The following is a 72,089-nucleotide window of genomic DNA, read 5'->3' as shown; positions in this document are numbered from 1 at the left end:
TTTTAAGGTTGATTTTCTTATGTCACTATTTTCTGCTATCAGGAGTAGAGCCAAACATACCTGGAGATGAAATGCTTACCTGGAGACCTTGTAATCAGCTCTGATTTACATGGGTGAAAACTGGGGAGCTCCCAGGTATATGTACAAGATTTGACCCTGCTGCTGATAGATACACTTTTGCCTTTCCTTTGTTTCTACACAATGTAGTGTAAATGCATAAGCATTAGGAATTAAGCGGTAAACTCATATGCTCTAATGTGAAGATGAAAAAGCTGGTGTTTCCAGTCTCATTATTCGAGTGTCAGAAAAAGGCTAGTTTAAAGTATATATAAAGCCTGCATAAGCACAGGTGGCTCTGTCAGTGGTTCATTTATTGTGGCAGACTAATGCCTGCTTATGACAGTTCCACGTGCGCCCATGTAAATGTCAGGAGTAGAAGTGGTATTGAGTTAGTGCTAGGTCCTACATTGTAATACAATTACTAGATCTAATTAAAAAAAGCTATGGAAACCTACATTCAACATACATTAATCTGGAAATAACAGAAGAACAACTAGTATAAGCCACTTAGCTTGAAGCTTGAAAAAGCTTCAATTACAAATAAAAAACACCAATTTGTCTTAACTGTTTTCAAAAATATTTGTATCTGGCATAGTCTGTTCAGATTCTTGAAATGAAGTCATGTACATTTTTTATTTTACGAATAAATAAAAATACTATTAAAATAAAACACAGGTTTTATAACACAGCACTTTATAACAACAAGGAATGTGTCAACGTAAAATTATTTCAACCAAAGTTGCCTGGCCAGGCACCCTAAACAGAGGTCCTTCACCATTTTGTTCTTATGTGCTTGGGCGTTTCCTTATCTATTCGGCACAGTGGTCTGTACATGTTGATGCCTGATGCCTAAGTGACAAGTTACTTAACTAATTAACCCTGTCGTGACCAAGCCCAGGAGTCCTTGTCCTGTACCTGATATTGATTCTTGTGTTCGCTTTTTGTGACCTGACTTTATACTCATCTATCCTGACCTCTGGCTTCCTAACTCGTCTTGTACCTTTGCTGATCTCATGTGTACTTATATTCTCCTGTCTGCTCCACTTGTGGTTATTGGAATTTCTCAAGGTTCCATGCGGATCATGAATAACTCCATTACTATAATGGTGCATCTCATACCTCTTCACAAACTAACCACTGCAAAGAAATTGGTACACTTACACAGATTTTCAGTTATAGTATCCAACAAAGGGTGTCATTTTATATTCTGGTTCTGGAAAGCTTTTTGTGATTAACTTAGCATAAAGCTAGCTTTTTCTTTTGCTTATCACCGTCAGTCCAATGGGGCAGCTGAGATTGCTAATCAAAGCATGGAACAGTACATAAGACAATTGAGCCAACCTGTTACCATTGGCCCAAATTGCCAAAAATAATGCCCCCAAGAATACTCCAAGTTATCTCCTTTCTAAGCCCTCTATGATCTTCACCCTGTGGCTATACCAGCTTTTTTTCTCAGGCCAACCAGAAACAGAAAAGAAAAGCAGAGTTACTGACACAATGTCTGTGATGCATACTAGGGGTGCCCAAGATGTGCAAAAAGGGATGGGGCAGACTCAGCGCCAGATCTAAAACCCGGAACTCCTGTACAGAAGCATCCTAGCGTGCTGACCTGCTCTGTGTGCCATACCTGGCTTTCCTGAGTACCGGCTCTGTGTATCCACCTTGGCTATGTCTGACTACCTGTGGCATCACCTGTATACAGGTATCTGGCTCCTCCGGCAAGTGGTTTGCTATCTACAATCAGTACCTTATGTATTTGCCTCTACCTGAGCTTTCATATTATCAGGATCATCAAAGTCCCTGGTCTCCTATCTTGGGGCTCAACCCTTCGGTAGGTATATCAGGGTGAATAACTCCTGTGGTATGTGCTTTAGGTTCTGTGGTTGTGACAGTTAGCATTAATTGATCCCTTCCCCTTTGGATTTCTATAGAATTTGGCAATACTGCTATATCTGGGATAATCACATCAGATAATCATTCATCTCACATTTACAAACATTTAATCCCTATATTCTTGCATTTCCCATACTATAGGTTATCTGATATATTATTTTGTAATACTGTTCCTGGTTAAATAAACATATACCATGTATACTACCTTCATTTTAGTTTATAGTTCCTTTAAATACTGATGGCCCAGATGGCCTTAAAATATTTCAGACCTCTTTTTGTTCTTTTTAAAATTACGTGGTTTGAAAGATTTTTTTACATTAAGCAAATCCCCTTTACTTGAATATTACTACGGTATTAATTATATTATGTAATTATAGCATTACTAGGAGCACACACAAAAGTGTAGCATGACATAAGCAAGCTGGTTACGTATGCTTATTACGTCTCCTACTCTATGGTGTACCTTCATGAAACATTAACGATATAATCATCTCTGGAAAATGAATAACTGCATTGTTTACACTGCTCTGAATGTTCATACAAAGGGTTTCTTGTGGCAGAGACCAATGTCTATAGCCAGTGTAAATGCTGGTATGAATTAACTTGTAGTTGTAGTTGCTCTAATATGAAACTGAAACAGAAAGATCCAGTAAAGTGACTAGAAAATTAATTTGTGTAAGATTGAGAAAATATCAGAGGCTCCATGGGCCTTTTTGGGATTATGTATACATAATGTTATGTTAGATGAACATAATGCTAATGATTTATCTTTTGATCTGCCACAGATTGATTTTGCAGATCATGCCACCTGTGGCACCTTAATATTACTGGCAGAAGAAAAACAATCTATTAATACATAATACACATATGCAAATGATTAAAAATTAAGGAAGGATAATGTGCCGTAAAAATTTTATTCAATCTGTTCGAATACTAGTTGTCATCGTTTTTGGTCACTTCCTAAACTCGTAATCTCAAGGTGCATCCTGCTGGATAATAACAAAATACTGCAAGACATAGTGCATATTGTCATCTACTTGTCAGGTCTTGCACAACTACTGCTTTCAGAAGTGTCCAGTATCATGTATTAATCAGATATACAAACCCTCTACATGTTTCTTTTAATGATTGTGAAACTTTAGCTGAACTTCTTTATTGCCACCTAGTGGTTGTTCAAGGGAACTATTTTTTTCTGTAGGATTGCAATGCGAATAGAACAAAAATAGAATGAGGATGAAGATAGAAGATAGCAAATTGAAGAGGGAAGAGAAGGGAGAAAGGGAGAAATTAAAAGTTAGAAGATAGAAGATGATGATGAAGAAGAAAAAGATAGAAGGCAGAAGATGAAGATGATGCATAAGCAGAAGTGATCGGCATAGGCGGAAGCAGCCAGCAGAGATGATCGTGAAACATTTATAGAATTTGAGAGTGAATGAGAGTGTGAGAGAATGAGTGAGAGTGAATGTGGGCACTGAGGTTTGAATTTTGTTCTCAAATGAAAAGTGCTCCCAAGTTTTCATCCAACCTGAATGGACAGGGAACAAAATGTGTTATCCGGAAATGAATGAGTTTCATTTTTACCGCATTCATCTTATAACAAATTCTGTTTGGCTCAGAAAATTTTTGGAGGCCTTTTTTTTCATTTGGAAACAAAATTTGGAGGCATTTCCATAGGAACGTGTCCCTTCCACCTTCTAGACTCACCTTTCACTTACAGCAGCAGCTTCTCTAGGTTATGACTGACGTACCCTCGAGGACTGGCCAGGCCCCCCAACCAATTTAACTACCCAATAACTGACACAACACCAAGAGTGGGGTTGAAAAGGCCACAGTCCATTTATTTATTTTACCAAGCCATTGCCACGCAACCTAAGCTAAAACTAGGTGCGTTAACAGGGCAATGACTACCAAAAACTGAAGACCAATAAGTAACATAAAAAATTAACATGAATAACAAAAAACAAAGACACCCCTAAGCTTACCAGGCTATCACCACCACCACACTAATGGATACACACGGAGCTGTATGCTATGGGACTGAATTTCCCCCTAAATTGGACTAGTTTGATGAATTGATCCAGAAGCTGATAAAAAAAGCAGCACAAACAGTAGTAGGGCACTGGGAAGACACTGGCAGGTAGACACACCAAGCCCCTTGGTACAGGACACTGAATATCCCCCAAATTAGAAAAATATTTAAAGAATTGTTTCCTCAGGGCCAGAATGGAGATCGAGCCACAGTAAAGGCAGGGCATGCACGAGCAGACAGAAACAGCCAACCATATGGTATAAGACCAAATTAAAAAATAAAATAATTGATCCCTCAGTGAAAGGAATACAATTGAGCTGCAGCAGCAACAGAGGCAAGGCAAGTCACAGGGAAGGCACAGGCACACAGACACATCCAGTAACTTGGTGCAACACCAGTAGTAAAGTATATGGAAAGGGGAGGCACTAGCAGATGGGCACATGCAGCACCTTGGCACAGAACTAAATTTTTGAATTGATCACCTTAGAGTAACTGCTACCATTTTTTACCTAAAGGAAAGCTGTGCTGTGGTGTGTACACAGATTTGTTGAGATGTCCTAATACCTTACTCAGGCTCATGACACCATTTAGCTATAATTTTCTCCTCTCCCATTTAGTGAACTCACACAAATTTTATATAATATCTTTTCCAGGACAACAAGGGCTTTCTTCAGATATTATTTTTTGATCATGTCATTTCCTATAAAAAAATAATATGATGAAACATTGAAAAAAACACTTTTTCTCACTTTCATTTGAAAAATCTTTTGCTCATCTAAAAAAACTAATGAAAAAAACTGCTAAATAGATTCTACTATTTATCCTGACTTTAGAAATACCCAATGTTTTTATGTTTTTTTTTGCTTTTTTCTGCAGTTTATTTGGCAATAAGTACAAGTACCGTTTTGCTATTTCAAAACTGGTAATTCTGCCCCATGTGCTATTTCAGGTATCTTTGAAGCCGGCCAATGCAATCCAACCCATCAAACCACATATTTTTGAAAACTAGACACCCCAAGTTATTTTAAATGCTGGTATTTTTACCCTTTCCATGCACAAGATTCTACCACCAACCTTTGCCAAAGTTTGTGGTAGTATTTTTTTTTTCACACAAATTGTACTTCAAGTATGAATTTATAGCTCCTGGTATAGGTCACTGTTAAACAACACCCTAATATATTTTCAGCAACATCTCCCAAGTACAGTGATACCAACCATGTATGGGTTTTTTGGGGTTGTTTGGGAGGTAAAACACCACATTTGGGATGTGTGTATTTTTTAACATGGAGATTGACATATGGTCCTTCTTCCACCATGTCCTATTTGGGACATCTTTGAAGCCTTTGAACCCTCTTTGAACCCTATCAAATCATATATTTTTTGAAAACTAGACACCCCAAGGTATTTCAAATGGTGGTATTTGAATCCTTTCCATGTACTAATTTTACCACCAGCCTTTGACAAAATTTGTGGTGGTATTTGTTGTACAAACATTGTACTTCAGGTATAAATGTACCACTCCTGGTATATGTCACTGTCAAACAACACCCCAATATATGTTCAGCAAAATCTCTTGAGTACAGTGATATCACCCATGCATGGGTTTGTCTGTTTTTTGGGGGGCTAAAAGGCAATATTTGGGAAGTGCACTTTTTTCAATTTTGCTCAGTCTGTGCCTATGCTCTATATTTGAACCCGGCCATTCTAATTTACCCCCTTTTTTTTTTTTTTTTTTACATTTTGCTGGAACTGGATGATTCTCCTTATTGTGATTAGAAAGCTGAGCTCCATTGACTTGCATAGTTGAATGCAGTACCTGTATTTAACCTGCAAGTTGAGCCAGAGATTTCAGGAGGGTCTGGAAAGACCCTCTTGGAAACTTGTTTATTTTTTTAAAGCCATCTTGCAATTGGCAAAATCTTTTGCAGCGCTCTCAAGTGTATGGTGGACGTTGTTGCCCCCGGGGAGGGGCTAGACATGGCCTCTGATGCTGATCTCAGTGTTGCTGAATGTCTCAACATTGAGGCATTAAAGCATCACTGTTAAAGTGAAGAAAGCGAGTGTAAATCACTTTCCAAGCTTGTTTAATGCCATGACGCGTCATTGGTCGTTAAGGGGTTAATGAGGGTAGTGATGGTGGTAGTGGTACTTGTGCCACTGCATGTAGGGGAACCAATGGCATAGCTACCTTGCTGCTGCTTCTGTAGAAGGAGTAAGACGTCTGACAGATAAATTGCTGGAAGATGTGTCCTCCTCTGGCTCATAATCTAAATCCATGCCATTGTCATCGATTGATGACCGTATCCTTTTTAATGTGTGCACAAGGTGGAGTAAGACCCATTTCTGCTGCAAGAATTGACCTTCTGCTATAATCTAATAATTATTAGATAGCCATATTTACTCTGGGGAATTAGAAACATTCCAGTGATGGCATTGCTTGTGGTAGCACCAGTGGCAGTTGCGGTGGCACTGCTTTTATTCTGTGTTTCGCTATAGAAGATCCTAAAAGCATAAATCATTAATAATGGTGACAAAATAGGCAGAGTAAGGTACTGTGCAATATGCACACTGTGTTTCAGTTCTTAAAAAACTGTCCCTGAATTGATCCCACCAATGCACCACCAATGCACACCAATGCACCATGGCATCCCTGTGAGTCCTTGGTAGCGACTAAAACTGTGCCTCACATTGGTTGGTGCAGTGGAGAATATTTTACCACTACTACAGCCAGGATGTTTGCTACTACTGCCCCTGAATGCGTCTAGTTGTATTTATGACTCCAGGCAAGAAGACTTCAGCCTACTGTCACACACTGGGTAAGCAGGTTAGCAAGGGGCCTCGGTGCAGGGATAGTGTTGTCTGTTTGTACACTGCGATTCATGGTGCAAGGTAGACAGGCACACAGCAGACAGAAGAGCAGGACTGGAACTGGCAAGGCTTATGCTGAAATAGAAGCCCACCGGCAGGACACACGACTGGAAGCTCACTGGCAGAGCACACGACTGGACACACTGCTGGAAGCCCTCAGGCAGGTCACACGACAGGAAGCCCACTGGCAGGGCACATGACAGGAAGCCCACTGGCAGGGCACACGACAGGAGCAATACAGGATCAGGTACAAAAGGAAGCCAGGAACAATTCAGGAACAGGGCCAGGGCAAACCGGTCCTATTACTACAATGCCAAGGCCCAGTTTGCAGGAAGTTACAGCCCTTTATACTGCAGGGCAGCAGGTAACGAGGCCAGGTGGCAACAATAGGAGGAGAGCAGAAACATAGGCAACGCGGCCACTAGAGGCTGAACTAGGAACAGTCCAAAAACCTGAATGCACAATACAGGAGCCAGGAAACCAGGGCAGAATGTCATACCTACTTGTATTTCTGACTCCAGACAAGAAGACTTAAGCCTACTTGGGACTTCTGCTTTGTCTAATTTGTCACCAATATATGCTGATGTATTATTTGCGCTGTCCAATAATAAAAGGTTTTCTTGGTTGTATAGGTATATTACTAAGGCATAACTTTGGGTAAAAAAAATGGGTAAATATTTGAAGAATTTGTTCCTACATTTATTTTTACATTGAAAAGCATGCCCAATCCCTGGTAAATTTCTACACTGCACTACTGACACTTGCAGTATGGCAGATGAGCCTCAATCTCAGTCTTTACTGTCTCATGCTCCTTACTATGTCTGTGGCTGCTACTGACAAGTTTAAAATGGTTTTAGCACACTTATACGTCTTTGCTTGTCCCTTCCTCTTGTAAATGCTGATTGGTCAGAGTGAACAAATTAAAGAAAATAATCCACAGATTGTTGGATTCATCAGTAACAGCCGTAACCATTATTGAGACCACTAATTTTTTGCTACTTCTACTTATAAGTCATAAGTTATATATACCGTCCTATACACAGTCCCTTCCCACTTTACCTCATCAAAGAGGTCCATAATGGATTGTAATGGCACCAAAACAAGTTATAAAGGCACCAAAACTTGGTGGAGGGATTTTGCCATACATTTTCATTGTTTTGTTTTTGGGGCCCTCCTCATTATCAAAGATTCGTACCAACACACAAAATTGAGAAATTTCATTAAAAATAAAGCTCGTATGGATCCAGAAGCAAAAGTCCAGTATATATATATATATATATATATATATATATATATACTAGATTTATTATTAGATATTAGTACAAACAGAAAAAAATAAACAATGTTTCCGTTATATAGTTTCTTCTCTCTTTTATGAAAACAATTATTATGATTATTTTACATTTGTCACTTACCTGTCCAGCAGCAAGAACATTTGTAAAGAGTATTAATGTTTGTTTTATTACTTGCTAGACAAAAAACTAAAATAACATTGTTTTTTTAAGAATTAAGATGATTTATTTTTCTAGAAAATATAACTGCAATGCCAACTTGAACAGAAGGGACCTATTTGTGTATTTGTATGAAATACAGACAACTCTGAGCAACTGCTTTGTATTCTTTCATAAAAATAGAACATACCATAAATTCTTCAGCTAAATATGAGTCCAAGAACATACCTGTCCATTGATGTTAGACCATTTAGGATTTTTATCTTTGAAAACTGAATACTAAATGAAAAAAACATGTTATTTTATTACTTAACAATGCATTTCTATTTGGAAATGGAGATCATAAATTATTTAACCCACTGTGTTTTGTTGGATATATACAGGAGAAACCTTATAAATACCCTGATTATAAGACGACCCCCCAAAATCTAAATATTAATTTAGGAAAAAAACAAAAAGCCTGAATATAAGACTACCCTATAGGAAAAAAAGTTTTACTAGTAAATATTAATTCATGTAAACATTTTTTTCATATTTAATAAAAGCTATGATTGAGAAAAATATATATTTTTTTATTTCCTTTTATTTGCCAACCTGCCCCCCCAGTTATGCACATCTGCCCCCAGGGTTGCCACTCTGCCCCCAGAAATGCCTTATACCCCCTATTTGCCAGTCTGCCTCATGATGTGCCTTTTAACCCTCTATATGCCACTCTGCCTCCAGAAATGTCTTATACCCTCCTATATGCCACTCTGCCCCATGATATGCCTTTTAACCCCCTATATGCTAGAGTGGCATATAGGGGGTTAAAAGGCATATCATGGGGCAGAGTGGCATATAGGGGGTTAAAAGGCATTTCTGGGGGTATATATATATATATATATATGCTAACAGCAATCACACTCCTATCAAGCCAAAGCAGCCAGTACATGCTGGAACCTGGGGATGATAGGAGTGTGAGTACAGCCTCTCTATGCCATGCTACCACCACCCCCCTTACACATCCATGCTATCACACACTCATTCACAAACATTTAAATACTCATTCATTCCATTTATCACACATACTTGCCCAAAAACCCTCCCCCACCCCCTTACCTGAACTGCAGATCTCTCACTCTAAGACTTCTGCAGGGGCCCGGCTGTGCGAGCAACTTCTCTGGGCCCGCCCCCAGAGGAAGGAGGGGGGAGGCAGAGTTATGTGACACTCTTCTAGCTTCCTGTTCTCCTGCCGCTGGTAGAAGAGAAGCTGCTCACCACCAAGGCACCGGTAAGCAGCCTGGCCCCAGCGGAGGTCTGATTAGAAGACAACCTTGATTATAAGATGAGGGGTATTTTTCAGAGCATTTGCTCTGAAAAAAACCAAGTCTCAGAATCAAGCAAATACGGTAATATACACTTTTTCTAGGAAAGCCTACATTTTTAAGTTTAGGCACTCAGGCTAGGGCAAACCAAGCATCATGTAGCCATGTAGGGATGTAAGTGAGTAAAAAGTGAGTAAAAAGTTATCCTTGATAAATCATAAAATAGGGTGGCAGCATGACTAACAGCATAGGTAGGTCTATTAACTATGTTGTGAGTACCAATGATTTGGCTAAAAAAATTCAAATTTGACAAATTCAAGTTTGCCAAAGTCAGACTTGGATATTCCCTACAGCCAACTCACAATAACATTAACAAAAAATTAAAAACAACGTGCATACACTTGCATGCCTGAGATGATGATATGCCAGCGGAAAAAACAAGCACCTTGCAAATTCAGTAACCTGTGAGTTGTCACACACTTACAAACAACTCACATGTTAGTGAATACACAAATTGTTTTAAGAACGTTAGCAATGACGTCTGGTTAGTCAAGGCAAATTAACACTTTATTTGACTGATCACTCAAATTCTTATTGTACAGGGCATTTAAGTCTAAGTGAAATAAAAAACAAACAAACAAACAAAAGTCAACCCCTGTTTAAGAAATTTGAAAAACAATTGTATTAAGTGAGCTCATAAAACAAAACCTGTCAGGCAATGAAAGATAGATCAGGGCACCATAGCAATTTACTGGATATGAAAAATGTAATCGTTAGCAAATATATTGTATTACACATAGTGATGCACATTACTTTAATTTCTCTGTCTATAACACTGAGTATAAATGTCACTGAAAGACAGGCTGGAGATAACAATATATATATAGAAAACTGGAAACCACAGAACCAGCTGAACACAAGCTTATCCTGAAGACATAACAAAGATGAAATAATAAGATGCTTCAGGATATGTGAAGATGGACTTTGACAGATGTGCCCTATGCAATTCCTTTACACAGAAGACCATTTGAAATGATCTCCCACTTAATTCATATTTTAGAAAGCGTCCTATTTTGCTGTTTTAACAAATCATATATGAAATTGTCATAACTTAGCGACTACAACTTTACTGTTCAATTACTCTGCTCTTTACTCTGACTGAAATAAATATTGTACCAAGTGAATGTCTGTGATAACTTGTGTTTTGGAAGCATTTTCTACGAATGATTTGCTATTTTAATAATGTGTTAAGAATACTAAATAAGCCAACAAAACTTAACAGGGCATCTTTCTGATTTGTTTTTGCAAATGTTTTCCTCCTCTTAATCGTCTATCTTTGTATTTAGATTTCTGCTTTCTCTTTACAATCCCTCTTTCCTTCTCCTTTTCCGCAAGGTAGGCCCTCTATCCCTACCTTGGTGGAGTTCTTAGGTCTAGGCACACCTCTGACCTCCTCGTGTGCTCTTGCTTGCCCTTCCACAACTTTAATTAACCCTCCCATTTTTAACCTTCAATAATCTGTTTTTCTTTTCCTATGAAAAACATAAAAAAATACTATGAATACAATTTAACTGGATTCCCTGCGCTGTATTGTCTGCCCTGAAATCAATCCACCACCCAGACCTAGTCATACTTGTGGCAAAATTCTGAAGTGTCTGTCTTATGTGGGTATAGTGCCTGTATAGACCTCAATACCCAATACCTCTCTGCCCCTCTTATTTGCCATAATATCTATCTTTTTTGGAGCTCTGAATGTTTCCTGGTTATGAGTGTAACACAGTGATCTACAGCCCTACAAGGACACAATCATATCTATATAAAAAGCAGAACATGTGTTAAAAATGATGTCAATAATTTAGAAACACAAATACACAAGGGGTATCTACTTTTACAAAAATTAATGGTTTGATGGGGTAAATTGGGGTGGCTGGGTTCAAAGATATCCCAAATATCCCAGTACATAGGGACAGACTGACCAAAATGAAAAAAAACACACTTCCCAAATGTGGCCTTTTAGCCCAAAACAACCAGACAAACCCATGCATGGGTGGTATTGCTGTACTCAAGAGTTTATTGCTGAACACATATTTGGGGGGGGGGGTTGTTTGACAGTGACAAATACCAAGAGTGGTAAATTCACACCTGAACTACAAAGTCTTTGAAAAAAAAAAACACCACAGACTGAGACTGGTGGTAAAATTAGTGCATGGAAATGGTTTAAATACCACCATTTGAAATACCCTGGGGTGTCTTGTTTTAAAAAATATATGATTTGATGGGGTAACTTGAATTGACAACATCAAAGAGATCCCGAATAGCTTATAGGGGCAGTATGACCATATGCCAAGATTCCAAGCTGAAAAAATTTAAATGCGCAGCTCCCTAATGTGGCCTTCCAAATGTGACCTTTTTAGAATTAGTACATAGAAAGAGTTAAATTACTACCTGGTGTGTCTACTTTCCAAAACTATATGGTTTGATGGGGGAAAGTTGAATTGGCAGGCTTCAAAGATGTCCCAAATAATACATGGGTGGAAGATGACCAGATGTCAAAATTCCATGTTGAAAGAATATGTCCTGAAAGCTTTTTAGCCTCCAAGCAACCTAACAAACCTATGCATGAATATATATTTGGTTGTTGTTTGGCAGTGACATATACCAGGAGCTGTAACTTCATATAATGTGTTAGATAAAACACCAACAAATTACTTTAAAAAAAAAACATTGACAAAGATTGGTGGTAGAATTAGTGCATGGAAAGTGTTTTTAGGATATGTTACTAAACATAAATTGGGGTATTTTCTTGTAGCATCACACAGCAGATTGACAAAATGAATGGGGCAGTGTGTTTTTCTTTTTATATGTAGTATTTTTAATACTAAAAATATAAATATATATATATATATATATATATAAATGGAAAAATGTATCAGGCCATTGACCCAAGACAATCCCTGGTTCTTAAGGGGTTAATGAAATTTCAAAGGTTTGCCGTTTGTTTTCTATGTTTTGTTGGGGACCCTACTCGTTATTGTTAATTTGTATAAACGCACAAAATCGGAAAAGGTCCCTAAAAATAAAGTTTGTATGAATTCAAATGCAGAAGTCTAATAGTTACTATGTATGGCAAGGGGGTCCAACCTGCGGTCCTCCAGCTGCAGCAGGACTACATCTCCCATACTCCTCTGCCAGGTCCAGGGCTGAAAGAGCATTATGGGAGATGTAGTCCTGCAGCAGCTGTAGGGTCGAAGGTTGGACACCCCTGATGTATGGTGTAACCCCTCAAGGACTTTTAGTGCCTGCTGCTGTGTCACTTACTCACCTGCAGTTCTTATGGAGTGACCAGCAGATGGCGAACTTGGTGAGGATGGATGAGGTGAAAAAGGGGCCATTGGAGTTTGGGGAAAGGAGTTCAGAGTTGGATGCCAGAGGTGAAGGACCTTTGCTGAGAGAGAGGGAGAATGAGAGAGTCCTAGGAACAGAGGCCTGCTTGAAATCTATGCTGAGATAAGTTTTGCAGCATCCTGGCAGAATCTTCCAGCAGACAGTCCAAGATACAGAGCTGTTTGCTTCAGAGTTTGCAGTGAAGAGGTTAAGAGCTGAACTGCCCTGATTGCAGACTGTGGAGTGGTAAGACTAAAACCTCTCCCCTCTCTCCACAACAGGGCATCCTGAACTTAGTCACACACCAATAAAACATTTTGATCTCAAGTCCCACTGACATACTGAAGTTTTCAATATAAATTCTGTATCAGTTTTATTAATCACTTGACTATGTTGCCAATGGGATCTCACATCCATACCCTGGATGCTCCGTTGGGTAGAGGCCAACAATTATGTACCCAAACTCCCAGGTAGCGAAAGCTCAGGATTGGCCTGCAGAGCACAAATAGGTAACTGGGGTAAAGGACCACAAAACTATTGGTGGGCCTACCCAAAAACCTGTTACAATGGGATCAGAAGTATAACATTAAACTTTATTTATTGAGCACCATTTGATTCGGTAGTGAATCAGGAAGTGAAAACACAAACATTAAAATCGACAATAACAACATTGACAATAACATTCCCTGTCAACTCGCAATCCAAGTAAAATATTGGGATTGGGCTGCTGTCCGTTTCTATCATTCTGTGTCCTCTTGCTATTCTTCTAGTGTTTAACATCCATAGAGCTGGGCTAATAAAGCTTCAAAAGGTCTTAATGAAATCTACTGTAAATATTATCACTGATAGGTCAGCATATACAGGCTTTTCAACGCAATCACAGATTTATTTATATTTCCACCTAGAAAGTTAGAGGGGAAAAGTGATGAAAAATATGCTTATTTACTGTATGTACCCTTTCTTTTCTATGATGTGTTTTCTACAGGAGCATAAAATCTGAATAATGGATATTGAAAAAATCAGAAAAGCTCTCAGTAACTCTTCTAAAGTAAAATGAAAGGAGTTATGTTTGACAGGCGTTTTGTTAAAATAGATTATCACAAAAGTGAGTTTGCCATCTTATAGCATATAATATAAATGGCCCAGTCGGTTCATTTCTGGCTGAAGGTTAAAGGGGGACCAAGCTGTCAGAAAACACTTTTTAATGCATGTTTATAGAACAATAACAATGAGCTACACAGACATCAAAACCAACATCATTATTAAGATCAACATGAGTAAAACTCTTAGTCAAAAACCATTGATGTGAAGACAAGGAAGAAGAGGATTATCAATAAGGAAGGAAGATGGAGATTTACAGAAACTTCTTTGTGAAACCCTGATTTTCAATGAAATCTGGATATAATAAACACCTCTTCACTCTGGGTTCCTATCTAGTAAATGTAATATTAAGTTAGTTTGACTTTTTATTACTAGTTTAAAACATATTGTACACCCATATAAAATAACTAGGCATATTTTAATGAACAGTTATTATTTTAACCAATAGTTACTTTTTAAGAAATTAATATGGTACACTAAAAACTGGGCTAATTTTTGAATGTTTTGTATTTCTTTAAGTTCATGTGATTAAAGTGGAGTTCTCAGTTGAGTTAATGGTTTGTGATTTGAGTAAGCAGGTGCTTGAAAGCTAGAACTCCCAAAGAAACTGTTATATTTCTTTTATTTATAAGTTGATAGCAAGATAATGTGATTTCCTCCATTTCCTAAAGTTAAATTTTACAAGTTGCATTCTAGTTCATGGGAGTTCCCATACTTCCATTATAGTCAGGACCACCATTAGACATCTTGGGGCCCAGTACAGGCTTAATGCTTAGCTCCTCATGCCTCTCTATCAGTTTGCCTTATGTCCATCCAATTCTTCCACCCATCAATCAGACTTGAGGTCCTCACATAAGCACACCTTATGAGAACAGGGGCGAGCCTAGGGTTAGTGGCACCAGGGTTCAGTATTTCTTAAGGGTCCCCTATAACTAGCACGCAAACTCGCTCTAACACTCACTCTAACACTATCTACTTACACACATTTTTTCTCCTGATCCTCTTCTTCCTCTCCCAGGAACAACTGTGTCCTAGGCCCATCCCTGACACTCCAACACCATATGCTGATACACAAACTCACTATAACATGAGACACTGACAACCATCTACACACCCATAGTATCATCAAATACAAACACACATACACTAATGCTATCACACTATACTAACATACACTTGTACACTCTAATACCATGCAGTAACAGTGACGCAGTAACTGTGTCACTGTTACTGTACGGTAGAAAAAATGCTAACCCCACTGAGCCTCGCCTTCATCAGTTAGTCAGAATTAGGTGTATTTGAGTTAGTCAATTGCTTCCTCCCACTCCAGGTCAGACCATCTCCGAATACCTTTTCTTGCAGACCACCATTAGCTCATGTTACAGCTGGGTAAGCAAAGAGAGAAGCAGTGCTAGGTTAAGATCCTTCAGGGTTCTCAGGTGCAGATGCATACACGTTACCACAATTGTCATGCTGAGCACCTCCTTCTGGCAAAGTACCCTTCAGAAAATGTTCCCACATACTGTCATTTGCCTGTTTTACAAATGTACAGAAAAAATGCAAAGAAGCAAATGTCTTTTAAATTTAAAGTATGCACTAGTTATGTTTTTTAAAAAAGGTATTTATTATGCAAGCTTGCAAGGACAATATGCAATAATATGCTTTATTTTTTTAGACATTTGAAGGTTTCAGAAAATACAATTATATTTTTCTATTTGTAGAATTGTTGAATTAAAGCCTTATAAAACATTGCCTTGTTTTATTTTATAGCACTGGCAGAAAGCTTGTTATAAATGAGGGTAGTTGTTTATTGTATATGTTTAGAAACTTCCCAGAAGATAATGTAATGTCATTCAGTAGTCACTTACATACCCAAGACATAGCAGGGAGTAAAACAAGATTACTTGAAACATGAAAATGGCTAATGGGAAAGATAATAGTATATCTAATAGTCATGATAGCTTCCTTTCTGAAAATAGCAGGTTAATATCAATTTCAGTTCTAGCTCTATTCAGTATGTCCTTAGCAGATGATAATGTTATGCTTATGAGGGCTGTTTGAAGTCCAAATGTTCTTTTAGATGTAAAACACATTAAAATACAAACTTCAAGGGAAGTTTTAAACAATAAAAGCTATTGTTTTAGCTTTGCTCACAAAATGGCTAAATTGAACTTGTATGAAGCTTATTGTTCCACTTAACCAGAAACAAATATATTTTTTTCTATTTGTTTTGCATGGGAAAATTAACAAAAGTGCCATAAATTGGATTGCATGCACTGCTGCCCCCCCATTCTGAATGCAAATGTTTGCTAACAAGAGCCTAGTGGACCCAGCACCAGCTGGGTGCTTTAGTCAGCATGCCTTTATGGTAGGGCCAGTCCTGGTGCCTGTGTAATCACCATAGTAAGTTGGCCAAATGCCAGTGAAGTAAACGAAAATATATTCTAAAAGTTATGTGGCACACTATCCCCTATTCCTCTCATTCTCCACTTTTTATAATGTCTTTTCTCTATTATTTGCCTATTTTAAATGGGAAGGTTTTTGGGCCTAAATTAATTATACTAATAATTGATATCCGATTAAATCTAATGAAAATTTTCAATACCAACATATGAATGAATTAGCTACTGTTGACCACTTAGGACCACTATAATACTGGAGGATCTGGGAGCGGAGGTCACTGCAAGCGTCACCATTTTGGTGGAAGTTGGGTTATGTTCGCAAGATGTTCTCAAGATGCGGATGAAGATACAAGAGAGAAGATAAAAGATAGAAGGTGAAGAAGAAAAAGGAGAAGCGGAAGTGGTCGGCAGAGAAGATAGGGAAACATTAAGAGAGTGAGATTGTGAATGAATGTGAGTGAATGTGGGCCCACGTACTCAAAACTAAGAATTAAGTAAACAAGCTCTAAGTTGTTTGCAGATACCTGTCTGCATGTTGTCAAACAGAAATTGCAGATATAAATGAGTCTATAGTAAGATGAAGAAAAGCTGGTATAGGTCGCACCCCCACTTTAAAAAATTAAAGTGGGGGGAAAAAGTGCGGCCTATAATCGAGCCAATACGGTATATAAAAAAGAGTGTACGGTGTTTTTACTGCACCAATGTACCTCTAACCCTAGGCTCACTCCTGCTGTCTGTAGCCATTTGAAATAGTGAGAGTTATGGTGCCATACACCATCATAGGTTATCTCAAAATGGCACTATTTGCCCCTACATCTGCAGGCTGTATGGGCGGGAGTGACCTTCAGTACTTTATCTTAAACAAAGGTTATAAAGCATGCTGTAGAACTCTTCCACTTAATTACAAGAACTGTAAGTCTGTAGCCAGGTTACCCATTCCTGTAGTGAGATATCAGGCAGAGGGAGGGATCAGGTAATGGTACAAAAGTTGCTTGGGAAAAAGAAAAAAACAACAATGTTTTTTTTAGGCTTGTCATTTTAATGACAGGCATATATGTTTGATATTACTAAAAGTTAGAAACATATTCTTCATGTTTTATGTTGTGTTTAGGTTGGATAGCACCATCTAGATTATTCTTCCAAATATGACCACTCACAAACCAAAAAATGCTTATTGTATGTTTATGTCTGTCTGTCTATCATTAATAAATCCTTATTCAGGCTTATCAATGTTTACTAAAACCTCCAGCAGCAAATAAATGGTTAACATCAGAAAACAAAAAACCAATAAGAAACAAGCCCCTCTGAACTCTCCACTTCCTTTTCTTTGCTGCTAGCCTCCATGTGAGCACACTCTTTACTTGTGTTTATAATTTTTAATTATTATTATGTGTTTTACCTATTTTATTATTACATTAAGTTTATTTATAAAGAACCAGCAGATTCCGCAGCGCTGTTACAGTCAGTAGAGCAAATTTCACATACAAAAACACATACAATAACAAACTGGCGCAAAGGAGAGGAGGGCCCTGGTCTTGAGAGCTTACAATCTAGTCGGTGGTTGAGGGGGAAGTGAGACAATAGGAGAGGACTGCTTGGATGGGGATGAGTTGATTTCCAATGAAGTCTTGAAGCTTTCTGCTGTGGTACTTGGTATGTCGTTTCCTCCCGTGTAACTCCAGTGTAACTCTTAACTATCCACTTATGAGGAGGCCACAGGGGAAGAGGCCACAGCAGCTACGTTTCCAAGTGAGGCCTAGGAATTTATAGGGCTGCCACACAAGTGGTCAGATAAGGTGATTGCATACAGGAGGCAGATGTTTTATACCTTGGCTAAAAAATGCAATTAAGCTAGACTAAATAGAGGGCACCAAATTTAACCCTTTGAGAGCAGCATGGAGACATGCAGGATAAAGACATACCAATTGGAAAGAAGGGTTACAGCAGGAGATGAGGGGTTCAGACAAAATATGGGACAGTCATACCAAGTGGAAACAGGGGTTACAGCAGGAGATGAGGGGTGTGTTGGGTGTCAGTGTGGCAGAGCCTGTCCTGGTGTTTGTGTGTGTGTTTGGGTGTCGGTGTGGGAGAGCCTGTCCTGGTGTGTGTGTTTGGGTGTGGCAGAGCCTGTCCTGATGTGTGTGTTTGGGTGTGGGGGTGTGGCAAACACCCAAACACACACCCGACACTCCCCGCTGCAAGAGTTAAAGCTCCGTACGAGCAACTTTATTGGCAGCCGGCAGGGAGCTCCTCTGGCAGTGTGTGTGGTATGTGTGTTTGGGTTTGGTGTACCAGAGCCTGTCCTGGTGTGTGTGTGTTTGGGTGTCTGTGTGGCAGAGCCTGTCCTGGTATATGTGTGTTTGGGTGCCAGTGTGGCAGACCCTGTCCTGGTGTGGGTGTCGGTGTGACAGAGTCTGTCCTCGTGTGTGTTTGGTCATCTGTTTCCTGGCACCTTACTTACTTACTGAATTTGTGGTCTCTGCAGAGGACAAAACTTTCTAGGCCCAGAATTCAGTGAGAGGAAAAGTTTTGTGTTATTTAGCAGACTTGTGAGGAACAAAATCTTCATATTCCATGAATATTCGCCCGTTCCTTTGTTCGGTTCCAGCGAATATTCGTGTACATTCTTAGTTTTTCTTTTTTAGAAGGGGTTAATACGGGGTTAATGCGGTACGCGGCAGCTTTGGCGCCAGGATTTTAAAGGTCTGTATGAGCAACTCTATTGGTCGCTAGCAGGGGCCTCCTCTGCCAATAAACCAATAAAGTACAGCTGCTCGTACAGACTTTTAAAATTGTGGTGCCGAAACATTGTGTAAAAAAACACCAAAATTTCTACCACAAAGTTTGACAAAGGCTGGCAGTAGAATTAGTGCATGAAAATAGTTAAAATACTAGCATTTGAAATATCCTGGGGTGTCTGGTTTTAAAAAATATGTGGCTCAATGGGGGTAAATTGAATTGACTGGCTTCAAAGGTGTCTCAAACATAGCACGTGGGGACAGAATGAACAGAGTTTTGTTTTTTTTTAGAAAAATGATTGCCCTATAACTCGCAAAATAGCATAACAGCACTGGGTATTTCTAAACTCAGGACAAATAGTAGAATCTATTAATCCCATGTTTCATTAGCTTTTGTAGATGAGTAAAATATTTTTCAAATAAAAGTAAGAAGTGCTTTTTTCATTTTCACTATATTTTATCATTTTGTAGGGTAAAGTAGATGATATGATCAATATAATGATATCTAAAAAAGCCCTTGCTCTGGAAAAATACCCAAAACAATATATAACTTGTGTGGGTACAGTAATGGAGTAAGAAGAAAATTACAGTTAAGCACAGCAGAAATGTTAAAACAGCTATTGTCGCAAAGGGTACAAAATAAAATCAGCTATTGTAACAAAGGGGTTAATAGTTGCAGTGTTTTTGATTCAAAACAATTGTTCTTCCTGTTAGTACTCATGGAGCAAGTGGTAGGCCTCCTAGTTTACCAAACTTCAAACAGAGGATAATATTACAGAAGAGACAGAGGATTGCATTAATTATTTTAAGTACAAGTGAAAATAAATATCAAAATGTCAGATGTTGCAAATAAAAAGGTGTTACAGTGTTCCTGACATTGCTGAGCACCCAAAATCAGTCTAAGGGTCTATCATTTAAATGGGAAATTATTTAATAGCTGCCAGTTGGGGGAGCTCTATAGTTGGAAATGTCATGTTTCCTTAAATACAAAGTACAAAACATCTATTGAGGTTTATTTTTGGAATGCAATTTTGCAATTTGTCAGGAAGCCATCTTATGTCACTAGTAAATAAGCATTTATTTATAGCACTCACTTTAACTTTAACTTCCAAGTGTTAGTGTTGAAGTATAGTTACTTTTATATATTTATTATCAACTACAAGATAGCTATAAATAATAGTTGTGGTAGGGGCAAAAAGGTAGGAATGGTAGAAAAGTCGATCTGAAGGGTGCCAAAACCGATGTACTAGGTAGGCCTCGAAGAAGGCACTAATGAGTAAAGAAAGAAAAGGAAAGATATAGATAAAAAGAGAAAAGGAAATGAAAGAAGGCGGGCAAGGGAGAGAAATAAGAAGATGTTGCAGCAATGCTGTGGGAGAGGGAGACTTTGGATATAAAGCCAAACTAAATTAGCATTAAGATTTGTAGTAGGCAAATGAGTAGGAATGTAGAGGAGCATCTGACTAACAAAAGTAGTAAATAAAACCTATGAGATGATGTCATGGACTCAAAACCACAGTAAGTTTCCTCATAAGTAACCTTCACTAAATACTAACTCCCCTAAATGACAATAATAGTTGAATGGTGGAATGAATAGAATGGCCAACTAATATGGAAAAGGAAACATGACCGTCTATGTGAGACAAGATCAAAACAGATAACTGTAATCACCCCAAGAGAGCAACTACAGGAGAATGTGCAGACCTAAAGGACATATAGCATATTACACACAACATGAAACCAGCCCTAAATATGTCAGTTAAAACTTGTCCAATACAATTCATAACTGATAAATAAGTGCACATCTACCAATAATATGAAACATACCCTAAATAGAAGCTAATATAAGAATGAATGCATACAGGAAAAATCCTCAATCCCAATAAAACAGAAATCAGGTGTGTAACTAGAAACCACTGGGCCCTGGTGCTTAAATTATCCTGGGGTCCCCAACTTCAATCATCATTGTGCCATCATTGCCCCAAACAATTTGTCTGTGCTTTCTTTTACCCCCCTTCCAATATACACTCTGGCGCGCATATGTAAACACACTTACACAAATTATACACACTTATTCATACTAACACATATTTCATCTCACCCCACTTACACATACATTCTTACACACAAACACCTACACATACATGCTCTCACACACATAATTACACATTCATGCTCACAAACACAATTGCACATACATGCTCAGACACATACACACAATTACACATCCATGCACACACGCATAATTACATATCTATGCTCACACACACAGTTACCCATCCATGCTCATACAAACAATTACACATCCCTGCTTACACACACAATTACACATCCTTGCTCACACACAATTATACATCCATGCCCTCACACGCACAATTACACATCCATGCACACACAAATACATATCTATGCTCACACACACAAATGTACATCCATACATATATACAAACACATATACATACATCCATACATACATCTTCCCTCCTGAGGTACCTCTCACCTCTCCAGCAGCTTCCTGTCAGCCTCGGTTTCACAGCAGGGTCATGTGACATAACGTGACCCTGATACGTTCCTGTCTCCCTGTGCTGGTTCAAAATAGTTTAGAAAGGATCCTTCCGACCTGGACTTTTGTGCAGCGTTTCAAGACACCACCTGTTAGAGGCAGCATGTCTCTAACAGGTGGTGTCTTGAAACGCTGCACAAAAGTCCAGGTCGGAAGGATCCTTTCTAAACTATTTTGAACCAGCACAGGGAGACAGATGGTGGCACCTATTCAAAATAAGAGTTCTCAGAGGATCTTTCCAGACACTCCTGGCTGACTACAGGTACTGCAGCCAACCATGCAGGTCAATGGAGCCCAGCTCACAAATCAGTATGTAATCAGTAAAATAAAATAAAATAATTAAAAATGTAAAATAGTTACAAAAATAAATAAAAATGTTATAACATTTAAAAATAAAAAAAGACCTCAGTGATGTCACCATGAAAATAAAATACATATACAAATAATATTTTTACGAACAAGTCACAAAATTGGCGCTATATCTTCCAAAAAGTCCTGGCATGGAAAAATATCAGCATCTGAAATACGCTAGGGTGTCGAGGTTTAAAAAATATATGGTTTGAAGAGGTAAACTGAATTGGTCGGTTTCAAAGATGTCCCAAATAGGTCACAGGTACAAACTGACCAGATGTCAAAATTAAGAGAGAAAAAATTGTGCACCTCTCAAATGTGACCTTGTGTAAACACATATTAGGTTGTTATTTGACAGTGACATTCAAGTAAAATGTGTGGGAGGGGGAATACAAAAAAATACTACCACAAAGTTTGACAAAGGCTGGTAGTAGAATTAGTAGTGAGTTGGTAGTGAAATGCTGCTTGTACTTATAGCCCTACAATTGCAAAAACAAATGTCTGAACAAACATTAGAATCTATTTTGCAGTTTTTTTTATTTGCTTTTGTAAATGAGGTAATTTATTTTACAAATAAAAGTAAGACAATTTCCCTTTTTCAGTTTTATAATTTTTAATAGTACATTAGATGATATGGTCAAAATAATGGTAACTTCTTGTCCTGAAAAAAAACAATATATAATTTGTGTGGGTACACTAAATGAGAGATAAGAAAATTACAGCTAACCATGAGCACCGGAGAAATGTTAAAACAGCCATTGTAAAAAATAAAAAAACAGCTCTGTCCTTAAACACGTAGATTTAAATACCTACAAATGTTTCAGGCTGGTACCATACACGCCAATGAACAGTATATAACCACATACTAAAATGTCAGTGCTGAACATATTTGAATGCATTATACTACAAAGTGGAAGCGTATAGTAAACACCAGTCCTAAAACCTCTGTAATAGAGCGGAAGTGTGAGGTAGGAACAGCCAGTAGTACAAAGAGGCATGAACCACCAGCTGGATGTACTTAACCTCCAATGAGGAGGGAAATCCATCCAAAAAAATCTAGCCTCAGGTGGGGCAAGAAAAATGTTCCAATACCTGAAGTATATATACAACTTAATACCACATAACATAAAGCTGACTTAAAACCTTAAAATGCATTGTGCGATAGAGTGGGGCCTACACAAACTCCTCCAAGTAACACTAGTAGATGGCAAGGTTGACTAAAACAAATGACAAAGTAGGAGATACAAGAGAATAGTAACATGACTCTCTATACAAGACTAGATTAAATAGGTATCTGTGACTGCAAACTTGAGAGAGAGAAAATCCTGAAGTCATTAGTATAAGGGGGACATGACCCTGCCTGCACTGCAGGATAGTCTCCCCTGACCATGAGGTGTAGGGAAGGGTAATGCTAGCAGAAGTATTGGGGTATGTGACTGGACGGGGAAGGGAGTTTAGATATAAAAGGCTGATCCACGTGTGGCATGGGGTAGTTGTTTGAACACCACAGGAGAAAGTTCCATGCCCCCCCCCATTTTGCCCTTTGTCGTGTTTTTACCTTTCTTTGCAGGGTGTTTTTTCTTTGGTGACGGCGGACAAGTCCCTTGAAAGTGGCAAGTTGAGTTGTTTGGTTAGAGGTTAGAGTTTAGAGGTAATACCCTCCCTTAGTAAGGGTTAGGCGGAAGTTCATGGTGAAGCTGCCCCACCCAACCCACGGTGAGCCTGAAGACAGGTGGTATTCAACGAAAGGGGGTGGAGTGCTGTCACTATCCTTGGTTTAAAGATTGGAAACCGATTTGGGATTAGTATGCAGATTTGCATAAGATTGGATAGATTGGTATACAGTGGGTTTATTCAAAGTGTGTTTTAAGAATAACTCGTTATAGAAAATGTTTAAATAAAGTTATGTTGTGACATTTGCTAAAAAAAAATCTAAATACAATCCTGCTTGTGTCTTGTGTCATTATTGTGGGTATAGGGATCAAATTGGGTGACCTCCCGGACATAGGCAGTGCAAGGGTCATGACATTGACTTATATATAAGGGAAAATCTTCTAACAAAACCCAGAAGCAGATTCTGCATGCAGAGCATAAGCGCACTGAGAGGGGGAACATTGAATAGCAAATACACAGAATACACAAGCTTACGCAAAAATTTGGATTTGAAGAGAGAGACAATTTATATAGTGCATGCCACATACACCCTATGGGTGCATAGGAAAGCTGGAGACTGCCTGGAACGCACAATGCACAGGATGACACAATGGCTATGTAGCACACATTGGAAGCAGTGTAAGGGTAATTAAGCATTAAGGGTAACACATTGGACACAGAGTAATACACACAAAAAAACCTCACACAGCGGAAACCCCCAACACACAGTCTAAACACACAGGACAGTGTAACACACACTGGTATAACACAGTGTATCACATAAGTATGCAACATAACTCAGCATAACACACAAAAAGGTCCTTACACAGATGAACACACACAAGGCCTAGTGCGACGCATACAGGACACCACATTACACACAGTGTAAAGCACTCAGGACACAGCATAACACGCAGGAAACAGAATACTGCACACAGGACACGCCTGACTCAACGTTAGTTCCGGATTCAAAGTGATGTAATTTCAGTGTCAGTGTCTAACCAAGAAGACACTGCAGCGATGTTGTGTGAGAGAGGCGTTGGTTGTAACTCCACAACTACATGCTAATTAATCCCTTAATGACAATTAATGTGCCAGGCATGTCACAGAAATTCACGTAGCCCATGACAATTGATGTGCTTGTCATGTCATGGAATAAAACACGCTCGGCCGGTGCTTCTTTAATGCCTCGATATCAAGGCATTCAGTAATAACAACAACAAAAATCCCTGCGTAATTGCTCTCAGGAGCGATCATGTTCACTGTATTAAAAATGTCAGCGCCTGTCTGCAGTAATGAGTTTAGGAAACGATCAACAATTGCCTCAAAAGCTCAGCCGGTGTTGCTGAAATGCTCTAAATCTAGAGATTAAGCAGGGGATGAACGGACAGATACTCATCACAGTTAAGAGAGAGATGACCCTTATTAGGGTTCTGGTGACATGGTTTGGGTAGGAGGAGGATCTGGCAGGCAATTCTTGACCTTTTAAAGCTATGTTTGAAATAACTGAAATATAAGTAACATCCCATAATATTAGGGACAAAAAGTGACTAGGCGGTATCTCTCTTAGAGAGACCAGTAGCTGCTGTAAAGGGGGCAACATGCAACTTAGTCCTAAAACTATCTATAACTATATAATCAAGAGCGTAAGGACGTTATGCATCCCTTCACATACTTATTAATCAAAAGCACTAAAAAGATTTTAAATGCTCTAAAGCAGGGCATTTCAGGACCTCCACTATGGGCTACAATCTCAATGGTTGTTTTTATGAGCTGTCCGAGATTGGGCAAGGTTTGGCCAGAGACTCTTGGATAGTATAGGTCAGGGCCTTCCCTAGTGCAGAGTCTTCTTGCAGCAAATCATAGTTCCCAAAATAGGGAATGTATGTAGCACACCAAAATTTTAAAACCCCTGACCACGCAGGCTCTTGAACATAAAAAAAATAGCATCCCATTGAGAAAATTAGGGTAGTACCTCCATCATCTGAAGATTGGATTAGGATACACATATTGATCCAAACCAGTTTAAAGGCCTTATCTTTCCTTGAAAACTCTGATTTTACATGACCTCTTCTATCTCAAACCCCCATGAGGTGAACATCTGGGAGTTGTGCTTAGTTGCCACACTGGATTTGATTAGGGTGGGATCCCGCTATCCTCAGTGTCCATATTGTTCCAATCCTTGTGGGCTGTCGTAGGAATGTTGAGGTCCACACAAAAACAGGGTATATTGGCCAGAATCTTTGTAAAACATCTTTGTGTCCTGTGCCTCTGTCAGGCCTAAGATGTGCAAATTATTGTGGTGACCCTAGCCATGCCACGAGGGCACATGATCTTGGAATTTTGTGGTAAATGCATTGGGTAGTGAAGCTTTGTCACTCTCGACCGTGTCTAATCTATATGTAAAGTAAATCAAGTCTGCTTTTCTAGGTATTTTTTTCATATATGTGTCTGATTTGATTCTCAGTTACCTAAATGTCTATTTCAGATTTTTGTTGTCCATCAGGATAGAGATGTGTGTTGGAGGTAAATTTCTTATTGTTCTGTAGTTACATAGTTACATAGTTATATAAGCTGAAAAAAGACAGTTTGTGGCCTTTTCCAATTGTGCAACAAACCAGGGGAAAAAAATCCTTCTTGACCCCAGAATGGCAGTCAGATCTCTCCTTGGATCAAGAAATTGTTTCCCCATAATTAAAAAATTAGATCCCTGAATATTATGTTTTTGCAAGTATTCATCCAATTCCAGCTTAAATGTCTGTACAGACTCTGATAAAACTACCTCTGCAGGCAGAGAATTCCACATCCTTATTGTCCTTACTGTAAAAAACCCTTTCCTTTGTCTTAGACTAAATCTCCTTTCTTCTAGTCTAAATGCGTGACCACGTGTCCTATGCATAGTCCTGTTTACGAATAGGTTTCCAGACAATGGTATGTATTGGCCCCAAATATATTTATGTAATGCTAGTGTTCTTTCTTCTTCTTCTGTTTGCTGGCCCTCCTTGCCATCTGTTGGCCTGTTGTCTGATGGCACTGCTGTCAGGATTAGTGCTAGGACTTGCAAGTAGCCGATAGCTGTCTTGGTGTGTTGGCAGTCTGAACAAGTCACCCTGTAAGCCCACTTCTGCTAATGAACACTTTATCCTGACAGACCGGTCTGGGTTATATTACCAGAACAGTGTACTGTTTTAGATATGTTCTCCACATTTCACCTCAGCTCATCAAATAGTCCAAACAGGGCCCTGATTAATCACAATTATACTAGAGTGACCACATGTCCCAGAATCGCTGGCCTCCCCGATTGAAAAGGCATCCTTTTTTTTGACACGGAGGAGAGGGGCGCCAAGCGGTCGGTCATGAATATGATTTCAGCAACCGCTCGGCGCGCCTCATTCTCCTCCGCGAGGCCTCTAGCTCAGTCCTGGTCCCGGCATTTATTCCTGAGCTCTGGAATATGACATCATATTCCGGCGCTCGGCATATATGTATAATTAATTTGTGGAAAGGCAAATATGGCACAAGCAGGGTGTTTATGAGTCAAAGATGGTACAGGCCTGGCTGTTTGGGGACAAAGTTGACTCATGCTGGGCTGTTTGGGGACAAAGATGGCAAGTCCTATGTGTGTTATCTGGGTGCTGGTCAGGTTTTATGTGGGCAGTGTGGATGCCAGGCTGGCTTTGGGGTGTGCAACCTATGATCTATGCCTGTAATTTAGGGGGGTTTATCTTTACTTTTTTAGTTTTTATGTGAATTCCAATTGATCTATACATGCAAAGCTATTTCCATGTGTTTATTTGATCTATACCACAGTGTTGAATTTACATGTGATTTCCAGTTGATCTATACCTGCAATGCTGGGCTTGTGTGTTCTGTTGATCTATGCCTACAAAGCTATGTTTCCATACATTATTATTGTATACCTGCAAATACAGAATTTGTATGTCTGATTCTATGCCTTCAGTGCTGAGTTCACATGGGAATTTCAATTGATCTATACATGCAAAGCTGGGTTTGTGTGTTAATGTGTAGATCTATACCTTCTATGCTATGTCTCCATACATTATTTATGTATACCTGAAAATATAAGGTTTTTATGTCTTATTCAGTTGATCTATACATGCACATGCTGTTTTATGTGTTGTTTATTTGATCTATACCTATTTTTTAGTGCGGGAGCTGAGGGAGTGATTGCATGCGAGGGAGTGTGGAGCAGGGCCCAAGGAAGATCCTGCTGCCATTCGATATAAAATGTATTGGCAGCAGGGTCTAACATTTATATATATTGGTAGAAGGGGCTAATAATATATATCGGCATATCGGCAGCATGGTCTAATTTTTATATACATATTAGCAGCAGGCACTAATATATATATATATATATATATATATAGGCAGCAGGGGCTAATAGTAATATATCTTGGTAGCAGGGGCTAATATTAAAGAAACTACCAGTACAGCTCACGGTCTTTACATCAAAGAGATAAGTACATATTATGTGGTTAAAAATGCAGGTCTAATGCATATATATATATATATATATATATATATATATATATACACACCTGTGTGTGTGATCTCATGCGCTTCATAGTGTGTCCCCGAATGGCAGAAATAAAATGTGGTCACCCTGTTAGAGTAACTTGTATTTTTCAATTGCTGTCAGTATTATTTAATATATATTTAATAATTATATTTGTGATATGTGAAAACCACAAATTAGAACATGTTTACACTGTTTAAAAGTTACCTTTTTTCATCACGACAAATACTGAAAAATATTTATAAGGGGGTGTAACCAATGGGAGGGACTTAATCAGGTGTGGTCAAATAGGGTATATATAAGGGAGGGGGATCACCACAGGGGCCCATGGCCCTGGATAGTCTCAGTCCATTTCTCCATCTATCTGGTCGTTGGGGAAACATGGCACTTTGTACCAGGGGGAAGAAGATGTCCCAACACACACCTTGTATTCACCTCCCCAAAAACAGAACCACTTATAAGGCCAGCGCCCATAGTCTGGAGGGAGGAGGTTGGCCCTGAGGCCCCTCCAAGAGTCCAGGGCAAGGAGGCTTCAGGGACAGTCTTTATAGATAACTCAGAATAGACTAAAAGCATCAACAGATAAAAGGAAATCTATAGCTCCTTTATTTAAGATAGATGAAGAAGTTTGGCTGCCCACATCTAATTTAAAACTTAAGTACCCACCTCAGAAAGTTACCCCTATGCTTATTGTCCCACAAAATCATGTCAATAATTTATCCTATTTGTGATAAACCCATTCAGTTTTCCATGTTTCTTTATTTAAACGTTAGGTAAACATGTGAACGCTTGTGTAAATATTATCAATACAATCAATACATGTAATAATTAATTAGGCTATTACTTTGTGTTGCCTGTATTTGTTGTTTATTGGAAAAACAAAAAAAGAATTCTACAAATACAGCATATTTGGCTAGATCCAATGTTAGCGATAAATCTTTCACAAGTAATTAAACAGAAGTTTATTGAAAACATCATCCTGTGACCATTAAACACACAATGTTTTTAGGTGGTAGGAAATGGTATATGGAGAATCCAGGAATAAATTCACTGTAAATTGATTATTTTTATTTACATATTTACATTTCCCCTTCTCAATTGTACAAATGTATGGGTCAAGTAACACCAATTGAATAGATGAGTTAATTATACGCATAAATCATATCATATCGCCATTGATTCTGCTAATGATATAATTTAAAAATATATATAACACAGTTAACCTTAGTCCAAATAATAAGTTAGATATACCTAAACGTCAACATATTTGGCATGTTTACCCCTTAATCTCTACTCTAATTTTACACCACTGTGCGTGCATAGAATGATACATGAACTCTTCCTCATGTACATACATTTACATATATATATACAAAAATACATAGTTTGCAAAAGTCCTAAAAACTGGATTTCAAAGTATTATCAATATTGTTCAGTTCACGGTCTGACATTTTTATTCTGACTTTAGTACATTCATGAAGTCTCTTACGAAAGTTTCCACTAAGGAGAACATATAAGAATGGATTGATGCCGCTGCTTGCATAGCTGAGGCAAATAGAGCAGTAATAGCTGACATAGAAAATTAGAGATGGTTTGGAAATGTGAAGGTTCACAATCTGTATTACATGATAAGGGGCAGCACTGACTATGAAAACTCCCACCAACACTAGAACCATCTTAGTAAGCCGCAGAACTCTCTGTCTCGGTAAACTGTTGTTGTAACTGCAAGAAAAAGACAGGCAAAAATACAAAATATATGATACATGTATCCTTATTTTTAACCACACATCAAATACGTCAATTTATTTGTATGTCTTTTGCTTGAATTTGTATACATTTTTCTGTGGCTATGTTTGTTACATTGCTTACCAGTGAATACTCCTAGCAGCTTTACCAGTACGACATGTGTTTCTGTTTTAAAATTTCCTACGATAACATCAAATACAGCAAAATAAAAGATAGAAAACAGAAACTAGAAGGAAACAGTCTGACAGTATCTTTTCTAGCAGTTTGGGTAACTCTACCTGAAATTAAATAGATACATATGATACGAGTACTTGGTTGTATTGGTTGTATTTTTATATAAAAAGCAGGGCCCTCCTCACCTGTTGTTTCTGTGGTACGGTAAATAATACTAAAAATAATAAAGTTAGTCATATTGTATTTTATACCTTTATTATATGTTCATGAGGTTTAATGGAGGTTTTGCTTCTAATTTTTAAGATCTCTATAAAAAAATATGTTTTCGGGGCAAATCAGAGGGAAGCAAGGGGCACAAGGCAGCAGTGAGCAGAAGACAGACATGGAGGACAACAGGGGCAATAGCCAGGCAATGGAGGGAAGCAGAGGACAGCAGAGGCAAATGAGAGAGGCACATTTTCACTCCTCACGGTGGGAATTGAACTGCTGGGTAGAGCAGGGACCAATGAAAGTGCTGCCTGTGCACTATGATTGGCTCTTACTTTAAGCCCCGCCCAGACAAAGCAATTATATATTATGGATAGTGGATCTCTGTGAATGTGATTGACATAAAACATTCTGTCTCCATTCATCTATTTGATTTATAGCAGTTTTATTTTATGTAATGTATTTCCCACAATTCACCATTCTGAGAATAAACTGATACTGATAAATTGATACTTAAACGAATGCAGCCTCGTAAATGCAGAACTACCACAACTGTGACATCATGACCAATTTCAACATTATACTAATATAATAATAAGCCAAATGTATGCCATTTCAATATTGAGAAACCCAATAGCCTAATATACAGTTATTATTATAAACAAAATGAACTTTCTCAGTGGAAATGTTCTGACATATAAACTTTACTTGACATTACAAACTTCTTAGTAAAATAACCAATTATGACTCTCATAGTCACAGAATTTATGATGTTAGTTCAGCAGTCTCCCATTAAATAAACGTCATTGCTGCCAATTGAAAGCACTATAATTAAATAGGATGGTAAAAATAGAATCAATTTAAATTTGTTCTGATTATAGAGTCTGGACAATAACGACATTTTTTAAATACTGGCATATGACATTTGGTTTTTTATTAAATAAAATTATAAATTAAGGAATAGATTAGTTTGTGACAAGTATCATAAGTTGAACATTATTGGTAAAAACTCAGGGTATGGGGTATGTATTCACCGCTGTCCTCAGCATTACACGTTAAAATGTTTGTAGTACAACATGCGCCAACGCTCTAACATGTTTCCCATCCAAAATAGCAAATGATAAACAAATGGACGAGACAAGGAGTACTCTAGGAATCAAACCAACCTATCTCCTATGTATCCTTCAGGACAAACCTCAATCCACTGGATATAAGATAATAATGTAGTATGGTCAGTTTACATGACTGCAAGCAATCAATTTAAAAAGAAAGAAACCATGTTTACTAAATAATGGGGTATGGCTGTTAGAGATCAACCCTCTTAACAAGCCTGTTTATTACTGCACAAAGAATTTTTGAATGAAAAAGTAGGGTTAGTCCCATATCATCTGCCAATAGATGGGTGAAAACAATTAGTTGTTCTCACTCTATCCTATTCAGAGAAATATTGGTGAAGCAACACATTTAGGGTCACTCTCTAAATAGCAATATACTTCCCTCAATCTCATTCTAATTTAACTCAATAACATGCCCTTTTAGGTATCACAAAACACTTCCAAAAATGACACTAGCATCTGTAAAACACAAGAAATATTGATCCATGAATGAGGGGTATATGAGAAGGAATGAGTGGTGGAAGAAAATGCGGTATGAGATTGAAGAACAATTACTTACAGCAGCATATCAGTAAAAATAACAGACTCGATTGCATGTCAGGTGGAGACAAAAATGATGCCAGGAAGATATATGTAGACTGTGTACTATTATGATGTGCTTTGTGGCATTGTATCCTGAGGTGATATATGTCACTGAATAGCAGGAAAGAATTAAATGATTGAATCCATGAACGGAAAAAAACAGCAAAGGGAAATGCATGCATCGGAGAAGTATAAATATTACTATATAACTATAAGCAGACTGGCGATAATGTATTAGTGAGATGGAAAGAGGGAACATTTCAAACAATTTACATTATTTAAGAGCCAAACCAAATGCATGTGCATGATTAAAAGATGGAGGGAATGATGCTTCTGTACAGGTCACACAGTCATTTCTATTGCGCTGTTTAGTAGCAGCCATATCCTTGTAAACTGTACATATTAATCCCATTGGGAAACATGGGTAGGACATGTTATTTAGGTACATGAAAATTGGTTTATGTGGTCTGTACATTAAAAGAGGAAACAATTAAATCCCTCTATGTTCATGTGATAAAGAATTAAGTGATGGAATTAAAACTGGTTGACCAAGCTTTTTTTTAGAAATGTGAAATCTTTCATAATAAACATACTTGTGGTTGCTCTTTTCACAAACAGTTAAAATTCTTATATTATTTATATATCCTTGTGGCATTGTTATTATTATTCATGCTCTTACCGTCCTGCTGTTTTATTTTGATGATACATCTCCCACGTGTAGCACAGAATTAAAATATAACACGCCACTATAAGTGGTAAAGGAAAGAAGAACGTGGTGATAGTCAAGTACAGTGTGTACCTGGGGGGAAAAAATAATAAATAATCACAGTTTTGAAGTTAATTAACTAGAAGTGCTCAGACATATTTGTTTTGATGATCAAAGGGTTTTATTACATGATCAATACAAAATAGCTGAACCGGTACAAAAAAACATGAATTGCTATGATTCTCTCCAATGGTTTAAAACATTGCAATTATTCAAAATGTCACTGAACACAGCAAGGGCCTTTTCCCTTGTTTCATAACATTTTAATAGCAGACATCAAGCATTAAAGCAAACTAACCAGGGATAGTTAACCTGTATCAATTTACTGCTATAAAGCTTCCATAAAGCATACCTTTCAATTTTTCAAAAGGCAATGAGGGACACTTCTATTTTAGGGGTGTGCTTAATGGCATGATTTAATGCATATGACAGCTGTGTGGTCCCTTTGCATATGCACCCCCCATCTATTTATATGCAGGTGATGTGTTTGCCGAATAATCTCCCTACACGTGATCTACTCATTTCACATCAGCACAGGGATCTTTTCAGACCCTTGTGCACATGCACAGAGGGCAGTCCCATTGATTTTTATGGGAGCATTTTCCTGCCACAGATTGACAACTTCAAGCAGCCAATCAGTGGGAAGAATCGTCAGACCACTGAGAAGGAGGGCAGCTGCAGGGCTGCAGCTCACAAATCAGATAAAAGTGAGAAGTATATTAAAGTATTCATAAAGTTTTTTTAATGGGGCTGTCAGTGAAATGAACAGGGCTTTAGCAAGCTTTTATGTGACACCCCATCCTATGAATGGCTGGTTATGTCATTAAGGTATTTTTGAGACAAACAAATTATAAACATTTTCTGCAAGTTTTAATACTTTTTAGGACATTGTGGTATAGCACTGTGATATATGCATGCCCATCAAACTGACAAAACTCCTGGAAAAAGGTGGAAACTGGGTATGAACAGCAAATTGCTACAGGTTGAAAGGTTGGCTCTGTTGTAACGAGAGTGGCAGCTCACAATAGCAGCACTAACAAAAGGTGCTTATCCTCAAAGTTAAGGCCTTCGGATGGCGAGTTCAAATGGTTTGCCCTGCAGTGTGGTATTTTTGGGAGTGGATTCAATTCAGCAGTAATGTTTATTGTATCATTGTGTTTACTGGATTGAAACATGTACAGTATATCTGTAAAATTAATCTTCATAATGCTAGTTGTGGACAGCTTTGAGAGCCTTTTTGAGGCAAGTTTGAACGATAAAAGAAAAGATATATCAGAAGACATTCAAAAACTTATATTGCAAAAATGAATGTATCTAATAATCAGTGGCACTGATAACTGTGGAGTATAATGAAATGGTGGACACACCATAAATATTTTTAAATAATTAAAATGTATACTATGTCTAGGATGAAATTGAATGCAACAAAACAGGTCACAGAGTTGTGTTTGAACACTTTGAACGCTTTGTGTTGCTGCGTCTATTCATGGAAAATTAAATAATAATCATTATAACTCTCTATTTTTTAAACAAGTAGGCAGCGTGAGGTAATAACATGAGGAGGCATTGTGAGGCAGGACAGAAAATTGGTAGTTCAGCTTAAGAGTTCTGAATCTATAAACCTTCCAGATCTAAACTAATAGAAAAATAATGTTATGTCCCCAAATGCACTACGGTAAAGATAAAAAGTAAAATAAATTTAAGTAACAACTTTATTTAATTAGAGACTATTTTACAAATATTTCAAGTCCATTGTGTTGTGATGTTTTTAGTTCAATTAATATTTCTATGCACTCAAGTATTATCTAACTCATTTAGCAGCATGAGGATGCCCCATTACTACTAAATAGAGAGGGCAAATGAGCCTTGTAATGGCTGTAATGGATGTAATAGTGTAACCTTAACATTTTGCGCCAAAAAGGGACATTTCTCGCCGTGGTAATAACACATGGCATAAGCCCTGCCCTCTTCACATTTAAATACAGAATGAATGTCTGAACTCCAATATATTTTATTGTCATTAATAAATAAAAAAAATGAATGTATTTTATTGTCCTTGATAAGTGTCTGATTATCCCAACAATAAGTCAATGTGTATACATTGAAAATAGGTATTGTACACTTGTAAATCTAGCTGGAGAGGTGAGTGTCAGCCAAATTCCAATGCACCCCTGACTTCTAGCTAAACTCAGTGAGTATCCAACTCAGATGTGTCATAAATCAGGGTACAGATTAATTTCTCTCTCTTAATCCAATCTTGAATTGTAGGGGAATTTTGAGATTTCCAAAACAAAGCAATAAGTGAGAATGGTTGGACTCCCTCCTTTCCTCACTCTTTCTGGACGCATTTTGATTGAAAAACAATAAAATAAAGAGATGCAACTGACACCTCTGTGTCACATCAATGCTGGTACCAATCAATGTCACTCCCATAAATCTCCAAATTTTGGTGATGCAGTGTTGAAAGGAAGAAAGTGTCCTTTCTGCTTTGTCAATACACATAAGATAAAACATTTCTGCAAATTTTCTGCATATCATTGATACAGGATTTAAGATACTGTATATATCCTTATCTATAAACATTTCATACTTACCATAGAACATCATTAGGTGTTGTTAAATCAAAAGCACAACTTTCCAAACCATCTTTGAACTGAATGACTTTGGAGTAGACCCAAACAGGGAATACCACAACAAACGAAGCTGCCCAAAGGAGTATGTTTACACGAATAGTTTTTGATATCGTCCTCAAACTTGTCAGGCGAAATGGCTGTACAAGGGCCATATATCTATAAAGAAAGGTAATGTTAGTAGAACATGGAGGGAGACAAAAATAACAGTTGCACAGGAAACTCAAAAGAATATCTGTTAACCATTTAAGTGCCCTGATTCATGTGGAGGGCTTTCAGTATGCATAAATATTAGACTTGTGTATGAGGCCACAAATCATTTCAGATTTTTTGGATAATTCATTTTCAGACAACTATTTTTATTTCCTTCCCTTTTTACTTGGAAACTAAATTTGTTGCCCAAAAATAAGTCTCTCTCTCTCTCTGTGCCATCTTACCAAATTTAGTCTGCATCTTCTACTATATCCCTCTAGGTATCTTTGTGCCCCATGCCCTTATCTTTCTAGTCCTCTCTCTGTACCTATTCCCCAAGGTCTCCTTGCCCTTGCTTTGCTCCTGTGAAGCTGCAGAGAAGAAACTGATAGGGAAAACTGCAACACCACCTCCATGTGGCCCACATAATCCCTTGTCCCAATTGCCCTACTCCTTCCTATGAACCCTTAAATGTTTTTACGCTTCTTTTCTTTTGCCCTATTCCTTAAACATATCCCATATCCCTTGACAACACCTCCACAGTCCACAAATCTCCTTCCCTTCTCATTTCCTCATACCTTCCTCACCACTAACCACTCTCAGGTGAAGGCATTCTCACAAATCATAATCCCATTTGTTATCTGTCTGCTCCCTGAAAACCCACGTTCAAGAGGCGTACAACCTTTCCTCCTAACGCAACCATCATTCTAATCAAGCTATCTGAACGATCAACAACTTCTACAGATCATCCGGACCTTGTCAGCTCATCCACATCCAAGCAGTCTTTTTCTACTGTTTCCCTTCCCCATCAACCCCATATGCCAGGGGCGTACCTAGAGTATTTGGCACCCGGGGCGGATCCTGTAAGTGCCCCCCCCCAACATCTACAAAATTATGTTGGCAAGAATATTTATATAAAGTATATATATACATAAAGTAAAATAAACACGTTTAAATAACATTTACTGAACATATAATAGTGCTTTCTTTAATAACCCTCCAAAAAAAACGGTGTCCACATTGCCCACATAGAACCTGACCAGCACCCAAATTACACACACACATAGGACGTGCCATATTTGCCCCCAAACAGCCCAGCATGAGTCAGCATTGTTCCCAAACAGCCGAGTGTACGCCATCTTTGTCCCATAAACACGCTACCTGTGCCATCTTTGTCCCATAAACACCCTGCCTGTGCCATTTTTGTCCTATAAACACCCTGCTTATACCATCTTTGCCTTTTTGACAAATCAACTATACACCTATGATTAACACAAACACTTTTACAGTCACTCACTAATTCACTTTCATTCACACAATAATTTATTCTTTCACACAAATTATTTACACATATTCATTGATGCATTCTCACAAATTCATTAATTCTCTCACTCATTCACACAATTCATCCACACATTAATCCATTCCTTTTCGCTCTCTCATTCTGACTCTTTATTTCAATATTCTTGGTACCCTCCTTTCTCCCTATCTACCCATTCTCACCCCCTTCTGCCCTATCTAGCCCTTCTTACTCCCTTCTCCCTATCTACCCCCTATCCCCCCGTCTCACTCCCTTCTCTCTATCTACCCCCCCTAACTATCTACCCTCTCCCCCCTTTGAAGTTCACTTACCTTTCAGGAGTCCTGGGGTGGGGGTGCAAGGCCTCTGTTTCCCAGCTCTGCCACTGTATGGAACAGCATGGTAAGTGTGGATTGGTAAGTGTGGATTGGTAAATGTGTGAGAGTGATGGGAGTTATGATGTACTTTAGAGCATAATTATATAATGAAAAAGACATTAGAAATGGTACAGCATAACACCCATCACTCTCACACATTTACCAATCCACACTTACCAATCCACACTTACCATTCCAGATGCCACACATACCAATCCACAGATTCCACACATACCAATCCACAGATTCCACACATACCAATCCACACTTACCAATCCACACATTCCACACATACCAATCCACATTTACCAATCCACACATACCAATCCACACTTACCAATCCACAGATTCCACACATACCAATCCACACTTGCCAATCCACACTTACCAATCCACAGATTCCACACATACCAATCCACAGATTCCACACATACCAATCCACACTTACCAATCAACACATACCAATCCACAGATTCCACACATACCAATCCACATTTACCAATCCACACATACCAATCCACAGATTCCACACATACCAATCCACACTTACCAATCCACATATTTCACACTTACCAATCCACAGATTCCACACATACCAATCCACAGATTTCACATTTACCAATCCACACATACCAATCCACACATACCAATCCACAGATTCCACACATACCAATCCACAGATTCCACACATACCAATCCACATTTACCAATCCACAGATTTCACACTTACCAATCCACAGATTTCACACTTACCAATCCACAGATTCCACACATACCAATCCACACATACCAATCCACACATAGCAATCCACAGATTCCATACATACCAATCCACACATACCAATCCACAGATTCCACACATACCAATCCACAGATTCCACACATACCAATCCACACATACCAATCCACTCTAACTGAATGATTTCCTACCTTTCCTCTTTTCTTCTTACACCAGTCAGCTCCTTTTCTTTCTCTTCGCTCCTCTTCTTCTGTCTTCTTCCTGGTTCAGAGGGCACGGACGGCGGTGGGCGTGGCTTCAGTGTTGTGCGCCGGGAACTGACAACAAACCCCGGCGCACAGCAGCAGTTGCCGCGCCGATCGCGAGGAAGCGGTATCGGAGGTCTTTAACAGACCTCCGGCTCCCTTGAGTGATTTTAAGCCGGTTCCATCGGCTTAAAATCACTCAAGGGAGCCGGAGGTCTGTTAAAGGCCTCCGATACCGCTCCCTTGCGAGCCTTCTCCTCCAGCGGCGGATATTGCTGTCCGTCTCTGGAGGGGTGCCGGGTGCCGGCAAGTTGGCACCCACGTGATGAGCGGCACCCGGTGCGGACCGCCCCCCCCGCCCCCCGCTAGGTACGCTACTGCCATATGCCCTAGATTGTAAGATCCCAAGAGCAGGGTCCTCGACTACTTTTGTACCTCTTTGTTTTTGTGTGTGATTTAAATTATTCCACTGATTGTATAGCTGGTGTTATATAAATAAATGTAATGTAATCATATTTAGGGCAGCTGGCTGAGGAAAATTAGTTTTCCACTCAACCCACTGCTTGTTAATTTGTGGCGCTGCCTCCACAGGCAGTGCTAAAATGTAATTCTAGTAGTTTGAGGTCCACAGAACCCCTGAGAAATGTATTTGTATTTAATGTGAGACATTTTTACTTAATGTATGAAATATTTACTTTACTGAGGGGGTAGGGGGCATGAGGAACATCCTCTCGCATTGCAATAGTTAAGTATACTATTTGTTTCCTGTATGCAACCACTTTCACCTTGTCCTTAATTCTTTCCAGGGGAAGCTGTATTTGCTAATACTTAATAAGTGCTCGTTAGATTTATGGGACTCACAAATGCTTAACAAATTGACTCAAATGTAACATCTTCTAATTAACTGGCAACTGTCCCACAAAAATGTATGATTGGAAAATGACTGCAACAGGTTTTGCCCTTTGTATTTGGGCATTTTATTGTTTCATTGTGGGCCCTCCTTGTTATCATAGATTTGTACAAATTTCATTTAGAATAAAGTTTGTATGTTTTCAAATGCACACGTCTAATAAATGTGTCAAGTGTTTGCCCATGTTAAGTTTTAACTCCTGGTTTGAAAACATTTTTGGGACCAAACACTCACCAAGTACATCATGAAGAGATGTCCTTACAGGACCCATGATGTACTTGGTATGTCACTGGCTAAAAATGTTCCTATGTCATTGAGATCACAGAGGCATAGCTGTTACTGACCGTTCCATGACCAAAGTGGTCAGTCTACAGCAGATCTGGCACACTTCCAGGCATATGATCACCTCTTCAGCCAATTATAGACATGAAAACAGTCAGATGACAGAGGGAATGCGTGAAAGGACTGTCAGAAACAGAACAGAAGCAAGACCCTGAATTTAAAAAAATGTTTTTAATTTGATATATTTTAACTTGACCCTAAGGGGATAATATTGTGTAGTTATTCGGGAATTAGATACGATTAGGGTTTAATATAAAAAAATTAAAACCTAAAATTGTATAAAACATAAAATACAAATTATATAGGAATATATGGTTTCCAAATCAGTGCAAATTAGTAAACACATGTTTTGTATTTATCTTATTTATACTAGCTGTGTATAATTTTATAACTGAAACTGCGAATTTCTTTTTTTTTTAATCCCACCTAAATTTTATTCATAAAAATAATGCCTTATATATATATATAAACATGATTTAAGAAAAAGTCCTACTTGTGCAGAATGAAAAAGTATACACTTTATGTGTGTGGTTATTTATATATATATACAATTTATACATTTATAGTCAATAAGAAACAGCTAAATAAAAGATGGCGAAAGGTATAGCAAAAACACCTAAATTGCTCTGATCTTATAGTGTAAAATAGCCCTAGTCCTTAATGGGTTAAATCAATGTGAGTAGCAGCAGTTAATCATGTCACCGAAACATCAGTGTTCATTTACTATGTATGATTTTGTGTGCTACAGTGTTCTAAAGATTGCACGCACCAATACTGATGTGATAGAATGCATTGGAGTTCATGCAAAATGGGTCTGGAGTGGATTTCTTTTAGTCATCAATATGGAGCCCATGGTGATGACTAAAAGAGAGTTCATACATTTTTTTAAATCAATTGATATTAATATAAACCAACAGCAATATTAGTAGTCAGTTTGTCTTCCGCCTTGATGAGAAAGGTTGTATACCAAGAATAGCACCCCTAATTCTTCAGAGAAAAGGCCCACTGGCCCAAAGAATCATTGGCCCAATTCCTTTACTTTGTGTACGGTATCAACATTTCTATGGATTTTTGCAATAGCTGATAATTTAAGATAAGCTTCCAGAGGAGTGTTGTTTCTCATGGCAAATAAGAAAAAATACACACGTTTGTATGAAAGAGTATTCTTAAATACATAATTTAAACTACTGAAACGTGCATGTTTTAACAATCATATACTGACAAGACATAATTAACAGCTTAATCTGAATACCATTGAATTGTGGTTGCTAAATTTGCCAGGAATCTCTGTTCTATTTTGCTCGGTTGTGTTGAGTAATTTAATTACTTTAATTTGTTGTTAGTATATTTTGGCATGCATTGTTTTGGGGGTCACACTTTGGAAAGCATAAACTTAGTTACATTTATTACTTGACACAAAGTACTAATTACTAAATCACAGTTTCATTTACCTTTATATACAGCAACTATTTCATTATGTGGATAAGAATGACTGCTAAATTCACAGACATAATAAATGCACTTTTTGCATAAGACAGCAAAAGCAAAATGAAAAATACCATGCAAATAAAGATAATGTGTAATTTGCCAATAAAAACGGAAAAAATTCCACTTGGGAAAATAAAATCATTCTAAAAATGTTTAAAAACTTTTCAGATGCAGATCATATAAACAGTTTTACAGCCTATATTTATCTTGTTATATTTGGGGCATCAATTAGCAAATATAACAATTTGGGATGATATTTAAAGTTTTACCACCAAATCAGTAGTCAACTTCCCTTCCTTCCTTGTTATGTGTACTTATTTGTCAGAGTAGTACTTAGAGTATTTGGCCCCTGAGGCGGATCTTGTGTGTGGCACCCCTCCACAAAAAAAATTAATGTTGGCAAGAATATTTATTTGTAAACTGTATGTCAACTGGAAAAAAACTAGAAACCAGAAAAAACAAATTATTAACTTATAAATAAATTAAATACATTTAAATAAATAACGTTTACTGAGGTGATGTGGTGCAGCATAACTCCCATCACTATATACTGAGCCAGACATTGATGGTGGAACAGCGTAACTCTCATTACTATATACTAAGCCAGACATTGTCCTGGTAGGCCTCTGCCCTTAAACAGCCTGTCTGTGGCACCTCTGCTCCTGAAGCAGCCTGCCTTTTCCACGTTTGCCCCTAAAACATCCTCCCTGTGTCAACTCTGCCCCTTTAGCAGCCTGCATGTGCCACCTCTGCCCTCCCTTACAGTGTGCAAGCTCCCAAGTGGTAAGCTTTTGGCCCTTGTTTGGCAGCCACTGGGCACCCCCCTGATGAGTGGCACACGAGGCTGAACTCCCAACCCACCTCCTTAAGATACACTAAAGTCTGATGAATTACGTTTTCTTTTACATCACGTGAATGGCCTGGTGCACGTGTGTCACTTACCTGGGGAATCCAAAATAAAGAAGCAGAGGCTCAGCACTTCAAATAATAAGGTGAGTTTATTTCACACAGGCCTGTGTGAAATAAACTCACCTTATTATTTGAAGTGCTGAGCCTCTGCTTCTTTATTTTGGATTTATTGAGGGACTTGGTGGTACCCTGGCTCGTGCACCATTTCACTGCTGAGTGCTGCATTCCAACCTCTCTTTTTGTGTAACTTACCTGGGGAACACATGGTAACCATAATGCATCCATGGAGGCCCTACCTCGCAAGTTAAATAATCTGCTGCTAACCTCTTGATGCCAAATACCACAGCACACCTTCAGAGGTCTAATGGAGTCCATGCTTTGACAGGTCCTACACAATAATAGCCTGGTGGTCATAATGTTATGGCTAATTGGCGTGCTTCATATGTTTTCATCCCATGGAAATAATTCTTCAGTTTCCAAAAATCACTACCTGCATAATATTTATTTATTTTACTTTTACTCTTGATGATTTACCACTTCCAATTAGAATATATGTTAGGGTCAATTAGTGTCTACTGTATTTCTGAAATCTCCTCATAGGCTAAAATCTTGGCTTCATATCCAGGGTTTATATATTCAGAGGGGTCAGATTTCCTATATGTTGCAGCAGCACTGCATAATAATACTTTGGAGCCCGTAGAACCTGTATCGGGTTAGCCTAGTGCTGGTGAAAATACATCAGGCTTTGTTTGCATGCCACTCTGGTTGGGTTTCCAAATGTCCTGTACATCACCTGTTTGCTCTGTGTCTTGTGGCGACAGGTATAAAACATCTGCTTCTTGTACCTGAAAGCTGTTTCCTCTTCACTGAAACAAGGTCAGCAAGTGAAAGAATGACAACAGGTGGTCGGGCTATAGAGTAGACAGCTGTAGAGCAATTATTACTTATGTCAGGGGTGTCCAAGTTTTTTCTGTAGTGGGCCACTTCATCAGAATTGTATACGTGCGAGGGCCGCACTAATTTTTCACTGTGAGAAAATATGACCTTTAATAAGATATGCAGATTAAAATAAAGTAAATGACACAAAACCTTTACTTTCCTCTCACTGATTTCTGGGCCTAGAAAGTTTCGTGACTACAAATTCAGGATTCTGGATAATTAAAAATGAAATAGTTCTATTTATTCTAGGGATGCACCAAAATGAAAATTCTGGACCAAAACCAAAAATTCAGGGTTCACTTAGCCAAAACCGAAAACGACCCCCCACCTTTAAAAATAATTCAAAAAAATCCCACACTTTTAATAAAAGTAAGTTACACACCAAAATTGTACAAAAAAATAATAACAATGTTAAATATATATATATTTTTACATTACATTTATTTATATAGCTCCAGCAGATTTTGTAGATTTCGTAGTCAGTAAAACAATTTAAAATCACACAAACTAGTACAAAAGGAGAAGTGGGCCCTGCTCATGCAAACTTACAATCTAGTCCTTGGTTAAGGGAAGTGAAACAGTAGGAGAGGACTACTAGGACAGACATGATCTGTAAAAGGCAGGTTCTCAAAGAGCTTTTGAAACCTGCGTACAATGGAGAAAGTCTAATAGCACAGGATAGGGAATACTAGAGAAGGGGTACAGCATGTGTAGAAATCTTGAGTGAGAAGAGGTAATGACGGTAGAAAAAAGATGCAGGTCACGAGAGGAACAAAGAAGGTTTTTAGAGATGTATATGTATAACAGGGTAGAGATGTAGGGGGTTCAGTATGTCAGGGTAAGAAGGTTGAATTTTGTTCTGGAAGGTATCATGAGCCAATGAAGGAGCAGATAAGGAACCGTGACAGAGAAAGATTAGTCTAGCTGCAGTGTTAAGCAGTGAAGGGTAGGGTGGGGAATTGCAATAATTCAGATGGCCTATCACAATATTTTTGGATTTTTCTTGTGTAAGGAATGGCCACATTTGGGGAATGCTTTTTCAGGTGAAGGTGGCAGGATTTGGTGATGGACTGGATGTGAAGGATGAAGGAGAGAGCAGGGTCAAATGTGACATCAAGGCAGCGAACTGGGCCAGTTGGTCAGATGGCGGAGTTTTAACAGTAATAGAGATATCTAGAATTGTGGACAGATGGGATAACCATTATATAGGGATAACCAAAAGCCCAGTCCTTGAAATGTTAAGCTTCAGGTGGGTGCAACCCCCCCCCATGATACAATTCCGGAAACAGTTGGTGAGGTGAGTTGGAAAAGAGAGTGAAAGGTCAGGAGAGGAAATATAGCTCAGGGTGCAGTTCGTGTATAAGTGGTATTGGGAGCCAAAGGAAGATATGGGTTGTCCAAGGGAAGAGGTGTAAATGAAGAGGAGAACATGAACATTAGTAAGTTTAGAATTGCGTAGGTGGAAATAGGTTCTTTACTTTGCTGTTCTCAATATGAAAACATAATAATACCTTAGCTAAGAATACAATTCAGCCATTCAATTACGCCAAGCAAAGCTGCTCGCTTGTACAACAAAAAAAAATCAAATAATGTCAAATCCAACAAGAATTCTTAAATCACATAAAAAATAAAAAGAAACCTTGCGATATTGAAAGTTTAACATGGTGTAACTGCACTTCTCTCTTACTTATTCTTCAATAGTGAAATGGTTCTGAAACTGGTATGTAAGGCAAGCGAGACAGACTCACAGAGCATGGTTAAGGATTTTACATAGAGACCAGTAATCCTTGCTCTTTCTGTTATATTAGTGTACTGTGAAAACTTCAAAGTATATGATCAGATATCATAGGGATGTGTGGGTAACAGGTGACCAGAACAGTTTGATTTGTGTTAATCTGTACCCAGAATTTGATAGTTGTTGATTACTCAATCATTCAACCAATGTAATTAAGTTAAATTAACAAATACAACATCAAGAATACTTTCTTAATTGCATTTACCATTTCAGCGTATGTCACAATATGCAAAAATTAAAGGGACAGTTAAATGTCCCTGACACCTACTAATAAAGAAGACGGAATTCTAAAATACTCTATGAGTACTTTAATATGCATTCTCCAAAAACAAAAAAATAATGCATTTGAGTGTATTCTGCAGAAGTGACTGAATGTGACAGCGCTCAAAGTGAGTGCTTTCACATTGAGGGTATTTAAATACCTGAACTTTGGTTTAGTTTAAAGTGCTCTATGTTTTAAAAGAGATTCCTGGGGTCTGAAAATATCCCATATGGGATATGCAAATGTGAAAGCAAAAAAACCCAAAACATACAAAACATGTAAAACATACAAATGTGTAAAAACAATAAAAACAAAGATAAATCACACTTACTATCCTGTACCTCTCATTTAAAAAAATAAAAGAGGGAAATTACTGTTGAACAAGGACATGGCAGAAATGTTGAGAATGCTATCGCTCCCAAGTGTATAATCACGAAGGAGTTAGAAATATAATAGGGTCCCTGGGACAACCTATTAACTGTGTCCAGTGGAGCAGAGACTGAAAAAAATAATAATAACCTTTTGAAGCTAAGTGAATTATATAAGAATTATATTATGCTATTCAGGTTATTTTGCAAGTGTCAGATGTGCTAACCCTTAACTCGAATTTTATGACCATTCAAAAAAGGAAACCATCTCAAACCTAGATAGGGAAAGATTACTACCAAAACTACCTATAGTTTGCTAATTTGATGAAGAGTGGCAAAAAAGTAAATGAATCCTTTGGAATTACCTGGTTTTCAGCATTAATTGTTCATAAAATGTGACATCTATGTTACAAGTATAGACAAACACTACATGCTTAAGTTAAGAACACACAAACAGTGATAATCTTTAATGTATTTATTGAACACACCCATTAACCATTCACAACGCTGGTGGAAAAGGTAAGTGAACCCTTGTATTTATAAAGGTTGAACCTCCTTTGGCAGCAATAACCTCAAACAAGCGCTTACTGTAGCAGCAGATCAGAACTACACAATGTTCAAGTTTAGACCGTTCTTCCTTACAGAACTGCTTAAGTGCAGCCATATTCATGTCTCTTTCGGTCATTCCCTAGCATCTTTAATGGGTTAAGGTCTGGGCTCTGACTGGGGCATTCCAAAAGTCACATGTTCTTTTACCTTCTTCGTTAGTACATTTACTTTGATGTTTAAGGTCATTTTCCTGCTGCTTTACCCAGCTTCTACAGAGCTTCAGCTATCCTGAGTAATGCCTTAATAAACTTGGAAAGTAGCCCCAAATCATGATGCTCCCTCTGCCGTACTTCACTGATGGGATAATGTTCTCATGTTGGTATGCATTGCCCTTTTTTTACAGCATACATAGTGTTGCTTTAGTTTCTTCAGCCCACAAACCATTTTCCCAGTAGCATTGTGGAGTATCAAACCAGTATTTGGCAAACTTCAGTCGCTCAAAAATGTTTTTTGTAGAGGAGCGACTTCCTTCCTTCCTGCCATGGACTCCATGCCTGCTCAATGTTTTACATTTTTATGCTTTCTTATGTCAAAGTTGCTCTACAACACCCCCCCAATCCCGTTCCATTGATTGGACTCCAGGTCTGCTAACTCCTGACTCTAATTAGATTTTGTTAAAGTGTTTAGCCTAGGGGTTCACATACTTTTTCCAGCCCGCACTGTGAATATTAAATGGAGTATTTAATATGGACAAGAACAATAAAATCATGTGTGTGTGTTATTAGTTAAATAGTTTGTGTTTGTTCATTAGATGCATAACAATTTTATATATTTTTTGAATGCTGTGTTCACTTACTTTGTCTTGCCACTGTATTTGCTGCCCATATTTGTACAAACATATGTAAAAGCAGTATGTGATCAAGGGATTTAATTGTTTTTACTAAAAACCCTCTGTGACTACATTTTAGAAAGTAATAACAGCCTATGTTCAAAATGTGTACTTTAAGACATAATTACATATTTAAAATATGTATAAAAAGGCTGTTGCAAAATAAATGTAATCATACCCATCCAAGAGCACTCTTTACAAAATGCATGTTAAAATGTAATTTAGGTAAAACAATTATATTTACATATTTAATGTAGTACAAGTGAAACCAAGATAAATAACAGTGAATGAAATTTGTTTTAATGCAAAAAAAACCCCCATTAAATTTCACTCCTTATTTTGTGTCTCGCCAAGCTACCCAACTGATAATCCGACCAGCCCCTCTACGATCACTTGGGATCCTCTGATCGCCTTTCACCAGTGCATATGGATGTCGATCAAGGTTGAAAGGTTGCTGTTGAAAAGATACTGAATATGAAGAGTCTCTCTCCATCTGCACAACTACCGAATGCACAGTCACCCTACCCCATACACATATCCACTACACAATGCAGTAACACAATGCTAAGAAATCCACAATTACCCTACCATATACACATGCATGCTACCCTGTACAGTCACACTCCTACCCAATACACATGGATACTACACAATGCAGTCACACTACTGTATGCCAGACAATACGTAGTGACCCTATCCTACTCATATGCTTACTACCCTACACAAAGTCACAGGACCCCAAACAAATACACACATACACAAAACAGCCTACTCGATGCACAGGCATACTACACTGTACTACACACAACAGTCACATTTACCGAGACACAAGCATGCTAAGCATCAAACATTGACAATACACTATACACAGTCACCCTACACTATACACATGCAATTCACAGTGTCACTGCGCATGATACACATTACAGTCACACATGGCTATACACATGTATACTTTATAAAGTCCTGCTACTCTATGCACATACAGATTTAATAATATATAGTGACCCTATCCTATGTACATTCATACTACCCTGTACACACACAGGTTGTACTACCCTATACACATACAAACCTCACTTGCTTTACATATATTCTTCAAATTATTTATCTAGGCTGAATCCCCCATTGCGCTTCTTATCTGGAACCAGATTTTATTGGAATTTATCCAAGAGTCAATTTCTGTTTCTTAGATTTTATTGGAACTTATCCAAGAGTCAATTTCTGTTTCTTAGATTTTATTGGAACTTATCCAACAGTCAATTTCTGTTTCTTAGATTTTATTAAACCCTTACTGACTTAAGTGGTAATTTAGTGTTGGACAAGTTTTATGAGATATGTATGAATGCACACATTATGCAAAATTATGTACAATTAAAGTTCGTACGAAGATGAATGCACAACCTTCTATTGAGCCAATATTTAAAAGAATGTAGAAGTAATTCTGGCAATTTTTGTAATGTATCTCTTTTCTATGCTTGATGATAAATTGATAACAAAATATGGCAAAATTCATTTTCCTCTGAAGTTTGTTGAAATATTGCATTTAATAATAGCGGTGTTATAGAACTGCAAACTTCATCCAAGAATGCATGCTAAATAAATAATCGCAGTATGCACCACGTTGAAATAGGATAAAAAGGGCACTAGAAACCTTGCAACCCTTACGCTTCATTCACAATGTTCTTGCAACTCGAGGCACAGTAAATGGTGGTCCCAGCTGCATACATCTCTTTCCCTGTTCCTTTGCTGGCTTACAACAGCCATACCACAGAGCACTGAACCTAGGAGATCCAGACACTACTTTTGAGAGGATAAGTATCCTTGCATTGGATTACATAATGTTTAGCAGACTCTAACAGTTGGGTGATGTTACTGCAGACTTTAGCAATTCTACCACTCTACAGGTCTGCCCATGACACTGGGTTATGGCAATGGAAGCCAGCACGTTGAATCATTGAAATTGCAAATTACAACTGCTCTCAAACAAAATAAATGAGCATTATCAAAAATCACAGTGCCATCTGAGCAAACAGAGTATGGATGAATAAAGCATAAGGAATAATCCACTGTGCAAAGTAAACATAGCTCTCTAGGGTAGCAGTACCGACTTGTTTTCTCAGCAAACAAAGGAAACACACATAGGCACATGTATAGCTTATTAGGAAAAACAAAACAGATACCTAAAGAGATTCACCGGGACATAGAGGCAGTATATTTAAAAGCAAAACTAAAACTAGAGAAAAGGATTGCTGGAAATGAGGTAAAACTTGCATGAAATGCCTACTTTTGAGACTTGTAGGAGCTTAAGTTGATAAAATAACAACCTGAAATGGATCAATAAATATAAATATAAATAATAACACACGTGATGGATATAAAAGTAAATGCCTCGCAGTGCTATATTCAGTTATGGTTTTATCTGGGATATGAAGTTCCTCTTCAACCCTTTGTTGAGACAATGAGCTGTTTACACCTAACTTCACTTACATATTCAGTACTATTGTAAAGCAATAACTGATTAGTTCAGACATGAATAGTTATCATTAACTAGGCAGAAAGGCAACTTATTAATATTATTTTGGGGTGTACAGACTACCTAAAATATGAACCCATGAGAGTCATATAGTTTGATTACAGTCAAAGGATACAGTATTAACACACTTTTTGCACAACTAGTAGTACTCCTGTGTGGAATTAGTTTTTTTATCCCCTCTCAACAGGCTGTATATTCCCTGAAGGCATTTATTACTTTTAAACCCGCCGTTGCACCAGGAACATGGTGGGATGGTTGGGAAAGACAAAGGATTTGCTATATACCGCCCAAGGATTTATCTATTAGGCTAGGTTTCCACTTGTTTTTTTTTTTGCTAAAAACGCCCATAAAAACGCCAATAGCGCCACCTGGCGTTTTTTAGTGAAAAAACGCAGCAGCCAGATGTTAGCTGTTCTTCAATAGGAAATCGCAAAATGCCATTTCCACTTGGCGTTTTTCTGTTTGGCGTTTTTTCAGTCCTCTTTGGCGTTTTTCTGCTTTTTTGGGCTCTTTGGCAGTTTTTCAAAATCGCAGCATGTTGACACACGTTTTTTGCAAGGAAATCTTGGCGTTTTTCTCCAATAGAAGTCTATGGGAGAGAAAAAACGCCATGAAAAAGCCATGTGGGTTTATTGCCTTGGCGTTTTTTATGGCGTTTTATCCACAGTTACAATGCAGAGGATGGACCCAGTATCTGTGTGTCCTACGAGAAATAGGCTGAAAACAAACAGTTTCACACAAAACAAAGTCCTGGACTGGTTCATATTGAATTTTACACCATTTGGAACAAACATGCCATTACAAACAAACATACCCGACGCATCAACTGGATCCTGCGTGCCAAAAGCAACAGCAAACAATTTGCACCATCATTTGGGGCCAATCTTCCCAGAGGAGCAGACATTCGAAATAAAGCATGCCTTACAAACCACAGAAAACAGGCAAAAGGGTCTACCAAGTAAATGACATCAGGAGAGGGCAGATACTTGCCATTTATCCTAATCCCTTTTAGCTGGGTGAAACTTCTAACTTGTAAAGGCTGGAAAAACTGCCTAAGGTCAAAAAAAGCAATTTCCACAGAAAGGCTAAAACGCCAGAAAAAACTGCAGAAAAAACGCCAAAACGCAGGTAAATGCAGTGGCAGTTTTCTTGGCGTTTTTCCTGGCGTTTTTCCTGGCGTTTTTCATCAAGAAAAAAAACGCAGGACAAAAACCCAAGTGGAAACCTAGCCTTACATTGATATTGATATCCCAATTGCCACAGTAGGCTCTTTACTTTTGGTAGCAAATTGCTCTTCCAAGCAACCTCCGGTTTAATGAATACACACTTTTTTTAAAATTTTCATCCACCTGACTCTCCTGCAGTTGGATCTCAATGAGTTGAGCGCTGATTTGTGGAATACAAGTGCAAGTTGATGATGAGTGTATCTGTATGTTGAAATCTAGTTCAGCTTTTGCAAGCTTGCTGCTGCATGCGCTGGCTTTTTAGTGAAAATGCATATTTGCCTGTACTTAGTTGAGCTGAGTTTTAAGATTCTTATGTTTTTTTTCTTCTTAACCTATTACAAATGAATTGATTTATACTTTCTGTGTATATATGGAGTATTGTAAACAAACTATATATCTTTACACATATATATTATTCATTTTTTTCAATGTATATGTTGTTTCTGGCTAGAATATGGTTATCAAGGTTAAGATAACATGACTTGTTAAACCTTTAACTGTCATTCCGTCTTATGGCCATAACCCACACAAAAACTCTATTGATGCATACAATGAAACATTTTAAATGACATATATCTGTCAACCCAATGTAAAGCCATGGCATTTATATTAAACTTACCTGTCTAAGCTCATTGCTGTCATAATGGCAGTACAGGCGAACTGGTTACAGGTGTCCAGAGACGTGATTATAGTACAGAGAGCACTTCCAAACACCCATTCTCCTCCACGAGCCCACTGATGGATAAGAAAGGGCATTCCAATAATGTGAACCAGATCTGCCACCGCCAGATTACAGATGTAAATGTCTGGTATTGTCTTTCTTCTTGATCTAATATTCAAACATAATAATTCATTAAAGCATGTAGCTCAGTTTCAGACAAATGAACCTATATGAAATCTTAAGTCTTTTTTTTGTTTATTTCAAGGTGTTTAACTGTATATAATGTAGCAAAATTGAATAGTTACATAAAATAACCTGAAGTATGATTTCTAACACAATCCAAAGTAATCAGGGACTACTATAGACATCCTTCAGCAAGAGAGAACCTGTCCTGTCTAGCAGCCCCACTGTCACACTTTTACAGACATTGTGGATCATGGGCCAGTCAGGAGAAATCAGAGGTCAGAAGAGACCTCAGTCACAGCTCTCACGTGGCCACCTTGTGACAATTAAACACAACACCAGGATATGACATCACGGCGTTCTGCTTCACTACATCACAAGTTTAAGGTAGGTAAATTGCCTAGCCATGTCCCTAGCACTACACCACCTATTCTAGCTCTATCCTACCCTACCTCTAGCTATGCATCTCGCAACAATACTGTCCCCCTTTGGACTCCTGAAATGTTGGTGATATACTACTTACATATTTGAAAAATTAACTGGGTAAAAAAAACAAAAAAAAAAACAGTGTGATTATTCTTGCTTATTATTTATGTTTCAGTGATAATGAGCATTAACTATAGTATATTATATGGCATTGTATGATTGCATGTCAATGCTAGCTACAGTGCTACAAATAATTATGTTTTATAAAATAACCTAAATAATTATTGTAATTGCAATGAAAACAATTATAATCACATTTAAATATGTGAGCAAATGAAAAGCTGTTTACATTTTATTAAATGCCAAATGTTTATACAGTCATTTTAACAGGTCACTTTTGTGGCTGACCTAAAAAAAAAATCCAGAAATTTAACAATTCTTGTATATAATTTCTTTGATTTTTCCAGTAATAATGTTTACGTAACAGAAGCAGCGAAGCAAAACAAAAATCAAGGATACATTTATATTCTGTATTGTTTAACGTAATTGGTAATTCAAGGTGAAAAAGTATGTATTGCTCATTCATTTCAAGTCTTTGGATTTATGCACAGAGCAGTAAAGGAAATCCATGGCAACTGGTTTCTGTATCTAATCATGAGTGTCATCATTTATGATTCAGCACTAAACAAAGCTGATGCTCCATATGAATGTTATTTGAATATAAATATATAAATATCACCAATGACTTATTATAATTATTTATTGTTGTTGTTTGTAAACACCTGCATATAATATAATGCTGGAAATGGTAATCGATGTTCTCATTTAAAAGAGAGATGTTCAAATTCAGAATTTTCAAGTATCTATACTTGCTGGGGTAGAGTAAAAAGGTTTTGACCAAGGGAAGGTTTATTGGACCTTGATGAATGGTACAGAGTGTGGGTGCTGCTCATAATAAGATAAAAATTGTTATTTAGAATCGGATTCTTTAGGGATTCATTGAGTATTCAATGCTGCACTTTATATATGATTTGTATATTGATTGCAATACAGAATGTTCTTAGTGATATACTCATAAATGTAACATCATTTAAGACAGGGCTATCTAAGTTAAGGCTCTGCACTGATGTTGGGGTTCCTTATACAATTACATAAAGACCATACACTTTATTACAATCAGCCTGCCAAGATGAGATTCATTAATTATGTATGTATGTATATATATATATATATATATATATATATCTTACCTTATTATTGTAACCAATACCAGGATATTGCCAACTAATCCAGTTGAACAGATAATGCCAATAAACGAAGGTAGAATAACCGTCTCCGCAGTATTGATCAAACGGAAATCGTTTTTTCTATCCCATGATTTATTGAATAAGTCACTTGTGCCATTCCAAGAAGATATCTCAGTTTCATTCTGTGCCATGTTTTCTACTCCTTTAACCTGCAATGATACAAGTTCAATTCATATGTTTTACATATGCCATCCCAATGTCTTCTTATTTTTGTTAGGAATCTAGTGCACATTAGATTTCTCGCATTTAATATATAGCTTTCCAGGTATTATTGTGTACCAGTATTTCATTTTGGTAAACCTCATGTTACCTTATGTGTGGCCATCACAGACCATGTCAAATATCTCTGGTGATCTTGTAGGCAGGTACAGATTAGGAATAGTTTACAACATCATATCTTTAGGGGCATCTCTTGCTGTTATGTCTAGTTTGAAACACATTCCATCCTTTTTGCTCTTATTTCATCAATGATGTATATGGTAGCTTTAACAACCAAAGTTTGATATATTGTAACTAACAGATAATACAGGACAAAAGTTGAGAAAGAAAGTCTAAACTTGCTCTCTAATGATCTGTAAATCAAAAGTGAAGTCAACACAATTAATTCATATGGATATGGTTTTTACATGCACTAGGTGCATGTGCGTTTAAAACATGGACAATCTTAGGTGAGTCCCTTTCACAAAAAGACAAACTATATTTTCCCCCCAGAAGGCCAAATGGTAAAAAAATTATATTATTATATATATAAAACAAACAAACTACCTCCAAGCAAATGCAGCTTTAATAATACAAAATATTGCAACGAGGAAACCAATTACAGTACATAGCAGTACATAAGAAAACAAACATCATGCCCTTCTGTATTAAGACATGTCATATATGTTTGGTTTTATTGCTGAATTGTTGACACAAAAAGTACTCTGCATATAACTAATGATGGGATTTTGCAATAAAACAGAAGCCTCACATATGTTTCATGACATTTTAATATACAGCTACCATATGTTTCATGCCTATCAAAAGTGCTAACATTGTGATAACGTCAATCATGTGTATTTGTTGATTCAAATGGAAAAAAAGAAAAGGACAAACTGCAGGCGGAAAAAAATCTTTTAATGCGCATCAATCATTTGCCATGTAGCAGACTTTCAGATTGTCTGCAAAAAAAACATACCTTACCATTAAGACCTTCTCTAATATCACTAATAAAAAGTATATGTACGGGTCCCAATACTGATCCTTGAGGTACAGCACTAATAACAACTCCGTCCTCTGAATATACACAATTAACTAAAACCTTCTGCCTCCTGCCACTCAACATTTGTGTTATCCGTTCAACTATTTTGACATCCAAACCCAAAGTGTCCAATGCCTTAATGAAATCTAGGCAATATCAACAGCTCCTCCTTGGTCTATTATCTTAGTTTCCCCGTCAAAAAATAAATGAAGTTAGTTTGACAGGATCTTTCTGTGGTAAACGCGTTATGTCTCTGATCATGCAAACCATTTACTTCCAGATATTTAACAATCCTATCCTTTAGCATGGGTTCCATGTAAGACTCTCTAGTCTGTAGTTGGCTTCCTTGTTACACTATGCCGTTGGATGGTACTGCCTTCCTATTAAATAGTAGACACTGAGCTTTATTCAATGCTAAGGAAAAACATAGCACAGTTAATTGGATATAATAATGTTATAGATTGCAATGGAAAGAAGTGAGATACAAAATCGAGATATAGTGTATTAATGTTTTTTTGTTAAATAAATGAATTCTTCTGTTGCCATCTACATACAGAAGGATTGCTATTCAGTAACTTGTGATAGATTTAACTCTTGCATTCATTCCAGTCCATTGTTCCTACATTTGGAAGTGAAGCACCCATCCATCTAATGTCTTTAATATTTGCTCTATTGACTTAATTGGTGCAATGAAACATGTAAAAAGAATGGATTTCGAGGTCATTCTGTGTAAGCGCCATACAGATAAGAAAACAAAACACTTCTGCATAATTAGCTCTGCAATTCTGTCAATTCATAGTGATTTATAGTAGTTTATGGACCTACGTCTTTTTTTTAAATCTTTCTTTTAAGCAACCTGCAATTACTAGTGAGACAAGGCTAAACAGCACTCTGTGACATGGACCACAGTGGACATGCACTATAGAGGATAAGTCAATCTGAAAAGGATATTCATACTGATTCTTGTACATCAATGTATATAGTTAAATTGCTTGCACGCCAAAGATTAACAAACAATTCATCCATTTTCTACATAAAATGATCATGCTTCATTTTCTCCAAAGAGACATACTCAAGAAGTATTCAAGAGAAAAAAAATGGCTGTTCTACATATGTCAGTACAACATGTGATGAATTAATGTGAGTAAAACTTTTTCTCATAAGCCACAGACAGTAACTCGGCTTATCGTCTCAGTAGATAATTATTGGATTGCATATTCAAATTATTACGAATAACCTGAGCTCTACCCTATTATACACTGATCAACCATAACAATCTGACAACCTGCCTAATATTGTGTAGCCCCCCTTTTGTCGCCAAAACAGCCCTGACCAGTTAAGGCATGGACGCACCTGTCCATCCATGTGATGTAAAAGAAAATGTGTTTCATCAGACTGGGCCATCTTCTTCCATTGCTCCGTGGTCCAGTTCTCATGCTCACATGCCCATTGTAGGTGCTTTCAGCAGTGGACAGGGGTCAGCATGGGCAACAAACTGTAATGCGCTGTGTGTTCTGACACCTTTCTATCAGAACCAGCATTATCTTATTTAGCAATTTGAGCTTCAGTAGCTCGTCTGTTGTATTTGACCTTGGACCACTTTTGCTAGGTACTGACCACTGCAGAACGGGAACACCCCACAAGAGTTGCAATTTTGGAGATGCTCTGACCCAGTGAGCTAGCCATCACAACAGCCTGTGTCAAAGTCGCTCAGATCCTTACTCTTGGCCATTTATCCTGCTTCACTTGCTGCATAATATATCCTGTTCACTGACAGGTGCCATGATAAGATTATCAGTGTTTTTCACTTCACTTGTCAGTGGCCATAATGTTATGACTGATCCGTGTATAAATGTTTTACTTACCCAAGGATTCTCAAAAAAAAAATAAGTAGCAGCTGCTCATATAAAAAATGTGAATCACATCCAATCTGGTTATGTATTTCTCAATAAATCATCTTAAGGATGTTAATATACAAATTAATTTTCTTTTGGAGCTCTCTTTCTGTCCCCATTCTGAGTGTATTTAATTTAATATTTTTAGTATTCAATTGTAATATTTTTATCATTAAGCAGTATACAATCTTGTTATGAAGGGGAGGGATATCAGCTATATAATTTGGAGTATTATATTAAATAAAAATGTATTTATTTGTAAGTTATTTTTCCATTTATAACTGACCAAGTAAGGAGACATGTTGTCACACTAACACTTTGGAGCACGTGACCAAAAACTCCTGGTACCAGTTCAAGGAGTTGGCACAAAAAGACATCTCACGGGTTAAGTGAAAAATCAATGACATAGCAGTTATGCAATTCGATGTCATAATGCTGACTTTCTACAACAATATCTCAACATTAATAATTTACAAACACGCAGTACATGCAAAATTCCAATACACAGCATAAGCAATATCTCCAACAATACAATAAACACAACATTCAGGTGTTGAGTAGGTGAAATGAAGTTACTATAATAATAAGGAATGACTTTGCTTATTTTGAAGAAAGTGGATATATATATTCCACTTAACTCCATTGGTGTGAACCTTAGGGGCACATGTATTTCTTATACACTAGCTCAGTCACGGAACTAATTTTATTAAAATTTCTGATGCAGATAATAATAAGAGCTGCAAAACTGACACATTTTAGATCGTTTTGTACTAGACTGATGCACCTTCCAACATTTATGCATAAAAGGGCACAATGTGTGAACTTATAGTAGCACATTGTAAAAAAAAGTTTGGAAAATTATGTTTTTTTTCTTATGTACAAAAAAAGATAAAAAATAAAAATAATTATACAATGAATTAGACATAGCAGTTATTTATACATCTTTCTTCATCTTCTTCTTATTTGTATCATTATTATTATTATTATTATTTTACAACAGGTTTCAAGGCACCATCCACAATTTACAGTTTGCTATTAGTTATCAGCAGAAACCCACCTAGTAATGAGTGGGAACATTAGACAGTGGCACCCACTGTTTATTAGGCAATGTAACTAAGACAAAAGATGGAAGCAGACTTGGTGAAATATTATACACTGAATACAGAGGCAGAGAGAGAGAATAGGGGTACAAGCTGCATCTTATTCATTTGCAACCCAAAAATCCTAAATGCAAAGAATATAAAGAATTACCTTACACATATGCCTAGCTAACTCTGATTGTAAAAAAAAGGATTAGACACATGAGAGGTTCTTTGGATTAAGGAGTGGGCAAGAATGAGACAAGCCATGGTGGGTCATAAAAAGGGAAAAGAGGTATAAAGTCAAAGGCAAGTTAACTTTTTTTTAACTCTACAACAGCTTCGTGTCAACAGGGGAGGATAATACTCAGGGCAAGACTGGGAGTTAAAAATATTCATCTTAAAATTCACCTTAAATAAGATACTGTATATATGAAAACACATAGTTCATGTAATGGGCTGTGACCAACTAAGAGATCACAGATATAGTTTGTTTAATTGTGAAAAAATCTTAGGTATTAAATTGAAATTAAACTGTTTTCAAAGGTATTTCAATAAATTACTGAAACCAAAGTTATTTAAAACAGAGAAATTACCTTCACAGCGGGTAATAAACATTGCAAATGTTTTAGAGCTAAAAATGTAAGAAGGAGGCTGAGGGAGGAGGACGGGTGTGAGCTGCATGGATTATCAGAGAGAGTGAATGTGTGTATGTCTATATGTATAAGTATATATTGTTAGAGGGGCTGTGTGTGTATGTAAATGTATGGTTATAGATTGCGTGTTTGCGTATGTTTATGTGTATGATGCCAGAGTGTGCGTGTGTGTATGTATGTTTACATGCATAAGTAAATGGTGTTTGAGGGACTGTGTGTATATTCATGTGTAAGTGTTATGTGGTATGTGTATGCATATGTAGGTTTATGGTGTTTAAGTCGCTATGTGCGTATGTATGTGTCATTGTACTTTTATGTTGTAAGAGTGTGTGTATGCATGTATGTGTAAAGTGTTATTGGGTATGTGCATGTATGTTTATGGTGTAACCCTGGCTGTAGGTCTGTATCTGTTAGTGTATTGCTGTCCCTAACTATCATCATACCTTAACATCCTAATTCATTCCATAACCCCACCACAATCATTATCCCCCAATCATCATATTCATACCTCCATCATCTTACACCTCCAGACCATAATTTCCATCTCTTACCATTAGAACCCCAAATTTCACTACATTCATCCCCCTCCATCTTCATGCTCCCTAACATAACTTCTCATTATATCCACATCCTCTGCTTTAGTATGCTCCTATTTATAACATCTGTTTTGATTACAAAAAAAGTGTGGGTTTATTTCAAATGTGCAGATTCCAAACAGCAATCCGTTTGATCACAAATCAAGGCAAATGCAGAAAAGAAAATAACCAATCAAAAGCCGAGCTCAATTTGAGTGCTCAGTAAACATAAATAATTCCCTTTCTAATCCACGGTAGTAAACTATTAAACCCAGCGCAATAAACATATGTTTTCACCAACCTTTAACTCTTAGCCATAATTAGTGCAACTATCAAGCTTATATACTTATAAATAAATAAAACAAATAAACTCTCATTAAATTACTATTTACTATTTTGTTGTGCTTTTTGAGATTATTGATTCACATCAGCTGTAACCATCAATATTAAAGAGATATGAGTGGCCAAGGAGAAGGCCTCAACCTGCTTAATACATGAGACATAACATAAATATTTACATTGGTGTAAAGTTTTTTCAACTTTTTATTTGTATGATGTTACATGGAGACATATTGTCTTGGATTATGTTCATCAGTATGCAAGGGTATATTTATGATTCAGCAGTTTGGGGCCAATGTATTCTTTATAATAATTAGGACACATCATGTTTCTGATTGGTTTTTGGTTTGTTTTTTCTAAATACCTTGCTTAACTCCTATAAATGCATGCATGCATTTCGAGAGTTAATTTATGCAAAACACATTTGCATGGGGATGTCATTGAAGGAGAAGCCTAACGACCAGAAACACCCATTTGCAGTGCCGATAGGACTGCATGGCGATTCTTTTTTCCAAGTGGGCACCTGTTTGTTTCCTATAAGGATAATCCAGAAGCCCCACCAGGAGAACAAAGTTATGATTTTGCCTTGAGGACACCCTTGATGAGCCTGCTTTTTCTTTACGCAGGGTAAGAGTCTCTCTTACCTTTTGGCAGCCTTTCCCATTGCATTTGGATATACTACACAATATGGACTTTCATGTTGTTTTAAGTTTTCAGGAACTATCTTTATTCCTTATTTTTTTAAAAAATTATTTAAGTTTATGTGCACGATCGCTTTTATGATGTTGGTTTATTACTAACAATTGTGGAAACAGTTTTTTGGGATTATTAGCTGTTCTTCATCACATTTATATTTGATTTGTGCATCATTTGTTCACTTAGTCGTTCAATATTATTCCATGATGAGTGGGTGGCTGTTGCAATTTGAGCTTAGATAATCAGACTGATTATACACTAATATTTAACATAATATTCCATACAACAGCGGACCTATATAATTTCCTGGTGAGTGGGTGGGTGCTGCAATTTAAGCTCAGAAAGCTAGTAAGCATAGAATTTAACCTTCTTTATATAAACTTCTATTAATCAAACATTTGCATTTTGGCACTCAGTGAAAGGATATTATTCTTTCCTATTGCCTAAAGTGTTCTAGAAGCACTGTAATATGTTCTTGTTTAAATGTAAGTTAGTCACACAAGGAGCATCTAGGGAGTCAGTCAAATAAGCATACATGGGAGTCAGTCAAATAAGCACTCAATCATGAACAGAATTTCACAAAATGTCTTTAAATGTTGACTTAGCCAAAGAATAGTTTCTAGAACAGCCCTGGAGGGAAAGAATTGGACAGAGGGGCCCCATGAATGTAGTGCGGACGAGGTACCCATGGTCAAGCCTGTTTAAGGGGTTAAGGCATGACTAAGCAAAATTTTGGCACTGAAAGCATTAAGTATTAGTGGCACGTGCAGGGCCAGAGGGGAGGGGGTAATTACCCTCCCTGGGGGGGGTATATAAGGAAGGGTCTTGTCCTATAGGGGCAATTATTTAAAAGAGCATTTTCCCGCCCATCCCTCCCCTAATTTTTGGCATTTGCCGGGTTCTCTGTTTTTTAAGCTGGTACAGTGCAGGAGTTAACCATCTAGGTATGGTTACTTGTGGTGCACAGAGGTGTAAGTGCAGGACACTCCAGGGGCATGCGCCCCTGTGAATCGTATGGTCATGTGACTGCCGCGCTAGGGGACGCCGGCAGTTCCAGCAGAGATACAGGTGGTTACGTCCATACCAGCAGGTTACTTATTTGGTTATTAATTTGGTTATTAATTGGTTATTAAATGGTTACAATTGGTTATGTTTGCTTTCATTTTGACAATAAATATTGATATATTGTGTCAAAATTTGTTGTGTTAATAATATTTGACACTTTGTAAAACATTAATAAAGGTTGAGTGTGGCGGTACTGAAGTTATTTTAGTCCGCACCGCGGACAAATAATTCCATATCTGACATTTAATAACATTTTTGAAATAAAGAAGTGTCTCTTGTTTTATTTGTAAAGAGGTACCGAAAACTGGACACTACTTCATTCAAGAGTAAGCTAAATTTTAAAGGGCAAACAAAGCTGTTCCTATTGGAAAAAGTTGCCAAGAGCCCATACCACCTTAGACCACATGGAGTGCCACTGAAATACATTTGGGTTTTTGAAAAGTGGACAACTTGCTAGAACACCACAGCAACATGGAAAAAAGAAATGGCCCACCAGTTAGCTTCATGAGCACAGTATCAACTTATACTGAAGTTGTCAGCTATGTGTGTTGTTCTAAACATAAACATATGTATTAGTAGAATCTCTGAAAAGGACATTCCATACCTAAGCAAGATCCTCAATTGGGATGTGCATTAAAGTAGTCATATGAGCATGGAGTGGTCTGTTGTACACCTCTCGGACCATTCACTGAGCCAGCTTTGGAGCTATCTGGGGCTATGTATCTCTGAACTGTGTTCAGTCTTGAAAACCTAAGTGAGTCTTGTAGAGTTGTCAAAAAGTTCACATTGTATTAAAGAAGACTCTGAGGGAATAGCAACCAGGAACTAGTTGCACTCTTGGATTCAGCTAGAAAGAAACTGGGTACATGAACTCTATGGTAATATGATTACACACTGAAATTGCAAAACAGACCGTTGCTGGATAGCTCTGAAATGTTGAAAAGAAATTAATGCTTAAAGGCTACACTTTTAACAAACAATAGAATGTACTTTATACAAAATGGTTTAATTACAGCCTGCAAGTCACAGGGCTTAATTTCCATGTTTTGGGCTGATCAAGTGCAGGTGTCATATTGTTTTTTCTGTAATGAGCCCTTTTAACAGTGTAAAATAAAAAAAAAGTGCCAAGAGACATTTGAAGAAAGAATTATATATTTTACCCCCTGGGTCACTTACGTTTATGTTTAATTAAAAGCTGCAATGTTTTTTTGTTTATGGAATAATATTAGCGATTGTTAAGTATAAATTCTAGACTGGAAAAAAACATAACCCCCTTTAAAACTGCATTCACAAAGACCATTATTATGCTTATACCGACAATGGAGCTGTTTATTTGCCAATATTTTAGAAAGCATGGTTTACAGGGACGGTAAATCTTCACAACAATGCATTAAATAGATTATTGGTGGACACACAGTGTTGCCATTTGAATTATTAGGATAGGATAACCGGGTATATAAGAAATTTATATATATAAAGATGGAGGCAAAACACACAGGTACTCCTTGCTTCTGTGTCGTTATTGAAACATATATTAACTGCTTCTCTTCCTGTTCAGGAGGAAGGAGGAGATAACAACAAAAACTTTATTTATACTTATCCTAAACATACAATTGTATCACATAGGCTATAGCACTGTGAGAGTACTTTCAGATTATATCTCAACACACAGAACTTTCAAAAATATGCCAAACATTCACTGTGTGAGTTCTTATCAATTTTTTGTAAACACTATTAAAAACACAAAATATAAGGTTAAAACACAACAGCAAATACTTTCTTTACTGTAGTGCATACAAGTAGTGCTCGTAATAATAAGGAAAAAAGAGAAAATATAATAGTGTAGCCAATAATAACACGTGATGATTTCTCTCACAGTGGTAAGTATTGCACTCACGATTTTTCTCTCATATTCAAGCCTTTCTCAGTATCTTTGCATCTAAAGTGGACAGATGAAGAGAGAAAACAGAACAGTTTGGTACCTCCTGATGAAGCCACTACAGACTTGCTGATCTGGGTGAAACGCATTGAGAAAATTACACTGAGACTGCCCTGAGGAATACAGCACGGCAGCACTTTAAATATTCAAGAATCCACATAGATCACCACTCCAAACAGGACAAATTGGAAAGGTGCAAACAACACCGATGCATGACTTTATCGCACATTTTTAATGTGCTCGACTTCTTGTAAGTGCATTTCACTATCACTCTCTTCTTGTAAGTGCATTTTACTATCACTCTCATGCAACTGGGCAAGATACTGCGTAATCGTGTTTTCTGTTTCCTCTCTTCATCTATCCACTTTAGATGCAAAGATTTTGAGAAAAGCTTGAATATCAGAGAAATATTGTGAGTGTGATACTTACCACTGTTTGAGAAATCATCACGTGTTATTATTGGCTAAGCTATTATATTTTCCCTTTTTCCTTATTATTACGAAAAATAGGGGGAAGTATTGCACAGAATTTGTCATATTTCAGCTATATGTTTTTCGAGCACGTTATGGTTTGAACTGGTACACTTGTCGCTTTATTGTATACGGGCATACAAGTAGGTCAGCGATATATTTGAAGATCACATAAAAGTAGAAATCGAGAGATTTTGCGATGTAGTGTTTCTGATCTCCATATGTTTGGCTTGTAAGATTGAATTCCAGGGACATGCACAGAAAGCTATTCGGTTGCTTTCAATAGGAGCCCTTGCTTGTCAGTGATTGGCTGCCTTAAGCAGCCAAAACTGGTACAAACAGCAGAGCACATAGGATGCAGTACACTGGAGCCCCAAAGCTGCGGCTTTTATCTTAAGGTAAGAGTTTTCCCTTACGTTAATTTTACAAAGTACTTTAATATGTATTTTTCATTTGTGGAGACAATAGACTGTCACTTTAAACATGAAAGGTATAAGCATACACCTATGACAACAAGAACAAGGATCAGGTAAGGTTTATATAGAGGAGAAAATTAACAGAGTATAAGAGCTATATGGGTCTTTCCGACAACAAATGTTGTGTTCTAAATATTGGGGCAGTTAAGTCTAGATTGGCTCTAGCATGGGCCTGGGTTTTGCTCTTGTCCATTGTTTGGCTCTTGCCCTGCTACAGCAGGCTAGCCCTCTATTAAAAGGAAAAAAATATATTTTTTTACGATAGGTGAGAATAGCTTATTTTATTAATAACTTTATTACAAGATTTATGTCTGGTAAAGAAACTTAAATGAATGATATGTTCTTTGCATCATCTTTATTCATGTAACTCACAAATGATATTGCTAACTGGTAAGCCTTCTGGGTTCAAATGAATGCTTTGCTCACCTTGCTGGCTGTCTGATAAAAATAGAAGACATTTTTCAAGATGATTGCTTATCCATTGAATGCACCATTGTGCCTTTTTATTCTTCATTGAATTGTATAAGTACTGTAAAATAAATACATCTGTCCGACCCTTCTTCAGTCACCGCACTTGAACATGGCTATCAAGTCATTGTGATGGAAATGTACTGGGAACTTTCAAGTAGATTTCAAATCTAAATATATTTAGCATGTGATTTGCTATTCACTACACTTCTAACCTAGTACTCATTTAAGGCGGTAGTGTAAGAGTAAAGGATTAAAGCGTTGCAGCTACTACCCAGTCCTGCAGCAACACAAAGGACGTTGGACTACTGGGCAATACTGTTACCCATAAACAAAGAAAAGCAAAATCACATATTTTTACACGTGTGCATATTGTGGTTTGCAGGCTATATAGTAACTGCAAGGCATATAGTATTTGATACTATATCACCCCTCATCCCATATGTGATCTCTGCCTGCCCTGGCCTTTTGCCAGAAAACCTGATAATGATTCTCTACTGCCTGTCTTGATCATTGACTATTTTCTAGAATTTTCTTTGCACCTTGCATTTTTCAAAGTACACATGAAAGTACAACCTTCTGAACTAGCTTGGAAGCTCTTCCTCCGAGCAGCCGGTATCTGTAGGTAACACCTCCATTCTGCCACTGTATCTGTAGAAATGTCAACTACTTCAAGAACTAACAACTACATTTATAAAACTTCTTCAGTTGTAACACTCCATTTATCCTCTTCAAACTGCTGAATTACATGGGACAGACATATCCATTTTTTTGGGTGAAACACTTCTTGCCTTTTCACGATGACATATATACAACACTATTATTTGGTTGTTCTTTGTTTTAGTAAAAAATATCTGTAATTTTCCCAACTATTCAGTTTTATAACACAGCAAACCTGTGTAATGGTTTTTACAGACTCAAATTATCAATGCATATGTAGCTAAATCTCATGTTATGTGTATACAATGTATTAATCACCTTTGGATTAATTGCTCCCCGTTTGGTAGGGGGTCATTTAATATTGGATGAGAACAAGCAGAGATAAATTCAGGGCAGGAAAAGGAATCTAAGTTGTTCTCAGTTGCAGAAGCTCACTGGGGATGGACCCTTGTAATTTAATGTAAGTGAAGTCATTGAGAGGGAACTATACCTACTCCTATACCTACTTTTTAATGAATAATCATCAAACTGTATACGTTTCTGCTGTTTTAGAAAACTTGTACGAATATTAAACCTATCCCATAGCAAAATGGTAGGATATTTACATAAATGTTTTTATATTACATACTCCAAGTTCTCATAAACAACATTCCTAATATATTTTAAATTGTGTAATCTTAAATGTTTGTCATTTGATATGCAATACTACTGCACAAAGCTAGGAACTGGCCATACTAGAATTTTATTTCCTTTTATCCTTGAGTATTTTGTAAAAGAAACAGCTGAGGAACAAACGTGAGAATAAAAACCTAAATGTGAGAATAAAAATTAGCAACTTTGTGCTTTTGTCATTTGTAAAAACGAAAAACTGATTAGGATTAGTTTACATAAAAAATTAGTATGCTAATGTAGACTACCTACTTTAATTTACCCCTTAGTAACCACATGCAATTACGCATGAAAGAGCATTTTATGGTACTTTTGCTCTTTTGTTAATTTACTTTGTAATTTATGTTTATGCATGTTTTATTAATTTTCAGCAATGACATTTCCAGAGACATTTGGGCCTATTCACTCGCTTATCCAATCAGTTAAGAGTTAACTCAACTATCCAGATTCCATTTAAAATGCACGTTGTCTGCGAGTGTTTTTGCAGCTTTAAATTTGGGAAGTTCCTGGAAACTGCATGAGAGTTCACCAAAAATGGTGCAGAAACGTACAAAATGTGGTACAAACATGAATCCCCCTTTCCCAACACAATACATGCTGTAAAAATAAATAGTGATGTGTTTGTGGTGGGGCATTTAAATTAACCTGGGGAGTATAGCACCCAAGTGTACCAGCTAAACACCCCTCCTTGATCGAAGCATAGAGGATACACGTGTATAAAATTACTCTATGGGAGGCACAGAATGCCTCCCCTCACTCCATTGTGTTCCCAGTGGCATGGGAGGGTAAACATGAACTAGATGTCCTTTGGAGACAGCTATAACCCTCTTTTCGCCAAATTTTTCCCGACAGTGGGATGAGTATGTATAAAACCCCTTGAGAAAGTCAAGGACCTCTCCCCCTGCTCTGTGGGGAGGGGGTGAGGTCCATCCTAGCACCCTTTGATTGGCAGGGTGGTCAATGAAAATCACTGTGTATCCACTTGGCATTTAAAGTGTACACTCAGAGCCTGATTGAAACTTATCTTTCCAGGGCCCATCTAATGGTCATTGGTAGCACAGTAGCACTTATATATAATCCCATGCACTAGAGACTACATTGTTTCAAGGATGCAGTGCAGCCTCCATAGACTTGAATGAGGTCCATTGAATTCAGTGTGCCCCATCTTCTCATAAACGTCTTCTTTTCAGCAAATACATGGCCTGATCTGAAATTCTATGCCTTATATGTCTATAATTTTAGAAATTACAGAAATTCGGCAGAGCAGTCTATAGGTTTTTGGGAGCATATACACATGAACAATAATAAATATAGTATGTGGTGTGTATGCTTGCTCATAACCTTGAGTGAATTAACCAAACTAAGCAGTTACACCAAGCCGGTTCTGAATAATTTAAGGGTACTAAAATACACAAAGCAGAGTCCCTGGCAATCTATGCGTGGTAATGTGTGTATAATAATGAAATGAAGTAGAATACAAATTATGGTCACAGGTGAAAAAAGAAATTACTGATAACCTTTACAAACACATGGTATTAAAGGTGCACAAGACCATTGAATATTCATGTTCTTGATAAATATGTTTATCACCCTAAATAAAAATGACATTTAGAGCAATTAGAAAGGTGCATAATTTCTCAGTATATAAATATGTTGGTGCGTGTAATAATAAGCATCAGTGCATACTGATTACAAGTCCTATTTTTTAAACCAAAAAATCAGTAAAAAGAGAAACCGTCCCACCATTTCTTTTACTGATACAACTAATATACAAATAAATATAAAATTAGATGTCAGAGGCCCACGATAATGCTTCTATATTACTTACATTACGTCTGGTAGCATTGAAACAATAAATACCTGTAAAAAGTACAGGTAAAGACACAATGGAGAGCATTTTTCCTAGGCTTCCCCAGGAATATTCCTTAGGGGGCAATCGTAATCCTTAATTAAAGGCATATTGTGCATCTGCTGCAGCACCTGGACTCCAGAAACATGGCTCCAATGTGTGGAAGTAGGTTGAAGAAAAGCCAGAGAACATGCTTGCAGGAAAGCTAACTGATTCAGGACCTGCACTGAGTTGGGAATTAGTCCACCTTCTCAAGACTGCCATGGTTTGGAATAATATTCAAAAGAACGGTCTACTGCTCACATCAAACCAACATTGAATGCATATCAAGCTACTTGGTAAGTAGTAAGTAGTTGATGGCATTTTACTTGGCCATCTCCACAATTCTCACAAGTTCCAGCTGCTGAAGAGAAGTAAATTACTACAGGAAGTACTGCCATTAAAAGTTTCTTATGTCAATGTATGCTGTTGGTGCTGTGCAGTATAGTACTTAAAGGTGTATGAGTTTTGTTGATGTTCTATGTATACTTTTGTATTATTGACCGTACACATTATGCCTGTACATATTTGGTTATGTTATTGATCCTTCTGTTCTGTGCAGCATTGCAGAATGCCTTGTATATGATATGTATGTTCTTATTTCTTGGAATAAACTCATCAAGGTTAAGACAGCTTTTTGTAGATCAAATTATTAGACTCATGCTTCATCAATGTTATGATGTGCTCAAAAGCAGTGTCAAATACAGCAGGCATATGCAAATAAGAGAACCAGTGTAACCATGGGTAGAGAATCAAGATGTGACATTACTTGTGTCCTTGTCCTGTAATGCAAGGAGTTTTACTCAAGATAAACGTATCTGAGCAACAGTACATGGGGTGGTAGGAGAGAGAGGTCATGACCATCTAGCCCCACAATTTGTGACCTGCCTACTTTTTTTAGTTAGCATAAACTTTACTCTCCTGCAGGCAAGTGTATGATTGTTGGGATTTTTTTTGTGAGTGCATATATGAGTTATCATTAGTGAATTTGCACTTACAAATTCACACACAGTTTAGGGAATGGGGCCATTGTTCAATTTATCTGCTTGGAGCTGCTTGCGCTGCACACAAATGTTACATATGTAACAAAACCAATGCTCTGGTTTGGCTCATGTAGTGTAATAAGCCATGACTGCCCATCTGTAGTGTAATGAATTCATCTTAAATATTAAATAATATGTTACATGCATGTGTTTTGCTGTTCACAGCAACTTTTGATATGAAATGTAATGTAATATCTGCTATTTGCAAGAATTACTGGTTGAATGGATATTATGCAGGCCTCTATCAGCAGGAAACACATAAATTTCATTCTACAGTCTCAGTAGAAGAGACTAACTGCTGTTTTGGTTATGCCTTCCAGGCAAGGGGCCATTAGTAAAATTGCTTGTCTATAATGCCCCTGTACAGATGTAGGGAGGTAAGACAAGCTCAGTTTTCTACAGCTACTAATTTAAGCAGTGTGATTGTTCTATGAGAATCTTTGAAAAGTCAAGTTTAGCTTACTCTTTCAAGCAATGTTTTACTTGCCAGAAAAGGTTTATTTCATTCCTGCAGGTAAGTAGTGTAAGCTGGGGCACAGGCAGGCTGTTTGGGGGCACTGACATGCTGTTTGGAGGCAAATATGGCACAGGGAAGCTGCTTAGGGCTAGAGATGTCACTGATAAACTGTTTGGTGACAAAGATGGGAGTGTGGGACATGTTGCTTGAAGTCAGGGGGCCCAGGGGAATTTTTGATAGTGATAGTCTCTGTCTTGGAAGAGGGGGGCTCTAAAAGCTTCTTAACTTTTACTATAGCACCAGATCCTTCACCTGTGCCAGCAGGTAACCAACAATATCCCTTCTGTTATGTCTTCACCTCTAAACTAGTTTCATTATTTGAATACAAGTTGGTTTTCAGGCATTTAAAAAGTTGCTCCTTACCTCAGAGAAGGAACTATGGCAAAAAACATGCTATGTAACCATGCTATATATAAAAGGAGGAACTCCAGCGTGCATCATTCTAATTCTAAATCTAATAATTTTTCTGTTGCTTGACTCATCTGTTTGTACAAAAGAACACAGACCTTAGAGAGCAAATCCAAAAGGTCAAATATGCCACGTCGGGTGCAGCAAGAATAGATAAAATGCTTACGAATGAACTCCCAATGTATCTGTTATTAGCATCATTATTAGAACCAGCATTGAAATAGCTACAATATAATATATATACAGCATATGTAGACCTAATGTGATCATCACCCCTATTACTAACATGCATACTGTAACCTAGCCCTACCTAACATTTAAACACACCAAAAAAAATCACTGTCCACTATCAGTATCTCAACACTACCCCTTATGGTATCACCTCACCTCTAAACATACCGCTAGAAATAATCACTCAACTGTTTAATTGATTATTGTTATGGCTTGTTTAGATCATTCTCTAACCCAGGGAAGGAAAGACACCAAAAAAGCATTAAAACACTGCCACCAAACCCAGTGAAGGAACCCTGGCAAAAACCACGCCATGTATGAAAAAGTAGGGAATCCAGTATGCAGCATTCATCCTGATATGTACATGTAGAGAGGAAAAATAAATGATCTGTTCCTGTTAGATTGGTGGTTGCAGTTACCCACTTAGAACTGTCTTTGTAGTTCTCAGGCAATGTGCTTTCAGAGAATGTATATTTTGTAGGGTTTAAGAGTAGCTCTCTCTTAAAATCAAGAGGTGCATGTTCCTTGTTCTACTGTAAAACTACTTTTTTGAGAATGACATACCACAAGTATTTATGTGCTCAGGAAAATGTGGGGATTATTTGTTTTGTATTTTCTTTCCTGTTCCAGTAACCTAGCATCCCAAAACATGCCAAAAGAGTTTTGTTTGTCAGCAAAATATGTTTTTTTCCTGGGAATATATGGCTTGTAGAGGTAAGGCTGGTGTTTAAAGCTGGGTCCCCCTCTTAACTATAAAAAAAGTAAATTCAATTTCTATTCATGCTATGGGTGCCTCTTGTGACTGCGTAACATTTATATATGCCATATATGTGTGTATATGTCCTCAGGAGACATGGGATATTTTTTGGTGATTTCTTTCTTGTTCACGGTAGCGCAGCATGCAGCATTTATCCTTAATTGTCTAAAATTCCTGTGTTCTTGAACGATTGTGTATCAGTGCCATTTATCCTCAATTGTCTAAAATTGCTGTGTTCTTGAACGATTGTGTATCAGTGGACCCTATTCTTAGAAGCCTGTATTGCATCTCTATTGATCTTAATGGCTTCATAATTTTTAAAGTGTTCTAAAATCATAAATTAAATCATAGGCATCTCACAAATTACTGAGTTCACGAGTCACCTGTTATGCCAAGTCTAAAAGGACTCTCTGTGCAGAGTCAGGTCAGTGCCCAGATGGGGGTTTTCACTGAAGGCAGGCCCTTTTCTACTGTAGGTTCGGCCCCAGAGTACTCCATGGCCGCCAGGACTTTGTTGCGTCCACCCGGAACACTTCACCAAAACCACAAGCGTGGTAGAAGGTACATGGACTGAACACACTGGAGTAAATTGGTACATCGCCGAGAAATCAGGAGTAAACTACAGGAGCCAGGCAGACTCAAAGGCAAGAACAAGTCCCAAGTTGGGGATCAACATCCGAGGCGAGGTACCCAACGGGAAGAGCCGAGACGGAATCAAAACAAAAATATGAGGTTGAGGCCGCCAGAGGTCAAGCAGGGTCAAAAACATAAAAAAGAAATACAAAATAAATTTAAGATAACATACAATATTTATAAGGATGCCTTTAATGCCATCATGCCTTTATCAGGGGATTCCTGTTAGTGATAATTTCCTAGGGCTTACATATACCCTATCATGATCTTTAGGGGCTCTTATAATGTGTAGGACAAAATAAAATGTGAAATAGTGATTTTAGTCTTGTGATTTTAGCCTTTTTAGCTACCTTTTTTTTAACATGTCCCTCTTCCAATCCATGCTCCCTAGAGAGGAACCTTTATATGCAGCTTCATAAAAATGCAACTTTGATTGAAAATATGTTTATTCAAAGCAATCAAAAAATGCAAGTTTTGATTGAAAATATGTTTATTCAAGTAAATATATTGATATGTTTTTTTTACAGTTTTTGATAGGAAATGTGGCCATTACGCTTCTATTCTCCCTATTAATACTTTTGTGGTTCCAATCCTGAAGGGGGCAAAAAAAAATCCAGAAGAAAAAAGACTGGGGACCTGGTGATCATCTGTGGTCTTGCAATGGCACAATGGTCACCCCTATATTATTTACTAACACACAAACTTAATACCTCAGGGTCTATAAAAATAAATAAAGATTTTTCTAGAGATACATTTTAATACAGAGGAATTGAAGTGCTACTTTTTCTGATGCTCTTTGAGCCATCACCATGCAACAAGGAATCAGTTATTGTGCATCCTTGGTCTGATAGCCAGTCATTGTCTTGTGCACTTCTGAATTGCTCCGCTACATAAAGCTACTTATTTGGGGATGAGCTAGAAGCCACTGGCCTAGGCTGTTTTTTTTTTTTTAAAGAATTTGAGTCATTTCCAGGAACTTTTATCTAATTTTGCATGTGCTTTATTTTTAATTTTTCATACCACAAACAGGAGTAGCAGGTGCTTTAGGTAGAATTTATACATTACTTCATCTCTCTTGGGTCATTTTCTAATTTTCTTAAAACTACCAACACATGCACCTTTTGTTACTCTCAAATGGTTCTGTAATGCAAGTCTGTTAAAATATGAGAACTGTTTTAAAAATCT

At 37.5% G+C, this 72,089-nt stretch overlaps 1 protein-coding gene across 1 annotated transcript; it reads right to left on the bottom strand.

The window, feature by feature from the left end:
* Positions 1-29,444: 29,444 nt before the first annotated feature.
* MCHR2 (melanin concentrating hormone receptor 2) lies at positions 29,445-55,844 on the bottom strand. Its single transcript, XM_053460303.1, has 6 exons — positions 55,794-55,844; positions 53,144-53,349; positions 51,243-51,452; positions 35,522-35,716; positions 32,841-32,960; positions 29,445-30,059 (listed from the first exon to the last, which is right to left on the bottom strand). Exons 1-6 carry the CDS (start codon positions 55,842-55,844, stop codon positions 29,735-29,737), a joined length of 1,107 nt encoding a protein of 368 aa, XP_053316278.1. The 3' UTR covers positions 29,445-29,734.
* Positions 55,845-72,089: the final 16,245 nt, after the last annotated feature.

This window comes from Spea bombifrons, chromosome 3 (genome assembly GCF_027358695.1).
Source record: "Spea bombifrons isolate aSpeBom1 chromosome 3, aSpeBom1.2.pri, whole genome shotgun sequence".
In the NCBI taxonomy this organism is placed as follows: Eukaryota; Metazoa; Chordata; class Amphibia; order Anura; family Pelobatidae; genus Spea; species Spea bombifrons.
Note: the sequence above shows the minus strand (reverse complement) of the source record. Positions and strands in the feature narration are given on the sequence as shown.

Excerpts from the sequence above, each read along its gene's own strand:
- MCHR2 (XM_053460303.1), bottom strand. The coding sequence starts at position 55,844 with ATGGCCCAGTCTGATGAAACACATTTTCTTTTACATCACATGGATGGA. Across the intron at positions 53,350-55,793 it reads TACATCACATGGATGGACAG|GTTAAAGGAGTAGAAAACAT; the intron begins GTGCGTCCATGC and ends GTATCATTGCAG. Across the intron at positions 51,453-53,143 it reads GTATTGGTTACAATAATAAG|ATCAAGAAGAAAGACAATAC; the intron begins GTAAGATATATA and ends TTTGAATATTAG.